This window comes from Archocentrus centrarchus, unplaced genomic scaffold (genome assembly GCF_007364275.1).
Source record: "Archocentrus centrarchus isolate MPI-CPG fArcCen1 unplaced genomic scaffold, fArcCen1 scaffold_30_ctg1, whole genome shotgun sequence".
NCBI classification, from domain to species: domain Eukaryota; kingdom Metazoa; phylum Chordata; class Actinopteri; order Cichliformes; family Cichlidae; genus Archocentrus; species Archocentrus centrarchus.
This window is the reverse complement of record NW_022060259.1, coordinates 3,616,721-3,688,809: the sequence shown is the minus strand read 5'-3', so window position 1 is coordinate 3,688,809 and position 72,089 is coordinate 3,616,721. Positions and strand designations below refer to the sequence as shown.

At 42.6% G+C, this 72,089-nt stretch overlaps 2 protein-coding genes and 1 pseudogene across 2 annotated transcripts; 2 read left to right on the top strand and 1 right to left on the bottom strand.

Moving 5' to 3' along the window:
• The first annotated feature begins 6,190 nt into the window (after positions 1–6,190).
• On the top strand, positions 6,191–7,802 carry LOC115776295 (uncharacterized; annotated as a pseudogene).
• A 21,443-nt stretch (positions 7,803–29,245) lies between these two features.
• On the bottom strand, positions 29,246–39,392 carry LOC115776294 (sterile alpha motif domain-containing protein 9-like). Its single transcript, XM_030723911.1, has 4 exons — positions 39,274–39,392; positions 39,009–39,149; positions 35,301–35,360; positions 29,246–35,174 (listed from the first exon to the last, which is right to left on the bottom strand). Exons 2-4 carry the CDS (start codon positions 39,143–39,145, stop codon positions 30,431–30,433), a joined length of 4,941 nt encoding a protein of 1,646 aa, XP_030579771.1. The 5' UTR covers positions 39,146–39,149; positions 39,274–39,392; the 3' UTR covers positions 29,246–30,430.
• Positions 39,393–64,154: 24,762 nt separating this feature from the next.
• Positions 64,155–66,681, top strand: LOC115776293 (septin-1-like). Its single transcript, XM_030723909.1, has 2 exons — positions 64,155–64,222; positions 65,703–66,681. The coding sequence occupies exons 1-2, from the start codon at positions 64,155–64,157 to the stop codon at positions 66,679–66,681; spliced, it is 1,047 nt and encodes a 348-aa protein (XP_030579769.1).
• Positions 66,682–72,089: the final 5,408 nt, after the last annotated feature.

Below are 72,089 nucleotides of genomic sequence, written 5' to 3'. Positions count from 1 at the left end.
ATGAACTTGTTCAATTCAAATCATTCATTCCAAAAGAACAAAGATGCCCAAATACAATGCTAAAGACCGTGGTAAATTTGGATTTGCAGTCCACTTTTCCAAGTCTTTACATCGCACTTCGACTGTTCTTGACTCTGCCAATTACGAACTGTGAAGGGGAACGGTCATTCTCCAGAATGGCTCGAATAAAAAATGAGCTCAGGATGAAAATGACCCAAAATCGTCTGAACTCCCTCTCACTTCTTGCAGTTGAATCACAGTTTGTGCAACAGCTGAACTTTGATGAGTTGGTAGATGATTTTGCACGAAGGAAGAGCAGAAAGAGACTTTTGTAGGGGAGTGTGTGTCGGGGGGGGGGGGGGTTGGGTTGGTATGGGCTCGGAGCGGGGGGGGGGGGCCTTGCAATCGCCTTGCCCCGGGGCCCAGACCCACCTTAATCCGGGCCTGAATATCACACTTTGTTTTTACGGGAACACCCTGTAAACACTTCAGAAACTATTTCCCGCAGACGCACCTTCTTCATCAGACATGAGCTCACACACAATGCCTACATTGTCCAGCTTGTTTCATATAAACAGTCCCAAATGCTCATGTATTAAAAAATGAGTCATTAATTTACACTTTTCTCAGTATAAAAGAACGAGGCAAGACTGAACCAAAGAAAACCCAAAATGCAAATATATTTAAAATCTGCATTGATAACTTGGTAATTGATAAATATCTTCCCAATATTAGGATAATATTTACATTCTGAAAAACATCAGCAGTAAGCAGAGATTTAAAGTGAACATCTGACATATTTCTGAGACATTATCTCTTTTCATTGTGTAATTTCTAAAAAAGGTCACAACATGTTTCAACACATGAATATGTGTAATTCATGTCAGTGTTTATTATTGGTTTCATTACTGCAGAAACTGTAGATAAAGCAGTTTGTTGTTGGAGCTTCACAGCATATATTCATGAACTGAAGATAAGAAAATTACAAAAGGAAAACAGTAATTCTGTGAAATCATGTGAGTACAGAGGGGCGGTCCCTTCTTCTGCTGGTATATAAAGTGAACATGGACTTAAACTCTGCTCTTTCTACCTGCTCAAATATCACAGAGCTGAAGCCAAAGACACAGGTGAGATCAAGGATGAGATGTTTCTTTTTTCAACTCTGTAAATTCACAAATGATCTGAGTAATTAACTCTACTCAAAACCATATCTATTACATAATTAACTTTAATTTAGGAAGTGAAGAGTGTTGCACAGTTCTTTTGAATGCCTTGAAACCCACAGAAACTTCAGAGACTTACTTTAAATGACAAGAATGGGGCTCCTGACAGGAGTTCGGTGAACACAAAGTACTGAAAGAACTACAGAGCCTGTTTTAGTCTTCTTTTATTTGTCTTTTCTTTTCTTTTGTTTTTCTTTCAAAAAGTTTGAAATTCTTAATTCAGTTTTTGCTTTATTTAATCCAGACACTAGTACCTGTGTGGACACCTCTGTACTATTCATCACCATGGCAACAAAGTGAGTAAAATTAACCATTAAAACTAAAAGAAATCTAAATGCTATAAACTTTTTAAATATGTTGTGTTACAATAAAGTCTCTGAGGCTTAAAAAAGGCAACTAGACTGAAGACGTTTCACCTCTCATCCAAAAGGCTTCTTCAGTTCTCAAACCAAAAGGTGGCGAGACCCAGGAATTTAAACGCCTGGGTTTAAATACTAATTCAGGTCAATTTTATTTATATAGCACCAAATCACAACAGTCACCTCAAGGTGCTTTGTATTGTGGGTAAAGACCCTACAATAATCCAGAGAAAACCCAACAGTCAAACGACCCCTATGAGCAGCACTTGGTGACAGAGGGAAGGAAAAACTCCCTTTAACAGGAAGAAACCTCCATCAGAACCAGGCTCAGGGAGGGGGGGTCATCTGCTGAGGGGGGGAGACAGAGATTAATAATAAGTAATGATTAAATGCAGAGTGGAGTATAAAAAAAGTAAATAAGGTGAATGTAAAGAAACAGTGCATCATGGGAACCCCCACCCCCACCCCCCCAGCAGCCTAGGCCTATAGCAGTATAAATAAGGGAGGGTTCAGGGTCACCTGATCCAGCCCTAACTATAAGCTTGATCATAAAGGAAAGTTTTAAGCCTAATCTTAAAAATAGAGAGGGTGTCTGTCTCCTGAATCCAAGCTGGGAGCTGGTTCCACAGAAGAGGGGCCTGAAAGCTGAAGGCTCTGCCTCCCATTCTACTCTTAAGTATCCGAGGAACCACAAGTCTTACACAAGCAACAAAGGCAACGTCCTCTATCCAGCTGCTATTAGTAATTGCTGTTAAAACGTGTACTTAACAGTTTGACGTTTTTCTACAGGAAGACTAACATCGAATCCAAATATCAGGACATTATCTCCAAAGTTGTGATCCGTTCAGGATCTCCTGCCGTCTACCAGCTGAGAACCAAGAAAGAGAAGTTTAGAAATTTGTCAGGAATGATTGTTGGTGAAAAAAATGTGAACAAGATAAATAAAACCATCTTACTTGTGGGTGAAACAGGAGCAGGAAAATCTACTCTGATCAACACTCTAGTCAACTACTGCATGGGTGTGAAATATGAGGATGAAGTCTGGTTTCAGATCGTCGAGGAGAACAAAATTCCAACATCAGATGTGATCGTTTACGAGATCGTTGATTTTAAAGAGAAGACTCTGCCCTACTCTCTGACCATCATCGATACTCCTGGATATGGAAATATCACAGGGACTGAAAAAGATGACATCATAAATCAAAGATTATTGGACTTGTTTCGATCGGAGGATGGAGTTGATGAAGTTCATGCAGTGGGTCTGGTGATCAAAGTGACCGATAATCAACTGAATGGCCGACCGATGCTCATGTTTGATTCACTCATGTCTTTGTTTGGAAACAACATGGAGAAAAATATCATAGCTCTCATCACACACTCAGATGGAAGAACAGCAAAAAATGCACTAAAAGCTCTTGAAGCTTCAAAAATTAAATGTGCCAAAAATGAGAAGAATCAGCCTGTTCATTTTGTATTTAATAACCAACAGAGCATAGAGAGAACAGAGGAAAATGAGCTCCATCTGGAGTTTGCGTGGAAAGTAACAGAGAAAGGAATTCGCCAGTTCACAGCCTTTCTAGAAATAAACTGAACCTCAAAAGCTGGAGACAACGTTGGAAGTTCTGAATGAGGGCATCAGACTGACAGCCTGCATCCAAAACCTGCAAGACAGAATCAACTTTATTGAAGTAAAACAGAGAGAAATCCCACAAATTCAAGAAACTCTGAAGAAAAATGAAGAGCCAAAGATGAATGAAGACTTCATTCCACTTGTTGCTGAAGTCTGCAAACATAAAGAGCCTATCAGAGGTGGGATGTGTGGGCTGGAAGCAGCTGTCTGCTGTACAGTATGTGAGGAGAACTGTCACTATCCTGGATGCACACTGGGCTGGAAACCTGAACATTGTGAGGTCATGAAAGATGGCCACTGCACTGTTTGCACCAGGAAGTGTCCTGCATCAGACCATGTAAGAGAAAACTGGAGGTATGTGACCAGGTTAAGGAAAGCTGAGAATAGGAAAAGGTTTGAAATCAATGAAACTGAATCTAAGTTGACCTTTTTGGAAAACCGTGAACAGGAAATAAACAAACTGACCGAAGAAAAGTCACAGCTACTGGATGAAACATACCAACATGTTGTCAGAGTCAATCAAATGTCCCTATGTGTTAATTCAGTAAACACTTCTGTGCACTTGGACTTCCTGATTAAGAAGATAGAAGAGAAAGGAGACACAGAGAAAGTACAGAAACTGGAGGAGATTGAAAGTCAAGTTGAAGAAGAAACCAGAGCAGCTCTGCAACAGAGGTATGTTAAACAGCTGTGCAAATGATCTAGTTACAGAATCATACAAACTAGTGCACTGTCTGCTATAACAAGCATGTTACTATCATTGAAGGTGGTCAAAATGTCACAATTTGTTGAGGTCTATGCACTATGATACCTGAGCTTGTGACTCCCCCCCTTGAAAATGAGTTGTCAAATCTCAAGAGGTTCCTGTCCTGATGGGGGACTGAAGGGTGTGATCCAACTATGGCAGGATTACACTCCTCAGCCTCCCCAGGAAGGAAGGTTGATTCTAGGCTGCTGGAAAGGAGAGTTTGTCTGATAGTCAAACCTCAGATTCAAGAGGAGCAAAGTGGTTTAGGTCCTGGTTGTGTTGGGTTGTAATTTTCGGGGTCCCTGAGTTTCGTTCTGGCCAAAATGGAGTTGATTCAATCCTATATGAAACTCAGTTGAAACTGAAGTTTCCTACAAATCACTGGGAAGAGTAGGATCCAATACAGGCCCAACCCCTGGGCTGAGGACCAGTACTGGTCTGTTAATCATCTGGTACAAGGCCACACTGAAAGAATAAATAAGTTACATTATCTCCATTTTATCCCTTTATTTCCATTTTTGTCCCACTGTTGATGCATGTCAAGATGCTTGTCTCAGTCACGTGATATCCATCCATCCATCCATTCTCTTCCGCTTATCCGGGGCCGGGTCGCGGGGGCAGGAGCCTAAGCAGAGAAGCCCAGGCTTCCCTCTCCAAAGCCACCTCCTCCAGCTCATCCGGAGGGACCCCAAGGCGTTCCCAGGCCAGCCGAGAGATATAATCTCTCCAGCATGTCCTGGGTCTACCACGGGGCCTCCTCCCGGTGGGACATTCCCGGAACACCTCACCCAAGACGCTGCCAGGAGGCATCCTAATCAGATGCCCGAGCCACCTCAACTGGCTCCTTTCGATGTAGAGGAGCAGCGGCTCTACTCTGAGCCCCTCCGGGATGGCCGCACTCCTCACCTTATCTCTAAGGGAGAGGCCAGCCACCCTTCGAAGGAAACTCATTTCTGCCACTTGTATTCAAGATCTTATTCTTTCTGTCACTACCCAAAGCTCGTGACCATAGGTGAGGGTAGGAACGTAGATCGACCGGTAAATCGAGAGCTTCGCTTTTACACTAAGCTCCCTCTTCACCACGACAGACCGGTGCAGCGTCCGCATCACTGCAGAAGCAGCCCCGATCCGCCTGTTGATCTCCCGCTCCCTTCTCCCGTCACTTGTGAACAAGACCCCGAGATACTTGAACTCCTCCACTTGGGGCAAGAACTCATTCCTGAGCCGGAGAGGGCACTCCACCCTTTTCTGGCTGAGGAACATGGCCTCAGACTTAGAGGTGCTGATTCTCATACCAGCTGCTTCACACTCGGCTGCAAACCATTCCACTGCGAGCTGGAGGCCACCCCCTGATGAAGACAACAGGACCACATCATCTGCAAAAAGCAGAGATGAGACTCTGAGGCCACCGAGGAAGAAGCCTTCCGCCACCTGGCTACGCCTAACAATTATGAACAGAATCGGTGACAAAGGGCAGCCCTGATAGAGTCCAACACCCACAGGAAACATATCTGACTTATTACCGGCTATACGGACCAAGCTCTCACCGCGGTTGTACAAAGACTGAATGGCCAGACACCCCATACTCCCGCAGGATCTCCCACAGGACACCCCGAGGGACACGGTCAAATGCCTTCTCCAAGTCCAAAAAGCACATATAGACTGGTTGGGCAAACTCCCACGCACACTCTAATATCCTTGAGAGGATAAAGAGCTGGTCCAGCGTTCCGCGACCAGGACGAAAACCGCATTGTTCCTCCTGGATCCGAGGTTTGACTAACGGACGAACCCTCCTTTCCAGCACCCTGGCATAGACCTTACCGGGGAGGCTGTGGAGTGTGATCCCCCAAAAGTTGGAGCACACCCTCCGGTCTCTTAAAGATGGGGGCCACCACCACGGTCTGCCAATCCAATGGCACTGCCCCAGATCTCCACGCGATGTTGCAGAGGCGTGTCAACCAAGACGGCCCTACAACATCCAGCGCCTTCAGGAACTTGTGTTTTTTTCATCTCTGTGTTAATAACACAGTGAATACAAGGAAGATGCATAATTGCAGTGTTATATTTTCTAAAAGGAAAAACACAACACAATGAATGCTAAAAGAAAAGATTTGGCTTTGACTTCTTGGGGAGAACTATTGGCTATAAAAATAATTTAATTTGATGTCAAGATTGAGCAGAAATGGATTACTTAAGTATTATATCATGTGAAAATAATAAAGAAACAATTATGTATGTTCCCTGCAGAATAAATCTCATCTCATCACTATATGAGGATATCTCATCAGGCAGTTTTCTCATCTCTTCAGGACCTCCTGCTGTCTACCAGCTGCGACCTAAAGAAGAGAAGTTTGAAACGCTGACAAGAATCACTGTTGGTGAAAAAGACATTAATAAAATGAATAAAACCATCTTACTTGTGGGTGAAACAGGAGGGGGGAAATCTACTCTGATCAACACTCTGGTCAACTACACCATGGGAGTGAAGTGGGAGGATCAAGTCTGGTTTCAGATGGTAGAGGAGGAGGAGGGGATAAATCAGACAGAAAGTCAGACCTCAGATGTGATCGTTTACGAGATCTTCGGTTTTGAAGGTAAAACTCTGCCCTACTCTCTGACCATCATCGATACTCCTGGATATGGAGACACCAGAGGGATTGAACAAGATGACATCATCAGTGAAAGATTGCTAGTCTTGTTTCGATCAGATGATGGAGTTCATGAACTTAATTCAGTGGGTCTGGTGATGAGGGCCACAGATAATCGACTGAGTGACCGACAGAAGTACATCTTCAGTTCAATGATTTCTCTGTTTGGAAAAAACTTGGAGAAAAACATCGTAGCTCTCATGACGCACTCAGATGGAATGCCACCGGAAAATGCTCTCAAAGCTCTTGAAGCTGCAAAATTAAATGTGCCAGAAATGAGAAGAATGAGCCTGTTTACTTCCTGATTGATAACCAAGAGAGAAAAGAAGAATATGAGGACTCTTTAAAAAAATCATGGGACTTAACGGAGCGCCAGATGCATTATTTTGTAAGCTTTCTAGGAAGATGTGGACCTCAAAGACTGACGAAAACAAAAAAAGGTGTTGAAGAAACGCGTCAAACTGAAAGCCAGCATCCAAAATCTGCAAGAGAAAATCAAAGTGACTGAACTGAAACAGAGAGAAATCAGACAAATTCAAGTAGCTCTGAAGACTCATGAAGAGATTGTGAAGAAGAATTAAAAAGTTCATTGTAGAAGTTGATGAGGTCTACAAGGAAAAAGAAAATATTAAAGGTGGGATGTGGGTTTTGTTTTATGAAGGAGCTCTGTGCTGTACAGTCTGTGAGGAGAACTGTCACTATCCTGGATGCACAACAGCCTGGTATCCTGGACACTGTGAGGTCATGAAAGATGGACGCTGCACTGTTTGTACCAGGAAGTGTCCTGCATCAAAACATGTGAAATACAAGTGGAGATATGTGACAAAGACAAGAAGAGTTACAAAGACGATGGAAGAAATGAAGGCAAAATATGAGAGAAATAAAGATGAAGGTCAAAACAAATCAAGCCTTTTGGAAAATCTTGAAAAGGAAATGATGAAACTGACAGCAGAGAGATCAAAATATCTGGATGAGTCCTACCAACATGTTGTCAGTCTGAACGAGCTTGCCCTAAAAATTGAGTCAGTTTCCACTGTTGTCCACTTGGACTTCCTGATTGAGAAGATGAAGGAGGAAGGAGACACAGAGAAGGTCCAGAAACTGGAGGAGATGAGAAGCAGAGTGGATGAAGGAACCAGAGCAGCTGTGGAGTACATACAGAATAAACTAACAACATCTGGAACGAGAAGTTAAAGATGTGACGAGATAGAAAATATCATTCTTATCAGTAGTACTTTGAAACTCTAAACATTAAAAAGTTATGTTGTCATAATTTGATTGTGACATTCTTTTAATGTCATTACAAAAATATGGTGTTGGAGGAATTTTCTAAATCTGGAAGTGCTTAAGTATTTCAGGTTTTTGTGTGTCATATAATCAATGTACAGCTGGTAAACGGTGTGATGCATTAATGTAGGGGCTGGGACCAGCCAGGTCATGTTTGTAGATAAGAAAAACCTGAGATCTGTGCTTTTAAACGCAGTGAGGGCGCCCCCTGCTGGTTAATGATCAGTACAGCAGTCTGTGAGAGCAGCCCCTCCCTCCCTGATGTCTCAAACTTAACCCACAGTGTCTCTGTGTTCTCCACAGATACATGTGTTTCTGTCTCGCTGTTCTAATGTGGTTCTAATGTTGTCAGTATGAGCTTTATTCTGCTGCTCCTCTCATGGTGACTCAGTGTCAGTAAAGTGGTTGTGGGACAGGAACATGTCACTGACTGATCCAGGAACAGTCCAACATGTTGTTGTCTTTCTAATCAGTGAGTACAGAGGATGTTAGAGACACTGAACTCAGACACAGGGCAGAAAGACTCAATCCAACTTTGACTCTTCAGTGTTTGTGAAGAGTCCGGTCCTGAAATCTGATCTTCTTGGATCTGATCGATACCTTGGATTCTTCATGTGTGTTCATGCTCTGAATGACTCTGAAATATTCCTGATGACTCAGGCCGAGTGGAAACATTTGGATCCTTTGATGTTGGACTTGATTTTTTCAGATTCTCTAGATTCTGTTCTTCCACATGAAATCATCTCCTGCTGGATGCACTTTTCTGTCAGTCCTCAATCAAATCTCTGCTTCATTCAGTCAGTTTGCTCAGAGTGTCTTCACTGGATCATCAGCTGCTTCTTTCTGCTCAGCTTTCTCCAACAAACGTCTGTTTCTCTTTGTTCCTCAAACACTTTCAGTTTATTGTGAGCAGCAGCTCTCACACACACTCAGCAAACACACACAAAGCTCCATCAGAGCTGAGATTTCATCCAGAGATCAGGAAGGAGGAGCTCAGCACTGACCACTAGAGGGAGCTGTGCTCCATGACTGAGGAGATGCTGCTGAGTTCCCCTTTGACAAGTTTCTCGGATTGTTAGTGATTCTCTGATTTGGGGTCATTTTTCTCATAGGTTTGATTTTAAGAACTGATGCTGTAAAATTGGGTTGTTCCTAATATTCTGACATTTCAAGGTGGTAACTGTGAAAAAAATTAGTCACATTTTCCACGAGTTCATCATTTTATCTGAAAGAGGGCTGATTAAACTATTCAAAGATATTCTGGTCCAGCTCAGGGTGTTATGTCCATTCTCCTCTCGCTCACAGCAGAGGTGGATGCCTTTTCTTTCTCTCCCAATCCATTCCTTATCTGCCCTGCTTTGCTGTGCTTTAAGAGCCTCTCTCTACACATCGTCCGTACTGGAAATTAAAAATTATGGATTTGGTCAGCTGGTCTCTCAATGCTTTTGATAAGATTTTCTCCACGAAGAGACAGAGGGAAGGAGAACCCTCCTGTCCCGCCAGGACATCTCCGGCTGGCTACATCATGGATTCCTGGGGTGACTGGAAGATGATGTGCTTGACGGCCCTGTCCGTCGAGGACGTAGAGAACATAGTGCTCTGTTGGGGTGATATGGTACTATGAGGTCTTTGAGATAAGATGGGGCCTGATTATTCAAGACCTTGTATGTGAGGAGAAGGATTTTAAATTCTATTCTAGATTTAACAGGGAGCCAATGAAGAGAAGCCAGTATGGGAGAAATCTGCTCTCTTTCTAGTCCCTGTCAGTACCTGGATAACAGGATCTCTTCTGATTGGCCTTGGGGGATACCTGTTTTATCGTGAAATTCGGAAAATCTGGGCAGTTGTTTGTGGCTTAGGTAAACTGCCTGCTCAGTATAAAGGGTTGTGCAGAGCAGTACACACACAGACTCAGTACCTGGTAGAGCTGAACTGCAAGGTGGACTTGAGGCTTGAGGCTTGCAGGCCAGTTTCGGCCGTGTTCTAAGGGGAATGGATTAAATCTTGGTAAAGTGTATGTTTGTCTTGACAAGGGAAGGAGCCATGAGAATTCGGATGATTGGAGACGCCATTGAGAGTCCTAAGAGGCACTGTAATGCTGTCAGAAATTAATCAGTGACAGCCTGTACTAAACAACTTGTATTATCTGTAATTTGGCTTCCTGCCTGGATGTGGTTCAGGTGGTATCTCATCTTCAGGATGTTGTGTAAACAGATGCTCTATCACAACATGCCATCTTTGTGACCTGTGTGAACTGGTATCCTTGTGACCAAGGCTGACTAATCCACCTTATCATGAATATTATCATGAACTGCTAGCTGAGGGGGGAGCTAGCTTGCCTTCATAGTACCCTGGACTCACTCGCCTCTGGTGGCACATCCCCTACCTTCCCCACCTAGTGCTCCCATGCAGTTTATGTGCACACTATGCTATGCAGGGTTTTTTGAACCTCATGTATTGCCCTAGTACGGGGCAAAGTATGAGATGTTTTTTTTTTTTTCTCCTCACTTACCCGTTGTATTCACTATGTTTCCATCTTCTTTTTAAAACGGCGGCGCCTTTGATGGCTGCAAGGCCGCAGACACTTATCTCAACTGTTTGTTTGATTTGTTTGTCTTTTTCTTGGAGGGGTGTTCTGGAACATAATCTCATTGTATGTCTGACTTATGATGACAATAAATTCTTCTGATGCTGTAACAGTTTGATCCAAATTCTACACATGCGACTCAGGCCAAATGTCCCTGCTGGTATCAGACAGGGATGGAACAGTCAAGACAGACGCTTTGACACTGTGTTGGGCTTCCAAAGTGTACAGTGTATCACAAAAGTGAGTACACCCCTCACATGTCTGCGAATATTTAAGTATATCTTTTCATGGGACAACACTGACAAAATAACACTTTGACACAAAGTAGTCTGTGTGCAGCTTATATAACAGCCTTCACGTAGAGCAACAATCCGTCTTTTAAGATCCTCACAGAGTTCTTTGCCATGTAGGAACTTTCAGTGACCAGTATGAGAGAGTGTGAGAGCTGTACTACAAAACTGAACACACCTGCTCCCTATGCACACCTGAGACCTAGTAACACTAACGAGTCACATGACATTTTGTAGGGGAAATGACAAGCAGTGCTCAATTTGGACATTTACGGGTGTAGTCTCTTAGGGGTGTACTCACTTTTGTTGCCGCTGGTTTAGACATTAATGGCTGTATATTGAGTTATTTTGAGGGAAGAATAAATTTACACTGTTATATAAGCTGCACACAGACTACTTTTTATTGTGTCAAAGTGTCATTTTGTCAGTGTTGTCCCATGAAAAGATATACTTAAATATCTGCAGAAATGTGAGGGGTGTACTCACTTTTGTGATACACGGTAGATGTTTCGAAATATTGCTCTAACTCATGGTTCAAATCACCTACATCACGTGACCGTGGCAAAGTGAGGCCTTGGTCCCTCACCATAGCTCCTATAGGTGGCTGTCATGAAATGTCTGTGCGGCAGGCAGGAAGAGGACCCCAGGGCAGGATACGCAAAACAGAGGTAAAATATAAACTCAGCTTTATTTACCAGATGCAGAACAGAAGGCAGGGCTGAACAGAACCAGCTCAGGTTCACAACAAAATTACTTGACTTATATTCCAGATATAAGGCACACACAGCAGGAGAACAATGACGATGAGGACATGACAACAGGAACAGAAAAACACAGGACTTAAATACACAAGAGGATAATGAGGGCAGTAGAAACAACTGGGATTACAGGGGAACAAAGACATAGATTTGACACAGAACACAAGGAACTAGAAATAACAAACTGAGGACCAATACAAAAGAGAACAAAAAACACTGGGCCACCGGTCCAGGGCCATGACAGTGGCTTACCTGCTGACACTCCCAAAAAGCATAATAGTCAACACAAACAAGTCAAGTTTTTTCTAAAGCACATTTAAAAACAACAGCAGTTGACCAAACTGCTTTACATTTAAAATAAATAAAATACCATAAAACATAAGATAAGATGACAGTTAAGACAGAACTCAAGACTCAATCTGATTTAAAAGCCAAAGAATAAAAATGGGTTTTAAAAGTGTCAGCTGTTGGAGACGTCCTGATATGAAGGGGCAATTTGTTCCAGAGTTTCGGAGCAACAGCTGCAAAGGCCCGATTACCTCTCTGTTTTAATCTTGACCTTGGGACAGTTAGGAGCATTTGCTCAGCAGACCTGACCTAGTGGAAGTATGCAGGATTATAAGACCGGAGAGGTAAGAAGGCGCTAACCCATGCCATGCCTTAAAAACTAGTGGTGTGAGATACTGCAAGATTCGTTATGGATCCAATACCAAGTAAATACAGGGCCAGTATCACCAATACTGATACTGATAATGATACTTTTTAATAATTATGAAGAATTTTCATGAAGTTTAAGTGTTTCGTGATTTTTTTTTCCTTTGCACTCTTAATTAGTTAAAACCCAGGATAGAATTGGGCCGAGTTTATAGGTAAATAGAAAATACTTTATCAAAATAAAAGTTTTTTTCTGAAACATTAGAAGAGTAACAAAACAATTTTCCCCACAATTGTGATGTCTGGATTTTTTTCTTAAATGAAGTGTACAAAATGATCACCCAAGAACAAATGAAAACCTTTTTTTTTTTTCAGGTAGAGTCAGTGGCGCAAAAAGGGGGTATGCACTATATGCAATGCATAGGGGCGCCGCACAAGAGGGGGGGCGCCAAAACGATGTGGGAAAATATTTCTCTAGTTGCATTTTCTGTATTTAACAGCTGTGCATATGACATGATCAATAACAGAGGCGCTGCGCTGATTAGGCGCCCCTGCGCTCCTTCACCTCCCCTCCTCCTGTCCCATTTAAAGACAGTCGGTAAATTATGTCGGAGCCGTTACTGAGACAGTGCGCTCAGACCAAAGCAGCAGGGCTTACTCCTGTAACCACCTTAAAACTTTTATTGGGAAACAGCTGGAGGTCCTTCTTCAACCACCTCATCAGCAACATGAAGAACAGAGAACTTTGTAGCTGCTCCATCCACCGCTGTTTGTTTCACACAGAGCAGGGCTGTCAGTCACAGGACGGGCCAAAATTGAAGACACATTCTGAGTCGCGGGCGGAACAGGATTAAAAATAATTATTTAAATCAGTAAAATAAATTTGAATGGCCAGAATACAGCAGCTTTTTTCCTCAACACATTAAATAAAATATAAAATTATATTATTCTTCAAAAATCACATGAATATATTTCAAACTGATGAAAAGTTGCAAATTTTTCAGGTAAAAACTGTAATGTGAATTTCTGCGCTTCACAGTCGGAAAAACGCTGCATAAACTGCGCAGTGTGTCCAGTTTATCAGCAAATAGCGCAGCTGCAAACACAGCGGCGGAGACAAGTTATCACGCGGTCCAGTCCCCAAAGCTGCAGGGACGCATTATGATGCTTCGTGAGAAAGGTCGACTCTCACAGCCACCTTTCATCCCGGAGCCCTGCTGAGGCTTTTCCTGCACTTTCTATGAACTGACAGTATGTGTCCGCATACACCTCAGAAAGTATATAGCTGCACCCCTGGGTAGAGTGTTCAGAAAATATAATACAAAATGTAATAAAAATATCCCTTCATTCACTAATTTTCTGGATGTTTTCTTAAATAAACAAGCTGCACAAAATTATCACTCCACAACATTATAAAACATTTATGATTCCGGCCCTGGCCCTTACTTCTGGACCGCGATTTGATGTAAAAAATCAAGACAATTTGGCCTTTTAAACTGACATTTTGATAACGTCTCTTATTTGGAGGGGAAAGTGAAATGTCAAAAAAGTAACTTAAAGGGCCAAATTGTCTTATATTTTTTACATAAAATTGTGAGCCAGAAGCAGGGGCAGGGCCGGAAGTAACCCCTGGGCTGGGAGTTTGATACTGCTGACAAAATCCTTTTTTTCCCTAAGTAAAATATGTTACGTGTCACCTGACAGTATAATGTCAAAACACTGCGGGGAGGGGAGGAGCAAAGTGTGCCTGCCAGGGGCGGAGCTTCTGGAGGGGCTGGGAGGGCAGCACGCCCCGGCCCGGGGCTAGCGGGGGCCCAGATGGGAGAGAGGAGAGAAGACTAAGATTTCAGGTAGCCAGGCCTCTGTCACGTCCGAGGCGAGGTGGAGAAGGAGGGCCCTGTCTTGATTATATCGCAATATGCATGGCTCAATGTGCACAGTATCCAACCCACTATAAATCACCCATCATTCATGTTTTACACGGGGGTTTTAAAGGCTGCCACAGTCAGGACTGAGTCATGGTTGCTCAAAACTTTACAAGACCGACTGACTTTAGTGATGTAGTAGGTGTAAAATATTGAATAAGATGTTGTACTGCATGACTGGCTTTATTTTCACTCTAAAGGCCATTTCACACCGGATGCGTTGCGTAAAAACGACATGAAATTCTGAATCTTTCGGATGTGAACTTGTTGTGTAACCTATATACACACCGGACGCACTGCGTTTTTGCGAATAAATCAGAGCGCTGCATTTAGCAACATGTGAGTTCATAGCTCAAAACGCGCACTGATGTACTGAATATACAGTGATGTGGGAACAGTAAACTCAGACTATTTTACCTCAGACACACAGCTACACGCTGTTCTGAGTCAGTTGGCTCTCTGAAATTATTCTCTGCCTCCTCACATGTGATCCCAACTCTGTCAACAACAACTGCCCACTGATGATATGAAATGTGCGCGAAACCATCCGTGATGCAGCTTCAACTCCTGGATCAAACCATGAAACTCTCCCTGCTGCCGCTTTCTAATGTGTTGGATGAACCCAGAATCTCTTTTTCTTCCTTCTCTTGTTTAGGAAAAATCACAACCTCATTACATCATCGTTTGATGTCGGCTTCCTTTCTTTCACAGTGCGTTTTATGAGGGCGATTTAGTCACAAAAACGCAGCACGTCCGGTGTGTATGTTATATGTTAGTTTAGAGAGAATGTCTGCTTCTTCTAAAAACCAATTGGAGGAATTTGACTCTCTTTGGTTCCCACTGATCAGCTCCATTACTTAGTGGGGGTGGTTGGCTGTGGGCTCTGCTCCTGATTTGCTTTGTAGGCGGTCGGGGGAGGACACCGGGGGCCTGTGTAGCTGGTAGCCTCCTGAGACTGGAGTCCTGAGGCGACCTTCTGGTGATGTCTGTGTACCTGTCCTGGTTGATGGTGGTGGGGGCTTGGATGGTGCTGCCTTACGGTCCTGGGGTGTGGGCCGGGGTGCTTGGGGGGGGTGGGTGCCGGCCTTCGGTCGGTTGGCTGGTCTTCCCTGTGTGGCTCGGGGTCTGGGGCGCGGGCCCTGGGGCCGCGCCACCTCCCGGTTGGGTCCCCCCTGGCGCTGGGGGGGTCTCTGCTGTCCCGGGCGCACCTCCGGGTGGGGTGGGTTGACCTGGCCTGCGTCGGGGTGTCCGGTCTGCGCTTTTGGGGCCCTGGGGTGCCTGCATTGCGGGGGGGTGGGGTGGGAGGTGGGGGCTGCGGTGGGGTGGTTGGAGAGGGACAGGGCACAGTATTTCCAACTCAGGCCAGTATGTCCTGTCGTTCGTTTGTGTCTATTGTCGAATGAATGGGCGTCTAGTGTGAGCGGCCCGCCCTCTGCGATGGGTGCGATGGCGCCAGTCTCAGGTGCTGCAGGACTCCGGGATGCTGTCGCCACGGCCCCGGGCACACCTCCCCCTGCCCTGTGCTGGGGTGTGGGAGGCCGGGGTGCCTAATGAGCCAGTGGACAGCTGGCTCTCTTCCTCCAGGTTGCCTTTTGGCTTCCTGGTCATATGCCCCCCCCCCCCCCCCCCCCCCCCCCCCACCACACACACACAGAATACACATCACTCACAAATGTAGGGTGGAGAGGCCATGTGCAGAGCCGCACGGCCACCTGCCTCTCCTTTTTAATTGCACTATAGTCATTATAATTCACAGCACATACACACATACAACTTAATACACACAGGACCTTTGGGGCAGGCATGTTACCCAGAGATTGATGAGATGGGGCCGCTAAGGTGGCCCCACTCGGATCCTCGTCACTGTCTGTCCCCAAATTTTATTTGCACTTTAGACATGGAGGGTTCTGGGGGGGCAGTGTGGGCAAGCACTGACAACCAGCAGTTGGTGCTTGTGGCACAACTGTCCCCTCAATTTTAACTGCACCCTATACACCACATTCATTCACAAACATAAAGACATACACTTACAAGTTGGGAAGGAGGAGGGGTGGATGGGTCATCTCGCATGGGTCGGGTGGTTCCTTGGGGACCGGGCTGGCGGCGTCTTGGGGTCGCTGTTGGCCCTGGGATGGTTTCCACTCGCCCCATCTTCAGAGGGTGGGTAGCTATGGATGAATGTGTGTCTTCGTGTATTTGTCAGTCTTCGTGAGTATGGGTGAATGAGTGAATGTGTTGATACGGTGTATATATGTATGTGGGTCAGTGTGTATGTGCATGTATGTGTATTTGTACATAAATGTGTACATGGGTGTGCTTGCGGGTGTGCGTGTGTTTGTATGTATGGCTGGACCTGGGTCTGGGCCTGTACCTTGCCTCCTGGCCGCTCCCTGCTGGTTGCTTCCTCCCTTCCTGCCCCCCTGGGGTGTGGCTACCTCGGGGTTCCTGGGTGGGACCGGATATTGTGGCGTGGGAGTTGACCTGCTCCCCTGGGGGTTGCAGCGCGGGGCTGCGGTGGCTTCTCCGGCGTGGGGGGTGGGGGTGGGGTGGGGGGCTCTGTGGGGGGTCGGGCGGTCCTTGGGTGCCGGGGGTTCCGGAGCCCTGCCTCCGGCCTGTGTGGGGGGCTGGCCGCTGGGGGGGGGGGGGGGGGGGGGGGGCTTCTCATCGCCTCGGGTTCTCTGGGGCCCGTGCTCCTCGGCTGGGAAGGGGGTTCTGTCTGGGCCCTCTCTCTCCCATCTGCTGGGGTGGGTGTGCGGTTCTCTTTGGAATGAGTGGCCTCTGGTCTTCGTAGGTCTCGATGGGCTGCTGGTGGCCTGGGCTTCCTGGGGCTTTCTTTGCCCACCTCTAGCTTCTGATGGGCGGAGCTGTTGCGTTCTCCCCTCATTAGTAAATACATTTCATGACACAAACACGTAATAACACAAAATGGTTGGTTTGTGTAACCATGCTTCTTTTATTTTGTTTTTCCCACACAGTTTATAATTGCAAATATTGACAATATCTTATGTTTTATAAGTGATGAACTATTTGGCTTAGCTACTTGCACTCTTTCCTGTTTCTTTGTTCTATTTTCTCCCTATTTTTCTCTCTCTCTTTTTTTTCTTTCTTTTTTCTACTTCTTCTTTCCCTTTCTCTTTTTTTTTTACTTTCTCTTTTCTTTTTTCTAAGCCTGTCAGCTCCAACACAATTAGTCAAATAACATGTTAAAAATAATTCAAATAAAAAAAAAAAAGGGTGACACAATAACCAGAGGAGCCTATAGAAAACCTATAGAGCTCGTCTTGAAATAGCAAATATGTTTGGCACAACAATACATTCAGATCACAGTTCTGTTTGCAAGATCTGCCAAACATGACAGGCTTAAAGAAAAAAAAAAAAATTGCATTTAATGTGTCCCAGAGTGCCGTTTCCTTCCACTAATGGGTTTGCAGAAATCACGTAAAAAGCATACACAACAAAAACATAATCCAGATGTTTTATCGATCAGCTGCTAAAAGCATTTCCTACATTTGAACATCAGCCACCTGTAGGTTTTTCTTGAAGGCCTTTCACAGCTCCACTGGTGCTGAAAACTAATGTTTGATTATGGCTTTCTGAATACAAATAGGGCTTTAGCTATTGATTATTTCTGTAATTGAGTATTTTGTCAATTATTCCATCAATTAATCAAGTAATAGGATAAGAAATAATTTTTTTGTATTAACAATTTATGTGCATATTTTAACTTCCGTACTGCAGATGTTTCTTTGTGTGAAACAGGGTGGATGGAGCACAGAGTGATCGCTAGTGCTAATGGCAGCCCCTGCTAGCAAACTGGTTATAGCGATCATTTCTGGTGGCTACAGCTGAAGTAAAGAAAGAATGCTCGGTATGCTGACATTCTCTGCATATCGAGCACAACTCGAGCAGTGGGGATGTGGAAAACTTGTCAGCCACTCATGTTAAAGTGTAGTTTTTTCCAAATAAAGTGCGCGCATGACCGTAGTGAGATCACACATGCACATTGTGAAGGAACTGCCCGTGCTCTTTAGTAGATAGCTAATTGAGCTGTGTGAAGCTGACACCCCACCCACATGAAAAATTCCAGGAAATAGAGTGAGCGGTTAGTGCTCCGTTTGTGCTGGTTTTTGCCGTTAAATTTTTCTTTTGTGCTGCTTTGGTTTCTGAGATATTCTGAGAAGCTGTGGCCAGTTAAGAGGTGAATTGGTGCAGAATAAAAATATTAAAACCCTCCTTACATATGTGTTTTATTTATTACAGAATTATATCATTGAAACAAGAGGAGTGTGCACACTTAAGGACTATCTGGTAAGTATTTTGGACTCTACTTTGCACAGAATTACTCTCAACTACACAGAACTACTCTGCATCTGACCTTTGATTTGATCCATTTACTGTTCACTGAAGCCTCATCAGAAATGGTCTCAGTGGAAGCATGGCTGTCAAGAAGCCATTCTTAAGGAAGGAAAACAGGGAGGAAAGACTGAGGTTTAGGAAATTACTCAAGAACTGGACTGAAAATCAGTGGCAACAGGTCTGATGGAGTGATGAATCCAAATGTGAAGTTTTTGGCTCAGATCTTCATCATTATGGAGGAGGTCAGGAGAGAGGTACACAGTGAGCGCCTACAGCTATCTTCACCATCTGGAAAAAGTCTGACTGGCAGCAGCTTCATTTTTCAGCAATGATCCCAAACACACTGCCAGAGCAGGAAAAACACACAATGGAGCTGAGTCATGGATTGGCCTCCACAGAGCCAGAGCAGTGTGGGGCAGAACAGAACCAAAGGCAAAAACATCCAAAGAAGAACTTTGAATGTCCTTCAAAGAAGCCTGAAGAACTGTTCCTGAAGACCACTTAAAGAAATTAAAAGAAAGCTGCCTCAGAGTTCAGGCTGTGTGGAGGTGGTCTCCTCATCGCCGCCGCCGCCGCTGGGAGCGTGGTCGGCCTCCTGTGTCGTCTCCTTGTCGCCGCCACTGGAGCTGCGGTCAGCTACTGGTTTGGACTCTGCCTTTTGGCCCCTGAACTGCTGGCCTAGTTTTTCCCCTGCCATTTGTTATTTTTTTTTGTGATCTGTCTTAGCTCCGGACCTGTTCTCCGTTTTGGCCCTTGATTTGACCATTGGAGCTTTCCGGCCTTGTGCCGTAGCCTTTTGGTTTTTGTCCTGTGTTTTGGTTTTTGTTGGCCCTTGCCTTTGGCCCGTCCCCGTGTTCTGTTTTGTTTATTGGACTGTTTTTGGCCTGCATCCTTGTTTTTTGTTTCTCCCCTGTGTTTTTTTTTTTTGTTCCTGGGCCTTTTTTCCTGTTTGCTCCCTTCCTGCCTGGTTTTGTTTTGGCTTTGGTCCCTCCGTCCTGTTCCCCCCGCCTCCCTCCCTGGTTTGGTTTTCTTCTCTGTTTTGGGCCATCGGGAGCTGGCCTTTGAGGGGGGGGTACTGTCATGACCTGGGCCGCTGGCCCAGTGTTTTATGTTTTCTTGGTATTGTTTCTGTATTCTCAGATTATGTTTTGTTATCTTTTGTATTTGCCCTCAGTTATTTCTAGTTCCTTGTGTCTCCCAGTATTCTGTGTCAGGTTTGCTTCCGTGTTTCCTCGTCTTACTTCCTGTTTTATTTTGATAGTTGTCCGGCCCCTGTCTGTTGTGTTCAGTTTTGCTTCCCCCTGGTCTCGTCTTGGTTATCAGCGTCACCTGTGTTCCCACCTGTTTCTTCGTTCCCTCATTAATCCTTCTGTGTATTTAAGTCCCGTGTTTTCGCTGTCTATTGTCGCGTCGTCGTCGTCTGCTCCCCGGCTGTGTACATCCCGTGTTCTTCCTGGTTTTCTGTTCATGCCTGTTAATGTTTCAGTTTTGTTGTGGCTTTACCCTGCACTATGCCTAATAAAGACCGTTTACCTTTACCTTGTCTGCCTTGGGGTCCCCTTCCTGCCTGCTACACAGCTGATCCCTGACAAAAATTATGTCAGACTCATTTTCAAACAGAGAACTGCTTATGGCTGGGCCTTGAATCTTTATTATGCCTCCCTAGAACACTAAACTCTCTTCCCTTTATCAATAATCTAGATCAAATACAGTGGGTACAGAAAGTATTCAGACCCTTTAAATTTGTCACTCTTTGTTTCATTGCAGCCATTTGCTAAAATCAAAAAAATTCATTTTATTTCTCATTAATGTACACTCAGCACTCCATCTTGACAGAAAAAAACAGAAATATAGAAATTTTTGCAAATTTATTAAAATAGAAAAACTGAAATATCACATGGTCTTAAGTATTCGGACCCTTTGCTGTGACACTCATATGTAACTCACATGCTGTCCATTTCTTCTGATCCTCCTTGAGATGGTTCTACTCCTTCACTGGAGTCCAGCTGTGTTTAATTAAACTGATTGGACCTAATTAGGAAAGGCACACACCTGTCTATATAAGACCTCACAACTCACAGTGCATGTCAGAGCAAATGAGAATCATGAGGTTGAAGGAACTGCCCAAGGAGCTCAGAGACAGAATTGTGGCAAGGCACAGATCTGGCCAAGGTTACAAAAGAATTTCTGCAGCAGTCAAGGTTCCTCAGAGCACAGTGGCCTCCATAATCCTTAAATGGAAGAAGTTTGGGATGACCAGAACTCTTCCTAGACCTGGCCGTCCAGCCAAACTGAGCAATCGTGGGAGAAGAGCCTTGGTGAGTGTTATGGCAGCAGATCCAGTATCTGTGTCATTCCTTCTGCCTCTTGGAAAAGTAAAGGACGCGTGCAACCGTGAATTTAACCGAAAAATCTTTATCAAGAAAAAAGGCAAATACAAAAGGGTTTGATCCAATATCACTTGTTACAATTTCCTTTTCTTTCTTTCAACAAACCACAGCATACACGGTCAAAAACTGTGTTGCTCCGTGCTTATGCAATCCTTCTATCATCTCTGTGTTTCTCTAGCGTAACATGCTGCTCTACCGGAAGTAAGCCTTTTCAAAATATAAAACCGAATTTCACAATAAAGCTAACCTAACCTGATATTAACTTTACTTACTGAAAGTAACGAAAATTAAAGACAAAAAACATTGGACAAAATATATAATCTAAATGTTCCTTACTTTTGGCTCTAACATTCCGGCCCCTGGCTTCCTCCGGCATGGCTGATTTGTTCAATCGCCCTCCTACCTTGATGATTCCATCTTGCAAAAAAGGATCTAATCTGCAAAGTGGATTGGATCTTTTTAATTGGGAATCTTTCCCTTGGAGTGAAGCCAGCTCCTCTGGATACATCACTCCTTGACTGTGGCGTAGTAACACAACTTCTGCATCTTCCAAATCCTGCACAGACAAAGGTTTCCCCTTTACTGACTCTCTCAGCCTCCTCATTTCTTCTTGCACTTTCAGGCTCTGTTTTAATGGTCCTGTCTCTGTCAGTGTAACAACCTTCTCACATTCCTTTCTCCTCTCCACAAGGTAGTGAAGCAGGTCTTTCATACGTAGCATCCATGCCACAGCCTTCTTCAATCTATGCCAGTCAGAATAGTATTCCACCAGCTTTCTCATGGGTGTAACTTCAGTCAGGTTCATGAGCCTGACTATAGCTATTTTTCTGATCTCACTATCCCCCTCCATGATGCTTGGTATGTCAGGTCTTTTGGGCCACTCAGACTCCTCTTCACAAAGGAACTGTGGACCACAAATCCAGTTGCGGTTCTGGATGAGAGTTGTGAATGTTGTGCCACGTGAAGCTATATCTGCTGGATTAAGCAAACTGTTCACGTATCTCCACTGAGATGGTGAAGTAGCTTCCCTGATGAATGCAACCCGGTTGGCCACAAAGGTCTTGAATCGGGAGGTGTCATTGTCTATGTACCTAAGTACAGTCAGGCTGTCTGTCCAAAAAACAGACTGTCCAAGGGGGGTCTCCAACTCCCGTTTTAACAGTCTATCCACCTTCACTGCTATGACTGCAGCAGTCAGCTCCATCCTGGGAACTGTTATTTTCTTCAGAGGGGCAACTCTGGATTTAGCCATGAGCAATGCTCAGCTCCTCCGTCCATCTTCATTGTTCAGCAAAATGTATGAAGCGGTGCCATAGCCAACATCACTTGCATCCAAGAAATGATGTATCTCCGCTTTGGCTGTGGGACAAAAATCCTCCGGTTTGATACATCTCTTTATTTGGAAGCGGGGCAGTTCTTGAAGTTCTGAAACCCACTGCATCCATCTTTGCAAATCCCTTTCTTCAACATCCTCATCCCAGCTCAATCTTCTTTGACACAACTCTCTCAAAATTAGCTTGGCTGGAAGAATACATGGTGCAACCAAGTCCAGAGGATCGTAGATGGAGTTAACAACTGAGAGTATTCCTCTCCTTGTGGCAGGTTTTCTTGGCACATTCACTTCAAACTGGAAAGTATCAGACTCTGTGCACCAGTGTACTCCTAGCGCTCTTTCCATAGGCAGAGTGTCTTTGTTCAAGTCTAAGTCCTTTGTCTCTGCAGCTCTTTCATTCTCAGGAATACATGATAGGACTTTTCTGCTGTTACTGACCCATTTTGTCAGGTTGAATCCACCTTGCCAGCACAAGGCCTTCAGAGTCTGAGAAAGTGCTATGGCCTGCTCCTCTGACGCCACAGACGTCAAACAGTCATCCATGTAAAACTTTCTCATGATCGTTTTCGCTGCTTCAGCTGTTGTCTCATCCACTTTATCCTCCGCTGTCTTTCTCAAGGCCAAACAAGCACAGCTTGGAGATGAAGTGGCTCCAAAAATGTGTACAGTCATTCTGTACTCCTCCAGTTGTCCATTTAAGTCTCCATCTGGCCACCATAGAAAACGCAGGAAATCAGAATCTCTTGAGGGTACCCTGACCTGGTAAAACATTGCCTCTATATCGGCCATCAATGCAACCTTCTCTTCTCTAAACCTTGTCAACACTCCAATCAAGGTATTTGTGAGGTCTGGGCCCTGGAGTAACTGGTTGTTCAGTGAAACTCCCTGATATGTTGCAGCACAATCAAAAACAACTCGAATTTTCTTCTTTTTTGGATGATACACCCCGTGATGTGGGATGTACCACATTTCTCCTTCGCTGCACTGAGCGTCCGCAGGCACCTTTTCAGCATAACCCCTTGCTATGATGTCGTGCATGAAAGACTTGTAGTCCGCATGAAACTCAGGATTCTTCATGAGCTTCTTCTTGAGATTGAGGGCTCTCTGCTCTGCTAGACTGCGATTATTGGGCATCTTTAGATTCTTGCTCTTAAATGGGAGACCTATACAGTAATGTCCATCAATAACCCGACAAGACTGTTCCACCTCTTTCATGAACTGCAGATCGTCTTGTGACATCTCTGACTTGTCTTCACAGCTACGCTCCGTAAAGTCAGAATTATATTGCTGTGTCAGCAATTCCTCAATACTTGCCACTGATATCCTATTGGCTGTCAGACTCAGTAACTCTTTCACACTGTGCTGCATGCCATCTTCCCCCTTTACAGGACCATTGACAATCCATCCAATTGCTGTTTTTACTGCGTATGGACCATCTCCTTGACTGTTGATGACTTTCCATGGTTCTATCACCTTGTGAGCATTAGCACCGATCAACAGGCCAATCTCTGCATTGATACTTGGAATGTACACCTCGTCCAGATACGTCCACCTCTGAAGGTCTGCCTGATCAGGAATATTCTCCCTTCTTACAGGAATTTCAGGCTGTGTGAACACTGAAGGTAAGCCAATGTATCTTTCCTCCTCAAAGCCACTGACTTCCAGGTCTGACAAGATGTGACTATGGACAAGCTTCTCCTGTCCCATAGTACGGAGTAATATCTCCGTCCTTCTGCCTCTTAAGTTCTGTGTTCTCATGACCTTCTCGGTGCAAAAGGTTGCCGAACTGCCAGGGTCAATGAAGGCGTATGTCTCCATAATCTGCGTACCTTTCTTGGACTTGATCTTTACAGGAACAATGGCCAATACTCCCTCTTTACTTCCGGCCCCAGTGAACCCACATGTCTCCTGTCCTACAGCACCAGTGGTCTGAGTTTCAGATGTTTTCCCTTGGTCATCTTTGGGTGATGCCTTTTCATCCCTTTGCACATGTAGGATGCTTGGATGTTTTCTTGAGCACAGCTGACATGTCAGTCTTCTTGAGCAGTCTTTACTCAAATGACCTTGAACAAGGCATCCAAAACACAAACCTTTGGATTTCAAATATTCAATCTTATCCTTGTGTGCTTGCTTCTGGAACCTTTCACAGTTGTCAAAAGTGTGATTCTTGTCACAGTACAGACAGTTATTCTGTGACACCTTGCCATTGTCACTCTTGGTGCTTTGGTTTGACTGCAAAGATCTCTGTTTGCCTGTGTCAACACTTGTAGCAAAACTGTTGCTTCTTGTGGTGACTTCCCTTGACTTCCTTACAAAACTGCACTTTTCTCTTTGTCTCATAGATGGACTGACTTCCTGGACGTCACCAAACAAAGGATCTAAGATGATCTTTGCTTGTCTTTCAATGTAATCTACCAAGTCTGCAAACCTTGCTCTTCTTCCTTTGCTCTCTTGCATTTCAAAAGCCACACTACGCCATCTCTCCCTCATCTTATACGGCAACTTGGACAGAATGGCTCTCATATTCATTGGATTATCCATGTCCTCCATATAGTCAACGTCTTGCATCATGTTTCTGCAGCCAATCAGGAAAAGAGCATAAGCGTTTAAGCCTTTAACATCCTCTGTCTTTATCTGTGGCCATTTTAAAGCCTTTTCAATGTAAGCCATGGCTATTTTCAAATTATCGCCATATTGCTTATGAAGCAGTTGCCTGGCTTCCCTGTAACCTTTCTCTGCAGGCATGTGTTCGCAGCTTCTCACCAGATCTTGTGGCTCTCCGCGCGTGTACTGCTCCAGAAAAAAGAGTTTGTCTTTCTCATTTTGTGTCTTACTGTCAATAGCATTGTCAAAGGCTCTGAGAAAAGATCGATATGTGAGGGGATCACCTGAGAACACAGGAATGTCTCTCTTGGGCAGCAGAGACAGGCTTTGCTGCTTAACCAACATTTCAGTGATCAGGTTTTGCTGATGCATCACTTCGAAAATCCTGTCACCTGTTGATGCGGGCCCCTGAGGAATTGCAGGTGATGCTCCATCTTCATGATCCTGGTGACACGAATATGCATGAGGTGAACGCTTTACGTTACTGGCAGACACGTCAGGAATCTGAGGATCTTCCTTCTTTTCATCAGCAGTCACTGGATTGTAGACTGTATGTACAGGTTGGGCTCCTGTGACACTTGACAAGGTTTCAGCATCACAGGGTGTATTTGCGGTCGCCAGCCTGGGTTTCACATGTTCATTGATTGTATCACGGCAATTTCCATAGCTCTGAAACACCTTGAGTTTGGCTGTAGAGGCTGCTACTGCAGCTTCTATCTCTAGCTCCTCCAACTCAGCTCTTAATTTCGCTTCCTGGAGCTGTATCGCTTTCTTCTTTTTCAGCGATTCTGCTTGTGCCAGAAGAGCTGCTATTTTTGCCTCCTCTTTCATGCGTGCCACTGAACTAGTGCTTGACACAACTGAAGAACTCCCAGTGCTGTAACCAGACTTGGTCTTATTTCTTTGGCGACCAAGACCGGCTACCACAGAAACACTGTCATGAGGAGTAACCTCATCTTCATTCTGGCCACTTCTTTTATGTTCTTGAATCCACCTTTTAGTCCCAAGCAAAAATTGTTCAATCACCGCTACCTTTGGCTCATACCAGTTACACTGATCTGCATTAGCTTCATCTTCTGGTAACATCTGCAGTACATCGCTATTTAGCAGTATGAACTCCTCGTGCAGCTTACAAAAACTTTGCAGTGTTTCTGATTCCAATTTATCAACATGCTCATCATTATTTTTCATGCTGTCTATTTCCTTCATCTTAGCTGTAATCTGCGCCATTTTCGCTCTTCTTTGGCCGATAAGCCTGTGCAGTTTCTCTTCAAGTGCCTTTTGTGTGTACTTTGGCTCCCTCTTGTGGTCACCCACCTGTGGTGCGTCTGCTGCTGCATCAGGCAATCGCTCATCTTCCATGCTTAAGCTTAACAATGCCCCACAATTATTCCAAACAAACTTTCCAAAATCCACACAAAGCTTCCGTGCTCCATAAACTTGAAAAATTTTCTTCAGCAACTTTGCTTAATAGCTTCTGAACTTGTCAACCACTTTTATGCAATCTGAATGGAAGCTTCCTCCATTAGCGTAGCTAGCTTCGTGATAAAAATATTAGCAGGACAGCTACTTACAGCACGCTGACAGTCTTGAGAATGGCTCAGAACCTTTCCTCTTGTCCGTTTCCTTCTTTCAGCTGAATGTCCTTTCTTTCCGTTCGGAGAAGTTTTTGACTAATGTTATGGCAGCAGATCCAGTATCTGTGTCATTCCTTAAGCACTCTTGAAAAGTAAAGGACGCGTGCAACCGTGATTTTAACCGAAAAATCTTTATCAAGAAAAAAGGCAAATACAAAAGGGTTTGATCCAATATCACTTGTTACAATTTCCTTTTCTTTCTTTCAACAAACCACGGCATACACGGTCAAAAACTGTGTTGCTCCGTGCTTATGCAATCCTTCTATTGTCTCTGTGTTTCTCTAGCGTAACATGCTGCTCTACCGGAAGTAAGCCTTTTCAAAATAAAAAAACAAATTTCACAATAAAGCTAACCTAACCTGATATTAACTTTACTTACTGAAAGTAACCAAAATTAAAGACAAAAAACATTGGACAAAATATATAATCTAAATGTTCCTTACTTATGACTCTGACAGTGAGAGAGGTAAAGAATAACCCAAAAATCACTGTGGCTGAGCTCCAGAGATGCAGTAGGGAGATGGGAGAAAGTTCCACAAAGTCAACTATCACTGCAGCCCTCCACCAGTCGGGGCTTTATGGCAGAGCGGCCCGACGGAAACCTCTCCTCAGTGCAGACATATGAAAAAACACATGAAGGACTCCCAGACTATGAGAAATAAGATTCTCTGGTCTGATGAGATGAAGATTGAACTTTTTGGTGTTAATTCTAAGCGTTATGTATGGAGAAAACCAGGCACTGCTCATCACCTGCCCAATACTGCCCAAGCAGTGAAACATGGTGGTGGCAGCATCATGCTGTGGGGGTGTTTTTCAGCTGCAGGGACGGGACGACTGGTTGCAAATGAAGGAAAGATGAATGCAGCCAAAGAAAAGAGATATCCTGGAAGAAAACCTCTTCCAGAGTGCTCAGACACCTCAGACTGGGCCGAAGGTTCCCCTTCCAACAAGACAATGACCCTAAGCACACAGCTACAATAACAAAGGAGTGGCTTTACAATAACTCTGTGACCATTCTTGACTGGCCCAGCCAGAGCCCTGACCTAAACCCAACTGAGCATCTCTGGAGAGACCTGAAGATGGCTGTTCACCAGTGTTCACCATCCAACCTGACGGAACTGGAGAGGGTCTGCAAGGAAGAATGGCAGAGGATCCCCAAATCCAGGTGTGGAAAACCTGTTGCATCATTCCCAAGAAGACTCATGGCTGTATGAGCTCAAAAGGTGCTTCTACTCAATACTGAGCAAAGGGTCTGAATACTTATGACCCTGTGATATTTCAGTTTTTCTTTTTTAATAAATTTGCAAAAGATTTCTACATTTCTGTTTTTTTATGTCAAGATGGGGTGCTGAGTGAACATTAATGAGAAATAAAATGAACTTTTTGGATTTTAGCAAATGGCTGCAATGAAACAAAGAGTGAAAAATTTAAAAGGGTCTGAATACCCACTGTAGATTCTCTGAAGGACAACATGTTGCTAGCTTGGAAAGACGTAAATAAACATTTGAATATCCCTCCCCTCATCTCAATTCGATCCCCTCTGACCTTAAACCTGAACTAGTCCTCTTTCGGTCTGTTGGATTTCTCTGACCTATTGATTGCAAGTTTTATTAAATCATTTGATTAAATCAGGGACAATGGGAACATTCCTCAAAAAGATTTTTATACTTATCTTCAAATTCAACATTTTATTCAATCAGTGTTAAGGTCTAACATACTCCGTTTGGAACTGACAGATCTAGAAGACACCTTGGTTTCAACCAAATGTCCCAAAGGTTTACTTTGCAAATTCTATGCCTCTCTACTTTGTTCTGAAACATCAAGTTTTGACTCTGTTACGCGGTTATGGGAGCGTGATCTGGACATGAAATTCAGCCCCGAAGATTGGCAGAGGATTTGTAATGGGACTTTCCCCCAGTGCACATCTATTTCTTTACATGAACAAAATTTCAAACTCTTCTATAGATCTTACTATTCTCCTGTTTGTCTTCAGAGAATGTTTCCCAATCGTTCCAATCTTTGTTGTAAATGTTTGAAACACAGAGGTACCTTTTTTCATCTATTCTGGTCATGTGATCATATACATGCTTTTTGGAAAGATATTCATTCTGTGACTCAAGACATTTTGGGTACACGTTTTATATTGACTCCTTTGTTTTAACTTTTAAATGTTACCTCATTTGGATGTACACTCTAAATTTTTGTTCACAATTCTTCGATTTCTTGCGAAGAAGTGTATTCTGTTAAAAAGGAGTTCTCCACATGTCCCTACAGTAAATATGTGGATTGCTCAGATTTCTGCCATCCTTCCTTTGGAAAAGCTGACCTACGATCTCTACCACAAATCAGGCATATTTTTGAAACTCTGGGGACCACTTGAGTCTTTCTTACTTAACCCCTAAGATTGTTGACCTTCTTTCTTCTTTGCCTGCTTTGGACTTAAAATGGATGTGAGGCGATTCAGACTGGAGGAGGAAACTAAATGCACCTTTACTCTTATTCATGTGTATTTCTATTATTCTTATTTTATTTTTATTTTATATTCATTTACTTATTTATTTTTCTTCCTTTGTTGCTTTTGCTTGTTTTTTCTTCTTCCTTTTGTGTGTGTGAAGCAGCACTGGGTTTGTTAGGGCTGGTTTTCCACCCCCTGTTTTTGCTTTTGTTTTCTCTGTGTTTGTAAATGAATTAAAATCAATTAAAAAAAATCACATAAAAAAATTTAAAAAAAGACAACAGAAGGGAGAATGCTACAAAGAACAGAAGGAGGACACTGACAATAAATACACAAGAGGTAATTTATATAGCACCTCTCAAGACATAAATCACAAAGTGCTTCACAACAGCAAAACAAAGTACAATTGGAGTTAAAAAAAAAAATAAAAAAAAATCCCTAACCCTAATGAGGAAAGTGGAAACAGCTGGGGAGAGCAGGTGAGCAGAACACCCTGAGACAAGAGGAAGCAAAACTGAATACAAAGTTCACAATGCAAAGGAAAAACAGGAAGTTAATTAACAGACCTACACATGTGAACTTGACAATGACAAAACTGAGGAAACAAGATGGAAAAGGCAATCCAAATCCCACAAAGTGTGAGAACCTCCCAAACATCCTGAAACACAACAATCCAGGGTCAATGGCCCAGGCACGCTGACACACACAAGTTTTATCATGTGTACTTTAAATAATAAGTTTGACAGAATTTTGATATATTTACCTTGACATCATATTGTATGTGACAGATAAATGTATTGACATCCATGAATTAGACTTCTCTATGAGAATACATGTGCTTGAACTTTACATTAAACATCCAACAATTTGAAAATCTTTAACAATGAAGGTAAAACCAATATTTATCTTGTCTGAGTAGAAACATGACATGCAACCTTAAGTGATGAACTCAGTCTCATGTTTAGTAAATATTTATATAGATACTTGTCTCTGGTCCCTTCAGAGGTCACCACAGTGGAGGGTGCTAAGAGGCAGATGATCCTCTAAGGATCCTGCTCTGTCATACCAACTTTCTACATGTCCTCCTTCACTACTGCTGTAAATTTTCTCTATGGTCTTCCTCTTTTCCTTCCAAAGATTCTGATAATAAAATAAAAAAGAAACATTTTTCATCATAGCAGCCATCTAACACTTAAATATACCTTGTACAATCACCTTGAATACTACAAAACAATAGTGGGTAAACACTGACTAGAAATCAAGAGCCAGAAGAGGCCAGTTCTTCACAAACTTGGTCAAATGAAGATGCATGCACACAGGAAATTTTATGCAACCGCAGATACAAATAACAAGACATGATATACCTGATACCAGCTACATTACTTAATGCTCCTCCTTAGGTCTCTTAGCTGGTAATCAGCCCAGTACTGAGCAAAATATTAGTACATATACATTTTCCCTAAGAATGCACTATTGGGTTCCCATGTTTCCATTTCTGCTGCCAGACAGAGAAACCGTGTTCCAACAACACATTATGTTTTTATGTTCACTGGTTATTTACATACTTAACATTATAGGCCACAGGGCCTTCCATGGTAAATCCAAGGTAAAATGATACTTCCTCTTGGCTGTATCCACTTCGAATATCACCCAAATAAACTGGACGCACCAGCATTTTTAGATTGGCTCCATAGTTAACATAAATGTCACCATTTTCTGTTTTCCCTTTGATCCTTAATAACTCCCTCTGCACTTCTGGCTGGTTCCATGCTGCACCACTCTGCCAAAGTTGGTGCAGGTCTTGTCTTGAAACACAGGCTAGAATTTTATCAAGTTTCACTTTAGAAACTATTCGCTGCAGTCCACTGGATTTGCCAAGAAAGAAATGAGTTAGAGCACTTCTTGCTGGAAACATGTAAGAGAAGCGCCGATGAAATGATTTCTTGACTGATGTGACATATGTGCTGATATTTTGGTATGCTGCAAAGTTTTCAAGCTTTTTGTCTCTTGTAGGCCATAGGAGCAGCATGGAAAGGTAGTACAGCTCTGTTAGATTTGAATGAGTGCCCTCTTTTTGCAGTTCCTCATTCAGAAGTTCAACCAGCTCTTCATATTTTTTCAGTAACTTTGAAGATGGCTTGATGCTGTGCAAAACTATGTTTGCCAGGATGAAGTTGACTGTATGTGAAACAGAGAATGAATTTTCATAGATAAACTTCCATTTTTTGAGAATGTGCTCCATTTCTGTACCATGCTTGTCAGTCAAGCACTGCAAAAGTCCAGCAAATGTGTCTGCACGCTTTGTTTCCAGATAGTACTTTTGGTCCTGTAACTCCTGACTGAGACTCAGATTAGGATTTCTGACCTTTTCAGATGCTTTCTCCTCAGCTGAACTACTGAAGATTTCCATGTATTTTCTGAAGTAGTCAGATACTTTTCGTTTATTTCTTTCATCAGCTATTTCCCTTTCCTTTGACCTAGGTTTTAGGTATGTGAAATAAGTCTCAAAAAAACTGAAAATTTCTTTCAGCCTTGGCTTGAAGGAGATCAGAAACATCTTGTGTTTTGTCAGCACAGTCACAAATTCACTTGTGGCTGTGTTGCAGGGATCATATAAAGTTTTCACTTCAAGATGACCTCTGAGAAATTGTAGCATTTTATCTCTGTTATATCTGCCACTGACACCAGCAAGAGGGAGATCTTTAATGACGTCGAGAAGGATCATCATTACCTCTGTTTCTCCAACATAGCCTGATGTATTATAGGACTTCGGTCTCTTTCTGCTGCGTAGATCAAAAGGATCTACTTGCTCATCTGCCTTAGCTAGCTCCTGGGACTCCCGAAATGCATTTACAGCATTGTAACCTAATGTCAGGCATTCATCAAGTTCTTCAGGAATCAGAGGATCTTTAATTTTCTTTTTGAGGTGGCTCTTGTAAACTTGTCCAACTGTATCAGCAATGTAGGAATTTGAATTTTTGTTTTGTGCATTCAAAGCCCAATCTAGGGCTGATATAAAGTCTTTTTCTTTCAAGTAGAAGTGTCTTGCCAGTGCTTGTGGCAGTGTTGCACTTCTGTCAAACCTCACTATGGCTCTTTCTAAGACTTTTTTGGTTTTGTCAGGTCCTTCCTCAGCATATATTTCTTCAATCAAAGGAGAAAACAATGTGTCTTTGTCATCTCCTTGTTCTTTTCTGTGGCGTGTGATGAGCATGCTCTGAATGTTTTGGACCAGAAAATCCTTTCCCATGCATGACTTGTAAATTCTGTCACAGTGCAAGATGTTGATTGTTATCTCAGACAGTGATAACCATTTTTGGTTAAGAACTTTAATACTCTTAGTTGCAATCATTTGGTGCAAGAATCGCACTGCTTGATAGGTTCCATGTTCTTCAACAGTGAAAGTTATCAACAGTGTGGAATAGGGATTCATTTTATCTTGAAGAGTTTCTTGCTTCCACAGGGGATTCTTTATGCCTAATAATTCTTCACACAGGGACAGGGACACATAGGATCCATTGACATAGGCATTCAGCAATGCCAAGAAGGAAAACAACTGACCCTGTTGGGTAGTAGTGTCAAGATCTTTAACAGTGTTGCTCACCAGATCTGTGATGTAAGCCTCACTGAAATTATTTGTCATAATCATGAAGGCATAGAAAGTCTCTGGTTTCTCATGGTCAACCTTGAGCTGTTCAAGTTTTTTAGAAAACAAATGCTGCTCTTTAGGAGACAACTTGTTGGTGATGAAGACATTTTCAAAATGGCTGTTTCTGGACATCTCAACAGGAAACTGGGTTCTCTCACAGTTCAGTATAATTACCATGAGACTGTTATGTTGCTTTCTATTACTGGCAACACTCAGGATGCACTGTTTTAGGTCTTCTACATCCTCCCAGTTGTCCACCAAGAGAAGAACAGGCACATAACCTGGTTGCTCCTGTTTGCCATATGTGAGCAGATTCATGACTTGAGCTGCAATTTCCTTATTACTTTCCATGTTGTTTTTAACAACAGCGCATCTGAATTTTCTTCTTAAGTTCCAAAGGACATGCATTGCTAGAGTTGTTCCCCCACATCCTGGGTGATGGAATAGATTTATTACTACACATGGAACTGTGTAGCCTTGGACAGGAGTGATCCGGTCATATAGCTCATTGTATTTATCTCGTTTGATGAATGGTAGACTGCCAGTCTTCTCAGAAAGGTAAAAGTTCCACCATGTAACTTGTCCTCCTCTGTAAAAATCTTCCTCTGTTTTCTTCTTAAAGTCCTGAAAAGAATTCATTGTTTCAATTTCTGTGTTTTCACATTCATTTTCACTTAAGATGTTCAAAGCAGTGAAAAGCTCTTCATCTTTTCTTGACAGCTGGACAGAGCTTGAGCCTGTGGATGTCAAATATCTCTGAGAGGACTGTGTTTGAGGTTCTTTGAGTTTTTTGATGGTACTGGCTATTTCATTCAGACTTAGTTCATAAATGCATTTACTAGTGATGTCTTCCATACACCGACTCTCAATCAGTCTTTTCCAGTGATTGAATACAGAAGTGTCTTTGCATATGCACACCATATTGTCAGCTCCTTCTAGAGTGCGATAGATAGCACAGAATGTCTCCAGCATAGGGCTCGAGATATCAGTTACTGCAGAGTGAAGAATGAATACCACCAGGAGTCTGTCTTTGTAAAGCAAATCTGGGTTGCAGAGCACAGAAATCGTGGTGTTGATGTCACCAGAGCGTTTCTTAAGCCATTCACTGGGCATGAGAGGCTTGTCTGCCTCACTATCCTCATTCACCTTTCCATTGCAGAAAATCCAACTTGTTTGCTTAAACAAGTTCAGATGTGTAATGGTTGCAGTCAGACTGTCCTGAGTCGTGTACATGCGTGGGTAGTGTAGATTCGCTATGTGATTTCTTCTGTAAAAACTGCATGTTCCATTTATATCTGATTCTGGGTCAAACTCAAGAACAGCAAACAACTTCATCTCACTTAGAAAATCCAAATGTTCCAGTTGGTTTGAATGACATTTATCAGTAACCACGATGACTTGCAGGGAATTCTCAAATGAATCTCTCCCACGAGTTATCAACTGCTTTAGCCTTTCTCCCTGGTGGCCTTGTGGTTGGTGTTGCTCATCCTTTTCTTCTGCTGACTTGCGTGCTGATGCCCAGTGCTTGACTTTCTCAGTCAAGCTTTTAAGTTCCTCTTGAACCACACGGGGGTTTGTATCTGCTAAAATGTTGATTGACCTTGGGCCATTCCTGACAAAGAGGCATTCAGTTTTGCAGTGCTGATTTTTTTCTGTTGTGGCAATATTCAGTAGAGTATAAAAAAGATTTTGCTGAGTCTCTGTATATGTTGGAACTACATCAACCTCAATCACCCATTTGTCTGAAGTTGTTCCATCTTCATAGCAAACTTGTATAAAATTTGGAGGCCTTATACACATTTTTGCAGCATTTACATATTTTTCTTCAAAATATTCACTCACTAATGATTCAAAGACCTCATTATACTTACTGAAAGAGGTGATTGTGTGCCCAATTACTTGTCCTTGTTGGTTGCTCACTCCAAAATGAATAGTTCCATTGGTTCGTGAATTCATGCAGCTTGCAGCAAAGCTAAATACTTCCGTTGTGAATTCATATAAGATCTCTCTTTCACTGGCTTCATTTGCACTGTGCAGAAGCTGGTACTCGTGGATGGGGTCAAGGAGATTACTTGGACCAGCTGCAGGAGGAAGAATGTCATTTTCGGTGTAGAATATGGAGCAGTGTTTTTTGTCAAAGGGACGAATTTGACATATGGGCTTCCTTAGTTGTAGAGCTGTTTTGTTATCTGTAATTTCCATATTTGTATCAGCTGTTGTATCTTGATGTATTACTGATCTTATTGTGTTCCTTACGCTCTGCAAAATCTGCACTACAGAGCTTTCACTTTGAATTCCTGTATCTGATGACACTGTTTCAGTTTCCACAAATTCATTAGGGTTTCCTGATATATCTGTACTTTTCCATAGTTCAAACTCTCTCATTTCATCATGACTCTGTGGTGTTCTTGCAAATGTCTCTGAAGGCTTCCTTAATTTTTCTACCTGTCTTATGATTTGTATTGCTGGAGCAGGTGGAACACCTAGGTCTAACAAGTCTTTTTTTTCAAAGGAGGCTAAGCAAGCCCCAGAAAACTCTTTGTCATAGAGACTCTGTGCAATATACTCTGGTACTCTGAGCATAATTATCAGCCAGTCTTTCACATGTTCTTTAGTCCAGTCTTCAATCACTGGTGGAAGTCTGAGGTCAATCCGTCCCTGTGCATTAAATCAAAATAAGAGGAACATTAGTGTTAGATCAAATGAACACAACTTCCTTTACAAACAAACTAAAATAATTAAAAATATATTTTTTAAAAGTTTAAACATACTGTTTTTTTTCTGTAGCCCACTAACAGGAAATGTTGTTTCAGCTGAAATCATATTCCTTTGAAAAGAAAACATGAAAGGATTTATAAAAATTGTGCATTATTTTTATAAGACTTTTCATCCAACATAAATGAAAGTCATGTGTATAATGTCTAGAAAATGTAAACACACCTTCAAAATTACAACTATCACTACTTGGCAACTACAACAGAATTTAGTTTATCTATATTAACATACATGCTAGCAGGGATTTAAGTGGGCCAGTATGTTCCAGGAGGGAGCTTCTGGCACATTCAGTTAATGAGAACTTAAATTTGATAGGCAGGTTAGTGAATATTACTGTTGAATTAGTTAATTCAATGTGTGCTGCAGGCTGGTGTTGCTTCCAGTGACAGCATGGAGATGGTTGTTCAGAAAATAATGAAATCCCATGGCCCACTTGCACCTTCAACACATCTGTTTTCCTTATTCCTGTGATGCATTTATTGTGCAGATCTAAATAAAGTTCCAGTAGTGGTATTTCAACATCTAACTAACACTACAGAAGAAGTGTGAATATGAAAAGAGTAGATTTTTTTAAGTCTGGAAATGTCAAATGTAGTATCTTCAACAGCTCAACAAATATCAGCAAAAACACATACTGTGTGAAGTTTGTCACACAGTATGTATGTGAGGTAAAGGCACAGCTGCTGTGCTATAATCCTCAGAGCTGTAACGCATAGATGGAGAATGATGTAAGTTAGAGAGGTCAGGGCTACACAGCTGAGGAAGACGACAGATTATTTTTCATCCTAAGGACTATTTATCAAGTGAAATGTTACAAAACGGAAATTTAAATCTTACATGACGTGATGTTCTTATAAATTTACAGTTTAATTTAAACAAATATTGGATCTATATACGGTGCATGTGCTCTGTTTTTGTAAAACATTAAAGAAAAAAATCAATTCAGTTCAATTGTATTTATCTAGCACCAAATCAAGACAAGGTGCTTTATAGAGAGACACCAACAAGTTAGGTTCTCCCTTTACAGTAGTGTCAAACTCAGTATGTACTTACACGCTGAATTCTTTCTTTAAAATTATTATTATGAACTGACTCTGTAACTATGAGAAATCCTGTGGTATAGTCAAACCCATAGCCTCTACATCAAGCTCTACATAGCCTACACAAGGTATGCCTAGTCAATTTGCTGCAGTGATTTTCAACCACTCGAAAACAGAATGAAGCAAATGAATTGTCTATCTGATGTGAACTCCTCGGGCATTTTTGTAAATTTTTTCAACTTTTATTATTTTCATTTGGTGATCATTTTAGCTGTGTTGCAGCTAGTGGCATGATTTTTTTGCAGAAACTTGTGCTTTTCTTTGAATTTTTGAAATCTATCTTTTACTCTTACATGGCATTCATACTCTCATGGTGCATTTTGCATCCTCTGGACACCTTCCCCCATTTCCTGTCTCTCTCCACTGCTAACAAAAGCCGCTGTGGCCAAAAATAATAGCAGTTCATTTAAAAGCACGAGTAAAGCTCAGAATCCTTAAATTGTTTTTATTTCCAGGCATTGGGAACACTGCACATTATATTCTAAATCAAAACATGAAGAAAAATGTTTAATTTTTCCAATTACCTAACAGGAAATGAAGAAAAATGAATGTTGGCTGTTCAAAAAATAGCAGTGTCTGCATTTTTCTTTGTAAACTCAAATATTCACTTTATGAACTGAAAATCTTTAGGAATCATCATTCCTGTGAATCACTAAACTAATATTTAGTTGTATAACCACTGTTTCTGAGAACTGCTTCACATCTGTGTTGCATGGAGTCGACCAACTTCTGGCATTCCAGAACGATTCCTGGTATTCCAGCCCAGGATGATTTGACAACTTTCCACAGTTCCTCTGCATTTCTTGGTTTTGCATCCAAGATTTTTGATGTCACCCAACAAGTTTTCTATGGGATTAAGGTCCAGGGATCGGGCTGACCACTCCATAAATTTAATTTTGTTGGTCTGGAACGAAGATGCTGCTGCTTACTGGTGTGTTTGGGGTCGTTGTCTTGTTGAAACACCCATTTAAGGGCATTTCCTCTTCAGCTTAAGGCAACATGACCTCTTCAAGGATTGTGATATATGCAAACTGATCCATGATCTCTGGTATGCAATAAATAGGCCCGACACCATAGTAAGAGAAAGATTTGAATATCACGATGCTTGCACCACCAAGCTTCACTGTCTTCAGAGCATACTGTGGCTTGAATTCAGTGCTTGGGGGTCCTCTGACAAACTGTCTGGGGCCCTTTGACGCAAAAAGAACAATCTTTAATTCATCAGTCCACAAAATGTTTCAACAATTCTCTACACATCAGTCAATGTGTTCTTTGGCAAACTGTAACCTCTTCAGCACATGCCTTTTTTCCACAGTGGGACTTTATGGGGGCTTCTTGCCGGCAGATTAGTTTCACACAGGTGTCTTCTAAATGTCACAGTACTCACAGGTAACATCAGACTGTCTCTGATCACCCTGGAGCTGATCATTGGCTGAGTCTTTGCCATCCTGGCTATTCTTCCATATATTGGAATGGTAGTCTTCTGTTTTTGTCCATTTCTGTCTGGCTTTGCTTTCCATTTTAGAGCACTGGAGATCATTTTAGCCGAGCAGCCTGTCATTTTCTGCACTTCTTTATATGTTTTCTCCTCTCCAATCAACATTTTAAAGAACGCTTTTCTTTTGAACAGAACGGCCCATTTTTCTCAGGTTTTCAGTGAGAAATGCATGTAAAACATGTGTTGGCTTCATCCTTAAATAAGGGCCACCTGATTGACACCTGTTTTTTCACAGAATGAATGACCTCACTGATTGGACTCTATATTGCTATTATTTTGAACACGACCCTTTCAATTAATTATTCAATTACACAGACTCAGGAGTATGCATATCATGAATGTTGGCTCTGTTTGTCACGGTCCTGGGCTGGTGGCCCAGTGTTTATGTTTATGTATAGTTCTGTTTTATTATGGTGTCTGTCTCCCCATACTGCCGTGCTGTCCTTAGGTGTTTAGTCTGGGTGTCAAGTTACTTCCTGTTTTATTTTGGTAGGTTCTTGGTCTGTGTGCTTTGGGTTTAGTTTGTCTTGTACTCCCCTCCCAGCTATTTTCCATTCGTTCATTATCTTCTGTGTATTTAAGTCTTGTGTTTCCCATGCTGGTTGTCGTGTCATTGTTGCTGCTGCTGCTATTGATGGTTGTTGTCCGCTGTTCTGTGCCAAGTCTTGTTCATGTTTGAAGTCCGGTCTGTTTCGCGTCTCTCCCCCATCTGGTGTTTTTCCGGGGAGAGCTCATGGTTGTGACTTTGGCAGATATAATAAATAAACGTGTGTGAGAGTAAATACACCCGTCTTGGAGTCTGCATACTGGGGTCCTCCCTCCTACCTGCGCAGCGGCCAGCCATGACACTGTTGGCTTTCTATGACTCTACTACACCTACTGGTAACTTATTTGCCATGTAGTAATATGATTTCTACCAAAAAGATTGATTGATCTGGTTACTCATGTTAGACTGCTATTATTTTGAACACAACTGTACATATTATAAAACATATTATAAAACCTTTATAGCTGGTTGACTTTGCCTCCACAATGAAAAACAAAATTATGTCAGAGTTTACATTTGAGTTGATCTAATGGTGTTGAGATAAAACTAAAATACCTTTCTTCCTCACAGAAAAATGGAGGTTCTTCTATTGAGAAGTCACTTTTCATAGAACAGCATGAAGCGCTGGTGTGCTTTTTCTGCTCTGAGTCCATCTTTGCACCGTCATGAGGATTTGGGCTGGACTTGGACATTATCCTGCAGGACAGACATACATCTCTGTCAGTTATGATACTAATCACTCTATTGTGCTGTAGTCCTTTGTGAAGAAGAATCATGGCAGTTTTTTAGCTTTGTCCTGAGGACAAAATAGAGCCTCTACCTCTACTGTGTGGTGTGTCTGTACCCCCCCAATCCAAAAAACACCTGCTCACAAGCAGGAGCCAGCACCCACGCTGACCGGAAATGCAAGCTTTTCTCAGACATGTTAAACTTGAAGTAAGGAGCCTGTTTTAAAAAGAAGTAGAAAGTACAGATACTTGTGAAAAAATGTAGGGAGTAAAAGTAAAAAGTAGTCAGAAAAATAAATACTCAAGTAAAGTACAGATACCTGAAAAATCTACATAAAGGGCAGTAACAAAGTATTTGTACTTTTTTACTTCCCAACTCTGCCCCACACCATAATCCCTCCTCTACCAAACTTGGCACAGTGCAGTCAGATAAGTATGTTGAACTCACTTTGTAGTATAGGGCATCACATTTTCCTGATGTATTTATGGATTTTTGTTTCATCTAGGACAGTGGTTCTGACACTAAAAAGTTCTATTCCCCCTTCCTTTGGTTTAGCATACAGTCTCAGGGCTCTGGATTTGGGGTGAAACCCTCCATGCATGGTAAAGAGCTTTCTTGTCTTAATGTCAGTGGCTTCTATCTCCTCCTTTTGCCACAGGGTAAATACTATATTTGATGGTGACTTGTGGCTTGAAGTTGGCCTCTAGTGTTGTTCTCCAAATCCCCAATGAAGGTGCTATAGTTCTAGCCTGTTGTACTTCTTAAGCACCTCTTCAGCACACCTTTCTACAACTCTCATAGTTGGCTAACTTCCTACCATGTTGCCTCTAGTCTCAGTCTCTTTGGTAACATAAGAGGGGGTGTGCATGTCCAGGCCAATTCGATCCCCAAATTATTGTTCCAAACATGGTAGCCTTGCCACTGCATTATCTATTGAGAGCAAGCAAGCCTGGTAGTAGCAAAATAGGATGTTTTATATTGCAGTGGTTGGATGTTAAGAGGGAGACATGACAAAGGGAAAAAGGAAAAGGGGTAAGAAATTAAAAGTAAAACATAAAATGAAAAGTAATTAAGCTGCAGGTTACATGAATTAAAAAATAACATTACTTGTTACAATGAAAAAAACAACCTGAATACTGAGCAACTCATTACAAAGTAAGGCATTACACCAACACTGCGTATTACTCCACATTTGTTGACTGTAGTCATGCAGGAATGTGGTCTTACCAGAGGTGGTGAAAGGATCGTCCTAGTGACATTAGTAATTAAATTCTACATACAAATGTGGCTTGCCTTAGCTGGTCTTTCTGCATTCCAGACTGCACAACAGAAACGACACATTTTCCCTGCAGGCTACTTTACATTCAGCTCAGTGTTTGTTGGAGGTGATTAAAGTAGCAATTATAATATAGAGAAGAGTATCTTTATGTGCTGCTTAAGATAAATTGTTTAACTGTCATGAAATTTATTGGTACACATTAAAATTATTTGACATATAATAAGGATAAGCAAGAACGCATTTTAAACAACCTATGAAGACTTGTGTAGTCAATATTACCTTTACTAGTGGATGGATAAAGTTGTGAATGCTAGTTTCCTGCTGTGGTTGGAGGTTCCTTATTTTGATGTGATTGGGAGACAGTGTTAGAATAGATAAACATGTAACTGTTTTTCTATGTATCATAATGTGTTCATCATAAACATGCACATGACCATCAGATTGTAAGCACAAAACATACTCACACACACCCGGACCCTCCAGGTGAGGAAAGCAGGTAACGCCTGTTTCCTGACGTCACACACACATACACACACCCCCCACACACCCACGTGATGCTAAAATAAAACCGCCAGCAGAAAGAAGGAAGTCAGACTCTCTTTCAGAGAGTCTCTTGGTGAGTGTTAGCTGACTGAGACTCTCCCTGCAGGTAAAAAGACCAACTACGGATTTCTGTGTCTTTCTTTATTTAACGGTGGAAGCAGCAGCATGAAGAAAATCTAACGGTTTTCAACTTCATGGTCTGTGGAGTACACAGTGAAGGGCGGATTTGGGTTTAGGTCTCAATAAAGACACGTGGTCTGTACGAGACAAAGCAAAGGCTGATTGTACGTCGGGAACAATGGGTAAGTCCTCCTCGAAATGCGAGGCCGCCGTATTAGAGGGCGATGTAAAATTTATGGAATGGCATAAACAAGGGTCAACTCAATATATAAAGAAATGGAAGAAAAAATATGGGTTTAAGGGAAAGCTGGTAGTGACAGAATGTGAAAACTTAGTAACACAGCTGCAACAAAAAGCAGCATTTTGCAAAAAGGCGCAGTTGAAACTGCAGTGTGCAAAGTTGTAGCTGTTACAAGCTAAATGCCGACAGGAACAGCGGAACGCAAAAACCACAGCGTTACAACCACCCACACACGTGCATGCAGCTGTAATAAAGGCAGATGAGGAAAATCACATTGTATGTAGATCCCAGCAAAACTATGGGGGGCCTGACCCTGCGGCACCCGGAGCCGCGCCATGTTTAGAGGGGGGAGGAGCTAACGGGGCAAAACAACATGAGACCCAAGCAAGGGAAGGCTTAACAGCTGTTTCTCCCGCAGCTTTTTCTCCCATTGCGAGCCGCACCAGAAATGGAGAACTTAACACACTGGCGCACATAGATGTGCATGCCACACCTAAGCCAGCAGGTTATCCCGTTTTATCAGAGTACGGGCATGAAAGGGATTGTTTCAATTGTGGAGGGCCCCCACCTGCACTGGAACCAGTGGCACAAACCTTCCCCATGCTCCAAGTCACGAACCCAAACATAGGGACAGCAAGCGCCCCTCAACCTCCTACTATTTTGGTTTAGCGACCTTGGACTGAAACTGAAATGCAAGAGGCCATTAAAGGCTTAACCCCACACAAAATTGACATAGAACAATGGGCGACAGATGTAAGGGGATTACAAACCTCGTTTAACCTGAATGGAGATGAAATGTTCCGTGTGTTCCGCAACCATTTTAAACACGAGTGGGGAAGAGTAAGGACACCTTCACAGGAAGGATGGGGCGACAGGAATCTTGTCTCTCTCATTTGATAAATAAATTTCCATAACAATTTTGGTGATTGTTGGTAGGATCCAGTGAGTTCTTCCACAAAGAAGTGACGAGTCTCTGGCCCAGCTGAAGAAAAAAAAATGCTTCAGTCCTCCTGCATTTGCAAATTACGGAGGAACTCGAATTTTCACCCTTTGCTGGACAGCTGCCTGGATTCAAGGACCCTGCCTTAGAGGCACGGCCGTAACACATATCGAGTGAGAAAGATTCCAAATAATTTAAAATGGGAAAAAGTTTGATTTAAAAGCTAAATCAAAAATTGCATCTGTCACTGTCAGAGCCGAATAGACATAGGGAGTCTGCTTAAAAGGGTAACACCCATCAGCGAATGGGTGGCACGCAGACTGGGTCACGTGTAAAAGAGGTTAAAGATAAACTGTGTTGTTTAACCTAAGGTGATTAGGCCTCCTTGAACGTGTCCTTTTTTCTCTGTTTTTTTACCTGTGAGAGACGTCTCACTAGGAAAAAATGGAGATGGGAATGCAGGAGTAGAAAATTAATAGTTAAAGAACTCGGCGGAGAGCGAGATCTTAGCGGAGTTTTGAGCGGCAGAACAGCTGATGCCCTAATTAATGGAGTGGCGGTTTTGGGGCCACCTCCATTTGTTGTTACTTGTGATACCTCATCTCTCTATGCCCTTTTTGCAGGCAAATTTATAAGCGCTGAAAATCTCTGACCCAGATCTGGACTCCTGCCCTCCGATCACACATCATCCGCACCAGAATGATCGTCGGTGCATCGAGATGACAGATGTTACAACTGCAGCCTGACGGGTCATTGGTGAACTGAATGTCCACAACTGGTGAAGGGAACGTGGACTAACCAGACTGTGTCACACTGATCGGAGAGGAGGACTTCGGACAAGTCAGATGAGGGCAAGTTGCTTGATCAGCAGAGAAGGGAAGTGAGATAACACCCACACACACACACACACCACGCACTCATTACTGGCATCTAACACACACACACACACACACACAGCACTAGCACAAACACCTGAACTACAAACGAAGAAGCAAATGATGGCCTTTTTAGGCCTGTGTAATTATTGCGGAGCATGGATCCCTAATTATGCCCAACTGACGCAACCATTGCTCTCCCTAATATACGACAACCCCATGACAGATGTCATACAATGGACAACAGATGCTGGAGAAGCTTTCACAAGAGTAAAAGAAGCACTGGTAACAGACCTGGTGCTGCCTCTTCCAAATTACAAAAAAGATTTTGTCCAGACTGTAGATTGCAAGGATGGGTTTATGACCTCAGCTCTGTTACAGTTTTTTGGAGATAAATTGAGGCCAATCTCTTATTACTCCAAACGCCTAGATGCAGTCTCACGAGCATTACCACATTGCGTGCAAGCAGTATGTGCAGCAGCGCTCGCTATTGAGGCCTCCAGAGAACTGGTGCTTTTCCACTCACTTACACTTGAGGTGCTGCTCTTACAGAGTAAAATGACATTCTTATCTCTTGCCAGACACTGGAGCTGCATAGCGCTCCTGTTATCGCAACCACACATAACTATAGAGCGCTGCACCACTCTAAACCCAGCCCCTCTGCTACCAACGCCACATGAGGGTGACCCTCATGACTGCAAAGTACTGGCGGAACAAAACAGCAAGCCCAGATTAGACTTGCAAGATGAACCACTGGCGAAAGGCCACGTTGTGTTTGTGGACGGCTCAAGCGGGAAAAATGATAAAGCAAAACAGAAACGGGCTACGCTATAGTCACCAATACCACCATAATCAAAGCGGAAAACTGCTGAACTGTTTAAAAAAAACAAACCTATTAACGGCCATAAAACTACCATCAGCCCTGGCCATTTGTAAATGCGCGGCACACAAAACAGGCACAGACTTGATAGTATTGGGAAACAGCTATGCTGACAAAGCAGCAAAGCTGGCCGCAAGTGGTAAATATGGCACCTCAGCAATTACACGACAATTGTGGAACGCTTGTGACCCGAAGTGCTCCATGAGATGCAGCAGCAAGCAAAATTGAAGTGGAACAACTTCCTAGGTCACTATTCAAAACAGCAGCCATATTGATACATGCTTTAACACATGTATCAACAGGGGGGGATAGTGAGTAAGACCAATAAGTATTGCTTAGTCGTAAAACCTAGGGGCACAGCTAAAAAAAAATCACTGTTCTTATCATCCGCAAGAGTGCAGGACTCATTGAAAGAATGAATGGTACAGTAAAAAATAGACTAAGGAAATGTATGGCAGAAACGGGAAGGCCCTGGGTAGAATGCATAGATTTAGTAAAAACATACATGCATGTGACCCCCAACAACACAGGGATAACCCCCTATGAGGCATTGTTTGGCTGACCTTTTAGACTCCTGGTGTACACAGAAGAACAACAAGCAGAGGAAGAGACAGACTTGAGTGATCGGATGAGAAAGTTGTTCCAAAGCAAAAATGTTGTTGATCCAAATAACTGCCGGAAGGCTCTTCTGCTTCTCCACAGGAACATCCGGTAGCAGTGGGAGACTGGGTCCTGGTCAGAGTGATTAAGAAGAAGTGCTGGAACCAACCCCGGTGGGATGGACTGTACAAAGTACCACTGACCACACCAACTGCAGTCAAAATAGCAGAGAGATCCACGTGGATCCACCTCAGCCAGTGCAAAAGGATTGAGCCAATCAACGCTGAGTAGGGGGCGGAAGTCGGGGTACAAAGGGGGGGGTGAGCCCTAGGCCACCTTCGTCTCAAACCCGTGAAGAAAACAACTGAATCCCCCACTAAATAGGGATGGCTCATTCAAGTGCAATGACCACGTGGAACTGGATCTGCACCCTGGGCGCACTGATGACCATCGCGACTGCAACACAAGAGTTGAGCGCCTTGCGTGCAATGGTGATGCAGAATAGAGTGGTTTTGGACTTGCTGGCCGCCCCGCAAGGAGCCTGCAGCAGTTTCTATCAGTGTACCCTTGTGCAAGGTGGGCAGGAGGGTGAAACAGAAGACCAAATATGAAACCCCCATTGAAAATGGGAGACCAAGTGATGGGGGTGGATGTAACCTGGTTTTCAAACTAATGTTTAATTTTTGCAAATGTATGTAGGTGTTTCCCCATGTGAGACTGACTAGCAGTGGCTGCTGTGAGCGGCGGGCCGTTGAGGAATTTTCCTGTCTTGAAAGAATAGAGTGTGACTTTGGGTCAAAAGAAGGATAGACAGCCGCACGACAGGTTTTTCGCCTCAACCTCATTCATGGTAGTATGTGCTATGTTCATGATAAACAGGGAGGAAATGTTAGAATAGATAAACGTTTAACTGTTTTTCTATGTATCACAATGTGTTCATCATAAACATGCACATGACCATCAGATTGTAAGCACAAAACATACTCACACACACCCGGACCCTCCAGGTGAGGAAAGCAGGTAACGCCTGTTTCCTGACGTCACACACACATACACACACCCCCCACACACCCACGTGATGCTAAAATAAAAGCACCGGCAGGAAGAAGGAAGTCAGACTCTCTTTCAGAGTCACGTGAGTGTTAGCTGACTGAGACTCTCCCTGCAGGTAAAAAGACCAACTACGGGTTTCTGTGTCTTTCTTTATTTAACGGTGGTCCGAACCTAACAGACAGTTTGATACAGACACAGAGGCTAAACATGGTCAAAATCTAGGTGAATAATCCATGCAAGCATACTGCCACTGGGAAAAAAACAAAACAAAAAACTTGACATTTTTTTCTGTGGAAAAATGGTTATTTCTTACCTTGTTATCCCACACTGTCTTTAACTGTGCTTCCTAGATCAAGCAGAATTGGAAAATTATGTTTTCTACAATCCATTATGCTTTGTTGGAAAAAAAAGTGATTAAAAAAAATGTCTTACTAGACTGACAACACTGTCACACATTTACTCTAAAAACGATCTCTGATTGCTCAGCAATGCTTGTGTCTGTGTCAGTAGGAGTCTCAGGCTTAGTCACATGAAACAAAGGGTAAGAGACAAAGAGCTCTAGATGAATTCATTTGATGAAGGGAAAACATTCACCGTAAAATGTCGACTTGATTAAGGTTGACTTAGTATATTTTTTATTGTTTGCCTAACTTTAAAAAGACTTAACATTTTTTCGGTGGAAAAATGGTTATTTCTTACCTTGCTCAGAGTTGCGGCTGCAAGGTGGTTGGTGCCTGTCGTGGTGGTAATCCCCAAACCTGACCAGCTCTGTTATATGCTTTGTTCAAGCAATAAAGGCTGAAGCTTTAGTTTTATTCACCCCTCCCAAGTCCTGCATTTGGGGTCCTTTTCCTTGCCTACCACAGCAGAACATGACATGTTCCATTCTGACTTAATGTCCTCAGCTTCCCTCAAAATGCTGTCAAAGTTCTGCTGGAGGTGGTAGTTGAAGATCTCACAAACTGGGGCTTCGGCAGGTGTGTGGCAATCTTCTGGCATTCAGAACTTTATCCATCCACTTTAATCACCTCCAACAAACACTGAGCTGAATGTAAAATAGCCTGCAGGGAAAATGTGTCGCTTCTGTTGTGCAGTCTGGAATGCAGAAAGACCACCTAAGGCAAGCCACATTTGTATGTAGAATTTAATTACTAACGTCACAAGGAGGATCCTTTCACCACCTCTGGTAAGACCACATTCCTGCATGACTACAGTCAACAAATGTGGAGTAGTGAGCAGTGTTGGTGTAATGCCTTACTTTGTAATGAGTTGCTCAGTGTTCAGGTGTCGTGTCCTGGGTCCTTTATGACCCAGTGTTTTTGGTTATGCTTTGTTTTGTATTGTACTTTTCTGAGTTATGAATTAGGATTTTAGGTAATCATGGCTTTCTTTTTACTCATTTGTGTTTACTTTCTGTTTCCCTCATGTTTTTCCCATGGTCTGTGTTCAGGTGTTTGTGTGTTTGTGTTATCCCTCCGGTGTCACGTCTGTGTTATGTTTTGCTTTCCATGTCATTGTGCGTATGTATATTTTTTTCTCATGTTTAAGTCCCGTTTCATGTTTTGTTTTTAGTTTGACGCCCTGGTGTTTCCCTGTGTTTTGTATTTGGGTTTCTGTTTTGGTCATGTTTAGGTTCTGTGTGTGTGCCAGTTCCCTCTGTGTGTCAAGTCTGCGTATACTAGGTTTGGTTATTTCCTGTTTTTATTTTGACGGTCTCTTGTCCTGTGTGCTTGTGTTTAGTTTTGCTTCCCCTCGTCTCATCAGTGTATTATGTTCACCTGTGATCCCATCAGCTGCCCATTCCCGCATTATCCCTCTGTGTATATATTGCCTATGTTCTTGTTAGTTCTGTCAGGTTGTCGTCGATGCTTATGCGCGTGTTCTCTGTGTCAAGTCTAGTGAAGTTATGTCACATTTTGTTTTGAGTTAGAGTTTGTGCTGCTGGCTCCCGTCCAGTCAGGTCCTTGTTTCCTTCATTTAATAAAAGTTTAGTTCCAAGCCAAGTTTCTGCCTTTGGTATCCTGCTCTGAGGTCCTCATCCTGCCTGCCACACAGGGGTACATGGCATCAAGTTATTTTTTCATTGTAAACAGTAATGTCATTTTTTAAATTCATGTAACCTGCAGTTTAGTTACTTTTCATTTTGTTTTACTGTTAAATTCTTATCACTTTTCCTTTTTCCCTTTGTCATGTCTCCCTCTTAACATCCAACCACTGCAATATAAAGCATCTGATTTTGCTGATTCTATTTTGCTTGTGTTACACCCTGAGAAGGGGAAAGGAAATCAATAAATACACTCGAACGCAATGCTTCTCCTTCAGCAGCTTCATTGAGAATGAATATAATTATTTTGAAGTATACACACAGATACAAAACATCAATATGGAACACTATAACAAAAGTACACATCAGTCAGTTCTAGGACAATATCACAAAATGATCTCCCTTCATCTGTCTTCACAGGTAAATAATGATTTCAACCAAGGTACAGTATAATTTCCCCGTCCTCCCTTGCAGGTAAACCCAAATATGACATAAATGCCCAAGCAAATTATTAAACACAAATTTAAATCATCAAACTCCAAAGTATTGAAAATAACATTTATATACACACATCAACAGACATTTTTCCTTATTCCTATTCTCTCTACAATAGTTGTTCAGTACAAACAGAACTAACACGCACATGCATCGCCATCACCGTATGCACACATTCTGGCGGCGCAGTGCACTATGCTAGCGGCAGCGTAGAGCACTTAGCTCAGCTAGCTAGCCAACAGTATGCTACAAGAAATGCAAAAGAAATAACACTTCAAAACGTCTTGAACAGGTAGTGAGTCAGTCTACAGAGAGTCAAACAAAACTCGGCACATATCTCCACAGCTTAGGAGCACAAACACTCATCACATACCTGAGAAGGGGAAAGGAAATCAATAAATACACTCGAACGCGATGCTTCTCCTTCAGCAGCTTCATTGAGAATGAAGCACCGCGGCCGGAGTGCCCCCCTCCTGCAGTGCAAGGTATGACTAAAGGATCACATATCCCACACACTAACAAAAAGGCTCAACAAGTAGATCACCGATGGAAGAATGATAGGTTATATTCTTAACAATTCCCATGGAGATATTTACCTCAATTATGAACTTTGATTAATAATCAATAGAATAATAAAATCAACCTATCACACTTGCTCTCAGTAGATATTGCAGTGGCAAGACTACCATCTTTGGAACAATAGTTTGGGGATTGAATTGTCCAGGACATGCACCCCCCCCCCCCCCCCCCCCCCCCCTTATGTTACCAAAGGGAGACTAGAGGCAGCATGGTAGGAAGTTAGCCGACTATGAGAGTTGCAGCAAGGTGAGCTGAAGAGGTGCTTAAGAAGTACAACTGTGTGTGAAGAAAGTATCCCTCACACCATTACGCATTAAGCTTATACAATAACCAAAATGATTGACTACATGGGGTTACTGCATGTAATATCATAAATGTCAATGCTAAATAGACTGAGTATATTCTGCCTTATTAAACACACTACCATGTGATGGCAAGAACTCCCCAAGTAAGATAACAACTGTTACACACTATTAAAGTGTGAAAATAAAGAGAAAAAAAAATAAAAACAACTGAACAGGAAGAAGGGAAGAAAAAGAAGTGTTTTGCTTTAAGTAGATTTAACATTGCATGTCATGGATATTATTAATCTTGTGTCTTATGCTATAAGCAGTAATGACAAAATCAGAATGGAGGATAAGTTCTGACAGTCCCATTCAGCCTCCACCAGCCAAGAAGCTGCCGAGCCTGGCCTCATACTGGAGAAAATCCTGCTGAGATCCGTGACCAGCGAAGTCTCACCCCCTGTCGTGAAACGGCCGAGGGAGAGGGGAGACTCAGCAGGGCAGGTGTCCAGTCTGGACCTGGATCTTCCTAGAGCCTCTGGAAGCACAGAAGGAGTTATCTCGACAAGAACACGCTGTGGGCCGAGGACGCCGTCATTTGACATGACATGATGACATCACGCGGCTCCTGGGAGCTGCTTTCCCAGCCAGTGGGAGTTCTGAAGACAACAGATAGCCAGTGCCTCCTAACATTCGTGGCTCTGGGGGCACACTGAGAATAATGCTGGAAGCGTGGAGGGATCTGAGAGATCCTCCAGTTCAGGAGTGCTTCATGCAACCTGGTCTGTGAAACGAGTCAGCTAAAGGATAAAGCAGCGGAGCTCGACAGTAACACACACTTTTTAAAAACACACAAAGATGCACTGGTTTGTCCAATAACACATCTGATAAATTTATCCATCAGATGCATTAGCTTGGTTTCAATCTTATTTATCCAACAGGAGACAGTCTGTGTCTGTCAGGGGCACAATGTTGTCATACCTTGACTGTCCAGCAGGGGTTCCCCAGGGCTCTATTTTGGGACCAGTTCTGTTTTCTTTGTATATAAATGATTTGCCAAATGTGTGTCAAAGTGTCCACTTCCAAATGTACGCTGATGATGCTGTTATTTTTACACCTGCCAAAAGTCCACAGGAAGCATCTTCAATCCTCACATTAGCCTTGGAGAATATACAACACTGGCTCCTTCAGTCCTCCTTACTGCTGAATAAGAAAAAAACAGTTACAATGATGTTTACAAAAAAACCTATAAAACTGGAGCGGTCTAGTGTGTTCCTGGGGGGCGAAGAGCTTGATCTTGTGCAGGATTTCAGGTACCTTGGGGTCACACTGGATCCCACACTGTCTTTTAAAAAACATATAAAACTTACAGCAAGCATAATTAAATTTAATTTAAATAACTTCAAACAAATTAGACCATCAATGACAATTATTTCAGCTAAGGTTTTTCTACATTCAATGATATTATCACATATAGATTATTGCATTACATCTTGGTCACTCACTGGAGATACGTTCTTAAAACCAATAGAAATATTATTTAAAAAGGCTATAAAAATCCTTGATCAAAAGCCCTTATCATATCATCAGTGTAATATTTTGGAAAAATACAATATGCTCAATTTTGAAAATTTTATTAAATTTAAAAATAGCTGCTTGATCTATAAAGTTCTTCATGGACTAGCTCCAGTTCCACTTTCAACATACTGAGGGAATTAATTATTGCAGATTTAAGGAATGTAAGGCTTATTGGGGAGCACACTGTGTTTATCTTAAGAAGTTGGAGAGGTGCAGCAAGGAGTAGAGTAGAGGAGGAGTAGAGTGGGGGTCGCATAACTGAGCGAGCAGAGCTGGCCTGAGAGGTAAACATATATCCTTATATGGGTTTTATGGCCCCGAACCATAAAGAACGGGGGCGCGCACAGACAGTCAGATTGCAGGGCGCTTAGGGGAGACAACAGCATGAATGCGTTAAGGGAGAATTAATCTGCAATCTCCAAGCATGCTTGTGTTAAAATCTGCATTATTTTTGACCTTATGTAATATGTGTGGTGATTAATAAATTGTTAAAAATGAAACTGAAAGTCCGATCTCTACTCTTTCATTACGAACCCGGGAGGGGGAAAGACGGTGTAAGATTAATTCCCCAACAAATTGGGGGCTCGTCCGGGATGAAAGAGGGAGATATGACAGAATTGGATAGGTCTGTTTGACTCGGACGAACCGGGAAAATAACTGATCTGACCCCGCGCGCGAAATATGAAAAGGTAAGGCAGAAACCTGTTTTACCGAATGTCTGCTGATTGAGTATTGTAAAAAAGTGATCAGATTACGTTTAACTCCCGTGTTTCTAAATTTAAAAAGGACATTAATAATGCAGAATCCCGAGAAATATTGGGTTATTTAACGAATGGTTTTAGTATAGGAAAAAGTGAAATAAGGATTAGAAATAGTTTTGCCTAGCAAGTGGTCGAGGCCAGCCGCGATTAGACGTAATCGCGGTCCACGCGGTTGGACCGGTGGGAGACCAGGTGACATACCTGAAGAGGATTGAGGCTCTCTCGAATAAAAATTTCCAACTATAAGGGTGAAAGTCCCAGAAAAATTATTAAGATTCATTCTTAGTATATCAAAATGACTGAGCGTTTCAGAATGATGATTAAGAAAAATTTCTAAATATAAGGGTGAAAGTCCCAGAAAAATTATTAAGATTCATTCTTAGTATATCAAAATGACTGAGCATTTTAGAGTGATGATTAATAAAAATTTCTAAATATAAGGGTGAAAGTCCCAGAAAAAGTATTAAGATTCATTCTTAGTATATCAAAATGACTGAGCGTTTCAGAATGATGATTAAGAAAAATTTCTAAATATAAGGGTGAAAGTCCTAGAAAAATTATTAAGATTCATTCTTAGTATATCAAAATGACTGAGCGTTTCGGAATGATGATTAAGAAAAATTTCTAAATATAAGGGTGAAAGGCCCAGAAAAATTATTAAGATTCATTCTTAGTAGATCAAAATGACTGAGCGTTTTAGAGTGATGATTAATAAAAATTTCTAAATATAAGGGTTAGAGGCCCGGAAAAATTATTCACAATTATTCTCAGTATATCAAAATGACTGCGCGTTTCGGAATGATTGTTAATAAAAATTTCTAAACATATTAAAAATAAGGGTGGAAGGCCCGAGGTTTAATTGATAAAAGGACCTCAAGCATCATAAAAAAAAAGGGTGGAAGGCCCGAGGTTTAATTGATAAAAGGACCTCAAGCATCATAAAAAGTAAACCATTCGAGGGAAAATTGTTTGTTATAACATGTATTGGGAAGAGTGAATGCGCGCGATCGGGTATGAATGCTGGTGCACGAGCATGGAAACAACAGCAAGATCGCAGCGAAAGGGCGATCTTGGCCTGTTGAAAGACGTCTCGGGAGCCAGATGCGTTAAAAAAGAAAAAAGAAAAAAGGAGAAAACGTAGGAGAAGACGTCGAGAGTAAAATTTTTAATCGTGCAAAGAACAAAGGTGAACTAGAGGACTTGGGCGCGGTCAGCCGCTCAAAACAGGAAGTGAACTCTTCAACAGACAAAGCAAACTGATTCTCAGAGGCGGAAGTCTCTGAGGGTGGGTGCTGAAGGAGGAGTCACAAAGGGGACTCACACACACACACACACACACACACACACACACACTCATCCACAGACATATCCAGCACCGCTGGATGAGGACTCAGAGAAGCAGAGGAATATAAAATAAGCAGTAAAATAAAATAAAGTAAAAATAAAAATAGATAAATAAAATAAAATAGAATAAAATAAAATAAACAATATATAAAATAAACAAATAAATAAAATAATAAATAAAACTTACATTAGAGTAACTGAAATAAATTAAGGACAGAGAAGGAAAGTAGGATAACATGGAGAAAGAGTGGAAAACGGTCAATGAGCAAATTGAGGAATTGGCAACGGTGGTGAAAAACAGAAAGAGACCATAAGGGACAAAAAGAGGGTTGAAAAACGAGTGAGGGAACAGGTAGGTATACCCCTCAAAAACAGAAGGCGTCAGTGGTAGTGAGAGGCGCCCCATTGAAGGAGGTGATAAGTGACGAGCTGAACCGTCGCTGTGAGAGAGTAAAAGCAACATGTAGCCCAGAAGAGAAAGAGGGGCTCACGTTCTGGAAAAAAAGGACACGGAGGAAAACATATGAGGATGCTATGGAAAGTTGGAGAAAACTTTATGACATTTACACCTTTTGTATGTGCCTCGACCACCGAATGAAGAGAGAAACTGGAAAGAAAGATTCAAAAGAGATGGGGAATGGAACTCCAGAACCATCGGCACCACCAGTAGAGGATTTTGACAGCTCTCCTAAGGAAAAGGAGGAGAGAGATGGCAACTCAGGTATGTATCCCGTAATTAACATAACAGGAGGACAGATGGAACTCCATGGCATAGATCACCCACCACCTTATCAGGCATCGAAAAAACCGCGACTGGAACGAAAATGGACAGGAAAGGGGGGAGTCCAAGGTGAAAAGGAGATGGAAGATGACCAGTTCCTGTTTGGAGGAGCCCACTTAACAGAGGGAGAGTCTCCGATGGAGCGGAGACGGAGAAAGAAAGGTAAGAAAAAGGAAACAGAGAAACTAAAGGACCCAGAGAGGGAAAGGAGTAAAAAGCAAATCAACCGTCCAGTGGGACCTGAAGTAAAACGTTGCCCACACAAATGCCATTATTAGCTAGAATAAAAGGAGGTCCCCTGCAGCATAAATCCTTTCGTTTAGGTGACATTCAAACATTGGCAGATCAGCTACCTCCCCCACCTGAAGGAGGAGCTAAATTTTTACATCCGCTAGATCCCCTTACACCAGGCTACGTAGTCGCAGTGGGTGATTTCAGGGCTGTGGCAGCACAAGGGATGTCGAGAAGGGACCTTAAAGAGGTCCAAGAATTGGCCCAAATGGAGACTGACCCAGATGATACTCCCCTGCATCACAGAGGAGTTGTCTTGGGTGCACCTATGAGGGAAGTTTTCCCTAGCAATGTAGCTCTAGCCATTCCTAAACTCATGTGGGACTCATCTGAGGCCCCTAGAGTTTATCTGGATAAGGTTAAAGACACCTAGCTCCAAGAGACAGGTGTTCATCCTTATAAAGAAGGAGCGAACAAAGAGTGGTTCAGGAAGGCGGTACTGGAGGGAATGCCAGGGGAAATTAAGACACTGATGCAAAATAATCCTGATATACCAGGGTGTGAAGACACCAAATGGGAAAGACATTTAGTACATTACATGCAGCGACACAAAGACACAAAAGATGAAGAATCCAGTAAGGTGAAGGATTTACAGGCCCAGCTGTTGAAACTCCAACTCGGCAAAGCAAGACAAAAAGTGACTGAGTTAAAGAAAAACAGTAAAACAGATCACAAGAACAAATGGTGGTTCGCATGGCGAACCCAGAGGAACCTAAGTGGCCAGATTTGGGTCCGGATTCGGATCCTGCAGGTCATCAGTTACCATTCCCACAGAGGAACCCACAGCGTGGGTGGGGGGGTTCCGAGGGGGAGACTTTTGAGACCGTTTGGCGGACCAGGGGGACCACCTCGTACATTAGCCTGTTTTCTGTGTGGTCAGATGGATCACTGGGCCAAGAGCTGCCCTAGGAACAGACAAGGACCAGCAAGCCGTGGGAGAGCGTGTGGAAACCCTTCCCCAAACACATGGGCACCACCACAATGCCCAGGAGGGTGGACAGCGCCTAATACACAGGCCGCACCCGATCATCAGTTTGCACCAGGAGTGCAGTACCAGGCTTCAGGGGGCCAGTACCCCCTGTGGGAGGACACCTGGGGTTTGGATCCAGGACAGTATTGACACACCCCACAGGGAGGCCACGGAGAAGAGGGAACGGCATAACCACTTCTCCCAGTGATGGTGGCAGACAAGATGATGCCATTTTTGGTTGACACAGGAGCAACCCATTCCACAATAAGACAATTATATGGACTGACAATTACCATACCTGATGGGCAAATAAGGATGTGTGATTATCAGCTCTCCAGCTGGAAACACCAACTATTGATGCAACCCCTGGCCACACAGATACACACTGAAACCAGAAATGCCAACACAGACAGGCATATTGACTCTGTTTTGTAGGTGGGAACCTTGGATCGCTGGATTGGGACCATATGTCTCTCCGCCTGACCCTCCCCATGTCACGTTGTTTTATGACAGAGATGACACAGATTGGTATAAAGATGCTTTTGCCGAGCTGGAGGGTCAACAATGAGAGGTAGCAGTTTCTGATTTTTATGTGGCTCCGGAGGGAGTCGCAGCGGCGGTTATTCTCACCTCTGATCAGCAAAATTGGTATATGATGGCGGAGACATCTGTTCCACATGTCTCGCTAGCATTACATGCAAGGCACGCGGCCAAAGAATTAGGGCCCATGATGAAACGCGCAGGGGGCCTGACAGATTGGGTCCCGACACAGATTCCCGGACTCATGTACTCTCCAAGTACTAAAATGTATCAAATTTACGCACGGGCAAACAATCAGGCTAATTTGGAACACGTCACGCTCGACCGCGAACATGGCCGAGAACACTCCGATCACGAGCAGGCAGAAGTCATAATTGCCCAGCGACCTCGTACTCTGTGGTCAATCGGACCAGCGGATGCGGGACATTGTCAGTGGTTACCTCATATTACATTCCAAGTTCAAAAGGTCCATCCCATTTGGATTCCCCAGGACCCTCACAAACCTGTGGCTGAAGCTGGTATCACGGATACCATTCACATGGACTCTTGAAGATGGGAGTCTTTGAAGTTTCATAGTTCAAATGGAACACCCCAATTCTCCCTGTGGAGAAGGCGGGGACCGGTAAGTACTGAATGGCTTATGATTTGCGGGCCAGAAATAAAATTGTGTTAACTCCCACCCTAACGGTGCTAAATCTCTACACCGCTCTTTCATTGCTTCTTCCTATACAAAAATGGCTTTCTTGCATAGACCTGGCAAATGCATTCTTCTGCCTTCCTCTGGCAGAGAGTTGTAGAGACATGTTCTCCTTTACTTTCCAGGGGTGACAACTCCGGTACATATGGTTCCCGCAGGGATTTATTTTGTCACCAGGACTCTACAATCAGACCTTAAAAGAAGCCTTATCGGGCTGCAAATTTCCACCTGACTGTACACTGATTCAGTACGTGGATGACATTCTTATAGCAGCCACAACAGCGGCAGATGGCCTCCAGACCAGCTCTGGCGGTTACATGCCCGCAGCTTTAAGGCTAGTAAAGACAAACTACAGATAGCCCGTCCCACTGTCAAATTTTTGGGGCACTTCATTAACAGACAGGGAGCCGGCATGTCTCCAAATCACAGGCAGACCATTTTGCAACATCCAAAACCCGCCACAGTGAAACAAATGTTACCATTTTTGGGTCTTGCATCGTTCAGCAGAAGCTATGCACCAGATTTTGTGAACCTGACCAATCACCTCAGAGAAATGGTGAGAGGAAAGGGCATGAGAAATCTCACAACCCCACTACAGTGGACAGTCCCAGCAGAAGAGGCATGCACAAAACTGAAACAATCTTTAGTGGGAGCAGCGGATCTGACTCACCCAGATTACGCGCTTCCCTTTTTCTTGGATGTTTCTGTACAGGACAACGTGGTCAACGGTGTCCTGTATCAGAAACAAAGGGGGAGAAGGTGTATTCTAATGTATCTAAGCGTGATGCTGGACCCATTAGAAAGAAGGCACCCGGTGTGCACACAACACGCAGCAGGAATAGCAAAACTCATTCAAAAAAACAGCACACATAGTGATGGGACACCAGTTGGTGGTCCTAACAACACACAGCGTAGTAGCATGTGTGAACTCACAGATTTTCACACTGGCTCCGCTGAGACAAGGGAGATTGAGTAAGATCTTGGAGACCCCGAACCTGGTGTTTACACACCAAGGGATCAATGTGGCTGACCAGATCTCAGGTGGGGAACCACATGATTGCCAAGAGAAGGTCTTGGAAGACCTAAAAATCAGACCAGACTTAGTCAGCGAACCGATAGAGGGCGCTGAAAATTGGTACACAGGTGGATGTTGCTATAAAGACAAACAAGGAGACCTCCAAGCAGGGTATGCAGTAGTTAGGGAGACAGAGGCAGGTTACCAGGTCGTGAGAGCAGAGAAGTTAACAGAAAGACCATCAGCTCAGAGGGCAGAGCTTCTTGCAATGATCACAGCACTGCAACATGCAAAGGACAGAGAAGTGAACATCTACACTGACTCAGCCTATGTGGCAGGAGCCGTGCATGTGGAACTCAAACAATGGGAAAGAGCAGGATATCGAACAGCAAATATGACCCCTGTAAACATGCAGAAGAAATGGTGATCTTGGCTCATGTCATTCAGGGACCAACCAGAGTGGCAGTCATAAAATGTAAAGGACATGACAGAGAAGGGAGCAGGGTGGCAAAAGGAAACGAGGAGGCTGATCAGCGAGCCAAAGAAGCAGCAGGATACACCCCTAGACATCAGATGATGCTGAGCCACCCACAGGTAAGTGATTTACTCCCAAGGGTTGACATGGTTATGATCAAAGATTGTCAAAAGAGAGCATCACTTCAGGAGAAGACTGTTTGGAAACAACGAGGAGGCATCAAAACTGACGGTGTGTGGAGAGGACCAGATGGTCGACCTATTCTTCCCCCAGAATTAACATTAGGTTTAATAGGCCGGGACATGTGGGAGTACAACAAATTATGAGAAATTTGAGCCACTGGTGTCACCCCTACCTGGCTGACATGGTAAAGAGATGGGTAAGAGGTTGTGAAATTTGTGGTAAATACAACCCAAAGCCAACGGTGAAACCTCACATGGGAGCGTTTCCATTGCAGGTAAGACCCGGGGAAGAGATTGTGATTGATTATACTGATATGATTGACAGAGTTCGAGGGTATCGCTACCTCCTGGTGATGGTCGAATCGATTACAGGATGGCCCGAAGCGTACCCCACAAAAATGAAGACAGTAAAACAGTGATCAAATGTCTGATAAATCATTATATACCACAACATGGGTTTCTGAGAAGGGTGAGATCTGACAACAAAGGCATTTTAAAAACAGAGACCTACAGGCAGTGGAAGCGGCCTTAGGTTTAAAACACAAATTTGGTATGGTGTATCATCCAGAATGTCGGGGTAAAGGTGAGCGCATGAACTGGAATCTAAAAATCAAATTGGCTAAAATCTGTGCACAGACCAAAATTTATTGGGTTACAGCCCTCCCAGTGGCATTGTTGCAGGTAAGGAGCTCACTAAATAAAGTAACAGGGTGTACACCATTTGAACTATTGACAGGTAGACAGTTCCCAGGGCCCACAGCAGCTATCCCTGGGGAAGAGCAACATATAACCAATTTTCAGTATAAATCATATTTTGATGGACTCAAAGCTTTGTTGTCAGTTTTTGTCTCACAGGTGCACGATGGAGTGACGGGAGGCCAAAAGGGGGACCCACACACAGCAGGGTGGGTCCTTCTGAAGGTCATTAAGAGGAGATGGTCAGAGCCCAGGTGGACAGGACCCCACCAGGTGGTCGAGAGAACGTCGCATGCGTGCGCCTATAAGGGAAAGGAGACACCTGGTACCACTGGAGCCAGTGGGCTCCAGCAGAAAAACCAGAAAAAAGGTTCAGTAAATTCAGAGCGCAGTGAAAGGGTCATCTGCTGGCGACCCCAACAAGGCTCTTTCAATCACGGGGCAGAATAATCCCCAGGGAGAGCCTCTGGCTGAGGTAGTCCACCCTTAGTCAGCAACGTGATCTCCTCCGACAGGAGGGATCTGAAGACAGAAGATAGAAGATCAACGTAAAGATAATTGCAAATAATACCAGAATAACAGACAATTTCACCACACATAACTCATTATCTTTGGCAAAAGGTGTGATAACTGGAAATTGATGACTATGCTTGGGGCACTTAGCATAGGAATTGTTTGACTTTTGCAGGATTTTGGTCACTTGTGGATGCTGTTGGGTGCCCTGCATCCAGTTCCTCTGTATTCCGTGTATTACCAGAACTATTAAAGGAGGGGTAAGGGTCCACCACAGGCATATCAGATGCCGTTGTTGAGAGTGGATTCAGAGGACTGGAGTGGGAGCTCCCAGAAGCAACTACAACTGATTGTGAGCTCTAGAAGAGCTCAAAAGCGGGAATTGAGGGAATTAATTATTGCAGATTTAAGGAATGTAAGGCTTATTGGGGAGCACACTGTGTTTATCTTAAGAAGTTGGAGAGGTGCAGCAAGGAGTAGAGTAGAGGAGGAGTAGAGCGGGGGTCGCATAACTGAGCGAGCAGAGCTGGCCTGAGAGGTAAACATATATCCTTATATGGGTTTTATGGCCCCGAACCATAAAGAACGGGGGCGCGCACAGACAGTCAGATTGCAGGGCGCTTAGGGGAGACAACAGCATGAATGCGGTAAGGGAGAATTAATCTGCAATCTCCAAGCATGCTTGTGTTAAAATCTGCATTATTTTTGACCTTATGTAATATGTGTGGTGATTAATAAATTGTTAAAAATGAAACTGAAAGTCCGATCTCTACTCTTTCATTACGAACCCGGGAGGGGAAAAGACGGTGTAAGATTAATTCCCCAACAATACATTAAATCAAGAACTGACCGAGGTTTTGGCACCAGAGCCTCTTCCAGAGGAGACCTTGAGATCCCCCGTAGAAAAACAACCTTTGGACAAACGGTTCTGTCAGTCAGAGGGGGTCATTTCTGGAATACTGTACCGACTAACATCAGAGAATGCTCCACTTACAGTACTTTTAAAAAGCACCTTAAGCAGTTCATTAAAAGTTCCCAGACATGTTCGCACTTTCACTAATTTCTTTTTTTTTTTTTTTTCTCCTTTTTTCTTTTTCCATTTGTATATTGTTTTAATGTTTGTCAATGTGCTGTCTTTTACTACTATTGTATATTCATGACGTTTTCTGTTGTTTGTCCTTCTGCCTAGGGACTACAGATGCAAATTAGCAAATATGCTATAATCTGGCTCATTTACAATCTGTACTAAGTATTGATTGTTTTATTAATGTGCATTGTCCAAATAAATAAAAAATTAAATTAAATTAAACACTGCTTCTGTCACCTGTAAGTTGGTTACGACCATGATCGCCAATGGAGAGAAAGCCAGTGAGATTCGGAAGCTCACTGCTAAGAACTGAAAGCTCAAGATCATCAATGGTTTGCCTAGAGCAGCGAAGGGGGGACAGGTGGAATGGAGGAAGTGGTCCCCACAGAAGCCTGATGAAGATGCCGCAACATCATGAGGACTGAATGATTGTCTAAAAGATGCTGACACTGTTATGAAATTTGTCTTACACTGAATATACATCAGTTAATGCTGCAGGTGTATTATGCCTTTTCTGTATATCATGTACTATATGTTTTAGTGCCTATAGGTTTGGGAGATTCTGACCCATGTGGTGTGCTCTGCATGTGAGGATGCATTGTTTGGTAAGATTAGTTTGTTTAATGCTGAAGGTGATTTCTACCGTAGGGGAAAAATTTATTCCCGCATCCTGGGCTGGTGTGTGCACCATATGAGTGAGAAAATTTTATGTGAAACTTATATGATTAGGTCGTCTTTGAAGCTTGCTGAGAATTATATTAAAAAACCAGCTCACACAGTAGATTTAAATATTCACCTTGTTTAGTAACATGTACTCTTTTGTTTTATATTACTTATTGGTTGTGTATTGATACCAATGGGTATCAAGGGGGGAATATTGGATATTTTATCACTCTGATATTGGTATTTTACTGTCATTATTCTATATCATTTATTAGTACCTATATTAATCACACACACTGGATTAATGGTCCATTCATCCATCCATCCATCCATCCATCCATCCATCCATCCATTCTCTTCCGCTTATCCGGGGCCGGGTCGCGGGGTCAGGAGCCTAAGCAGAGAAGCCCAGGACTCCCTCTCCCCAGCCACCTCCTCCAGCTCATCCGGAGGGACCCACTTGTATTTGCGATCTTATTCTTTCAGTCACTACCCAAAGCTCGTGACCATAGGTGAGGGCAGGAACATAGATCGACCAGTAAATCGAGAGCTTCGATCTTACGCTAAGCTCCCTCTCCACCACGACAGACCGGTGCAGCGTCCGCATCACTGCAGAAGCAGCCCCGATCCGCCTGTCGATCTCCCGTTCCCTTCTCCCATCACTCGTGAACAAGATCCTGAGATACTTCAACTCCTCCACCTGGGGCAAGAACTCGTTCCTGAGCCTGAGAGGGCACTCCACCTTTTTCCGGCTGAGGACCATGACCTCAGACTTAGAGGTGCTGATTCTCATGCCGGCCGCTTCACACTCGGCTGCGAACTGTTCCACTGCGAGCTGGAGGCCCCCCCCTGATGAAGCCAGCAGTACCGCATCATCTGCAAAGAGCAGAGATGAGACTCTGAGGCCACCAAGGAAGAAGCCTTCCTACACCTGGCTACGCCTACAAATTCTGTCCATAAAAATTATGAACAGAATCGGTGACAATTACAGGGTACATCCCTGTAAATTAAGTGTAGTTATGAAATAAGGGCGGGCCATAAAAGAAAGTTTTACCAATAGCTCAATTATTATCATTTAGGAGAGAGGGGGCAGTTTTTAAAAATTGATATAACATAGCAGTGGATTGGGTAATATGATTGTATTATGATTTACCAACACACTAATAAATGCTGATCAGCATTGTCATTCATTTACTAGCTCTTCTTGACACTGTCTAAAAAAGCCTGTTGTTTGGATGAAAGTTTGTTTCACACTCTGTCATAGGTGTGTGAGGTAAACAGTAAAAACTCCATGCTGGGGGCAAACTACACACACACACACACACAGAGAGAGAGAGAGAGAGACCCAGTCAAAGTCCAGACCTAAACCCAATCCAGAATTTGTGGCAAGATCTGAAAACTGCTGTTCACAAACGCTCTCCATCTAATCTGACTGAGCTTGAGCTGTTTTGCAAAGAAGAATGGGCAAAAATTTCAGTCACTAGATGTTCAAAGCTGGGGAGACATACCCTAAAAGACCTGCAGCTGTAACTGCAGCAAAAGGTGGTTCCACAAAGTATTGACTCGGGGGGGGGGGGGGGGGGGGGGGGGGGGGGGGGGTCTCAATACTTTTGCACACCGCACTGTTCAGTTTTTTATTTGTAAAAAATGTTTTGAATCATGTATAATTTTCTTTCCACTTCACAATTGTAACCACTTTGTGTTGGTCTTTCACATTAAATTCCAGTGAAATATATTGATGTTTGTGGTTGTAATGTGACAAAATATGGAAAAGTTCAAGGGGTATGAATACTTTTGCAAGCCACTGTATGCTTGGATCTATTTCTGCTGTCATGAGGCAGATGTTTTTGCATAATTATTTTTCACAGCTAGAATGACATCTAGAAGGCCTGGGTTTGATTCCACCTTGACCCAGGCCGCTCTCTGTGTGGAGTTTGCATGTTCTCTCCATGTCTGCGTGGGTTTCCTCCCACAGTCTTAAGACATGCTGGGGTTCTGGGGTTAGGTTAATTTGTCACTCTAAATTGCCCATAGGTGTGAATGTGAGTATAGATGTTGTCTGTCTCTCTGTGTTAGCCCTGTGACAGGCTGGCGACCTGTACAGGTGTACCGTGACTCTCGTCCTATGATAGCTGGGTTAGGCTCCAGCCTCCCCGTGACCCTGAACAGGATAAGCAAAAGAGAATGAATGGATAGATGTTTTATAATATTAGCCATCACATTTACTGTGTTTTCAGCACAAACTGAAGCGTCAATCTAAAAACAACACTTAAACACTCTAAACATAAAAATCATCTTATTTAAAATACAGAGTGCTAAATCACTAATATTGGGACTATATAAAATAAATCATGTTGGTGGGGTGGGGAAATGTCTCATAGAGGTATCACGTGTTGGCTACTGTGACGGGAATGGCCCATGCCTTTTTTCACACATTGGCTCATGTGCCGACTCACATGATCAAGAATGGGTTATGGACCCTTAGGACCACCTTCAAATGGGACAGCCACCATCTTCACAAACCTAAAGATGTCCAGTTGCCTTTATTTTTTTTTTTTCAAAAAGCTCTCAAAACGAGCGTGACTGGTGGTTTCTTCACTTTCTCTGTGTTGTGTTGATTAATAAAAGACCGGGCCACCAGTGTCTTTTGGAGGGATTCTCTTTATTCGCTGAAAGGACAAAGGCATTTTTGTCTGTTACAGTTTGTTACTGAGTAGTTATTTAACTTACACTCACCAATTCCACAAGATTTTTTTTTTTTTTTGGGGGGGGGAGGTAAACATAGCGGTACAGAAATCAATAGCAAAAAAAGGTTCCACACACCAACTGGAGATGCCCAAACCCGTAAGGTAAAACTAAATGAACCAATACATTTTATGGAAGCCACAGTAACAGGACCCAGGCAGGAAGGTTCAACTGCTGCTGCAGCAGTGTTTTATCCCAACATCTCAGTCACATTCCAGTCAGATGGAGGAGCACTGCTCACACTACAGGCAGGCAAGGGCACAAGTGCACCATCACCATCCAAAACTCTACTCAGGGGCAAAGAAGTCGACCTGGAGCAGCAGATTGTGGTAAACTACACATTCATAACCATCCTGATCCTTAATATGATAGATGTACAAAGCAGATTTCTAGCCCACTAAAGTGTAGATAATCAGCTCCCACTTGTCAGGAAGCTTCCATTTTCCCCTGGAGGCTTTGTTCATCAGCAGCACCCATGTGTTGTATTGGTCACACTGATGTTTTTGCTCTGCTGCGGCATTCTTTTGAGCCAGAGTAATCACACAGTGCAGGTCTGCACTGTGTGATTATATCATAGTTGCACGCAGTCTCATCGTGGAGTAGATTCTTGAACATTAGGTCAACTGGCAGTCTAGGAACCTTTCCAAACATGAAATAGAAAGGTGGACTCATGAATACTACAGTTATGGATAAAAGTGATAATGTGGATCATCGGCGGCCATTTCTGTTTGGAGCAAGGGGGTAGCGACCTCAACATGTTGCCTAGGCTGTAACCTTTCTGTACTGCCATTCCCCATGGGATGGTATGATGAGGTATGTGACTTGTCAACCCCCAATAACTTCAAGAGCTAGGCAATAACCTAACTTTCAAAGGTCAGCATAATGACTTTGAATCAACTGTTTGTTGTGATTTGATGCTATAAAAATAAAACTGAATTGAACTGAATACCAGAAAAAGAGCTGAAAAGCCAGAAAGAGTGTATAGGGCTGACATTGTGACATTGTGACATTGTGTGGTCATAAACACCAGATAATGCATCAGCGTTCAGAGATCTAGACACAACAAACTGAAACCTCTTGCTTTGGTCAAAGGATCCTTTGTGAGCCAAACCCACTCATAAGTGTCAGCCTATCCCACTGCTTCAGGATTCTCAGGGTCGGCTGACTCTCATTGCAGTGTTCTGGAGGGCTTGCACTTTCTCTTGATATAATGAGCAACTCTTGAGATTACTGTATCCTTCTGCTGGGTTGACTTAAGGCCAGTGAGTGACACAGAAGGCCGTATGTCCTGACCAGCAGGATCCAATGAGGTGAGATTATCAGCAAGGGAGGCTGCCTGTTGACTTGTAGCAGAATTCTAGCACTCGATCAAGGAGAAAAGAGAGGAGTTGCCATCATCATGAGCCTGCTTCAGCAGCTCAGAGTCACACAACAGCTGCTCCCCCAGAGGCTTCACAAAGGTGACCCTACGGAGAGCATTAGCTACCACATTTAAATAGCTGGGAATATGTTTGATCTCAGAGCAATAAGGGGCCAGTTTGGAAACCAAATTTTGCTCACAAGCATCCAGTTTTGGCTTTGTCAGGAGCCCACAAGCTCCCAGTACTTCACATCAGACCTCATCCTTTGTATTATGGATCTGATGACATGATCAATGATCAGCTTATCTCTCTGCCCTGGAGTGTTGGGACAATGAAATTGGAGCCATAAATCCCAATGTCACGATAATAGATACATCCAGGTTTTATTGTCAGGCTACCACAGCCAACAAGCACCATCTTTTCAGGCACAGGTTGAGGATCAAGGAGAACATGGGCAGTTCTAAGCTTGGATTCCCCCTCTTCACTGATTATTTGTTTCCTGTATAAAGCATCCCTTTAAGAGCACACTGACCACTGACTATCACTGGAGCATAAAACAAGTCACTTGCATTTAATTTCGTCATTGAGGGTGTCACCACCACTGCCCATGTTACCCCCTCCCATCACACGGACAGATTAGTTTAAATCAGCATTGAAGGGAGGAAGGGTAGGTTTGGCACTACAATGAACAAATAAATTTTGTGGAATTCTACATAAATAACCATGAAAATAACAGATGCACATAATGTAATTGCAAACACTATTAACAAAGAATTGGTTGGTCCATTTATTGTCTCTACAAACTTACACAGACAATAAATTAATGTAAAATGAGTGCAAGATAAGAATCTGCACGTGTGTTGAAAAATATAAACTTTTTAATTACAGGAATTCTGAATCATCCAGATACGAGGACATCATCTCCAACAGTGTTCAGATCTCTTCAAGACCTCCTGCTGTCTACCAGCTGAGAACAAAGAAACAGAAGTTTGGAACTCTGACCGGAATGACTGTTGGTGAGAAAAATGTGAACAAGATCAATAAAACCATCTTACTTGTGGGTGAAACAGGAACAGGAAGATCTACTCTGATCAATGCTCTGCTCAACTACAGCATGGGAGTGAAGTTTGAGGATGAAGTCTGGTTTCAGATCGTAGAGGAGGAGAAGAAGAGTCAGACAGAAAGTCAGACCTCAGATGTGATCGTGTACGAGATCTTTGGTTATGAAGGTGAAACTCTGCCCTGCTCTCTGACCATCATCGATACTCCTGGATATGGAGACACCAGAGGGATCTTGTGTGATGACAGCATTAATCACAAATTATTGGAGTTGTTTCAATCAGAAATTGAAAGTCATGAGATTCATGCGGTGGGTCTGGTGATGAAGGCGACAGATAATCGACTGAGTGACCAACCAATGTCCAGCTTTAATTCAGTGATGTCTCTGTTTGGAAAAGACCTGGAGAAAAATATTGTAGCTCTCATCACACACTCAAATGGCAGAAGACCAAAAAATGCTCTTGAAGCTCTTAAAGCTGCAAAAGTGAAATGTGCCAAAAATGACAAGAATGAGCCCGTTTACTTCCTGTTTGATAACTGCCAGCATGAAGACCGAACAGAGGAAGAAAAATTCTTGAAAGATGCTGATGAGATTTCAGAGAGAGGAATGAGAGAGTTCACAGCATTTCTGGGGAAAACTGCACCTCAGAAACTGGAACAAACTGTGGAAGTTATGAATGAACGAATCAAACTGACAGACTGCATCCAAAACATACAAGACAAACTAAAACTGACTGAACTGAAACAGACAGAAATCAAACATATTCAAGAAGCTCTGAAGAAACATGAAGAGATGAAGAACAAATGAGGAGTTCACTGTAGAAGTTAATGAGGTCTACAAAGAAAAAAAACCCACTGATGGTGGGAGGTGGACGTTGTTTTTTTATCAAGCAGCTGTCTGCTGTACAGTCTGTGAGGAGAACTGTCACTATCCACGCAGAAAGGCCTGGAAACCTGAACAGTGTGTGGTCATGAATGGAGGACGCTGTACTATTTGTACTGGGAAGTGTCCTGCATCAGCTCATGTGAGAGAAAAGTGGAGATATGTGACCAAGACAAAGAAAGCGAAAGAAACTATGGAAGAAATGAAACTGAAGTATGAGAAGAACAAAACAGAAAGTGAGGAAAAGTTGAGCCTTTTGGAAAATCTGAAAACAGAAATGAAACAGCTGACAGCAGAGAAGAAACAGTTCCTGGATGAGACCTACCAACATGTTGTCAGACTGGAGCAGATCGCCCTGAAAGCTGATTCAGTGTCCACTTATGTCCACTTGGACTTCCTGATGAAGATGAAGGAGGAAGGAGACACAGAGAAGGTCCAGAAACTGAAGGAGATGAGAAGCAGAGTGGATAAAAGAACCAGAGCAGCTCTGCATTACAAACAACAGCTGTGAAAACAGGAAGGGGGGACTTCAGGCTGTATAAATACCAGAGTTTTAGAAAAAAATTATAATTCTATGAAGTAATATCAATGTATCTTGAAAACAGGAATGTGGCAGAGGAAGAATTCTGGGAATAATTAAACAAGATGGGACCACAAAGTAAACAAAACACAAGGCAGAAAAGACCAAGACTAACAAAGTAAAACAGGAAACAACTGAATACTAAGACAGATGCAGACATGACACAACACTGGGAATGAAACTGAATACAAAAATACACAAGGCAAGGAACTTAGACACAGAGGGACAGGACTCTGACACTGGAACACAAAGACATGTCGAAGACAATGCAGGGAACAGGGATTCAGTATAAATAACTTCAACTAATTACAGGACCTAAAGGAACAAAACACAAAATGCAGGGCAAACGGCCCAGGACCATGACAGTTATACTTGTTATTTTGAGAAAAAAAACATCCAAAAACAAAAACTTCTCCAAGTCTTCTAAAACTTAACACAAACTGAATATTATAGTATAAATGAGCAATACTTTCAGATTCAGTTTTACACAGTGCATTTATCATCAGCATCTGAGAATCTAGAATTATATATATATATATATATATATATGTTGGATAAAATTGTACCATTTTAATATGTAGTGCTCTAACTTTGTTAGATAATAAACATTTAAAGGAAACAAGCCATGCTGTATGCCTATTTATGTCTTTAATTTGAGATTTTCAATAAGCCTTTCCACATGGTGTTAACTTTTTTTGTTATAAAAGCAGATCCTATCATGCTTATTGGTACATTTATAGCTTAATATTTATTTACATTTCTGTAAAGTGAACACTGAGAGTTTAAAGTCTCATGCTGTTTAGTGTAGCCTTTCATTAATTCCATTAAACCAGCAGGAATAGAGTTGACTACAGATCTATACTCCTTCGGACTGACAGGAGAATAATTTAAATCCTTTGTATTGGACGAGTGCATTGTTGTTTTTGGCAACCATTTTTGTTTTAATCTTAGTCTTTTGGACAAAAATGCTTCTTAGTTTTAGTCAGTTTTAGTCACCTTTAGTGGAAAAAAGAAGAAAGTATTAGCCTTTACAAATTACTTTGAATGATTATTGGTAACAGTGGAATTAATTACTCCAAAAATGCAGTAAACAAAAAAAATTCTCACTTTGGCAATTGGGGCTTTATTTCTCAGAATTTGCTAAAGTGCAATGAATATACATATGCTCAAAATATTAGCAATGGATGAGGAACACGTGCGTAACTTGACCTTGTCTGCAGGGCAATTAAGTTGAATGCTATATATAAAAACAGACACCACACAACACCGGGCTAGTGCACAATATCAGGGTCATGAGCCTTCAGGTGCCGCTTAAGATTTGTGGTGTTTTTTTCCACCAAGTTTTAATCCACAGTTACCATCATCTCCCTGGAGAATGCATTCAGTTTTCCTTTCAAATGTGTTCTATTGAAAATAAGTCATGGCAATGTCCAGCATCCGCCATGATCCATCAGTGATTAAAGCACGTGTCAGACTCGTGGAGGGTTTTTGTCTGGAGTTGCAAAATCAGCAATAAAGTCTCTAAAGTTTTCATCTGTCTGCCGATTACTGCACTTGGACCCAAACTATGCCTGCCACACCACCTGCTAGCAATGTCAAAATAAGGTTTTTTTGAACCATTGTGTCAAAAACTGGTTCACTGCTCTATGTTTCGTTTAGTGCTCTTGGGTGACATCTGCTGGCAACAGTGGTTGTTACACAGCCAAATGAAGCCCAGCAAATGTGATGGCCCTTTCATGTGTATAACACTTACATATGTTGTGACAATTCCTGAAGTGACCTGACAGTCCAACTGCGTTTTATGTATTTGTTTTTTTTATGCCACATTAAAACTTATGAGTAATTCCATCTATGAAATAATTAAAAAAATTGACATGGGTTTGGTTTGCCATTGATTCTACATTTTATACTGGAGAGGGAAGATGTTCAATAATAATGCAATAAGGTAAGTAAGTAAGGGTTTTTTTTTCCTCTTTATTTGGTGTACTGGATATTTTCTTTGCTATTGTGCTTGCTGTACAGGAAACGTGTACTTATGTAACTTAGGTGTTCATATTCAGGAATAATAATTTTTTCACAGTAGATAGGCTTAAACATTTTCTCTTTTTAGAGACATCCTGGTGATACCAATTTGGGTGGCACTGGGATGTTAGCAAGAGAGAAAGAAAGGCACCTCTTGGGGGGGGCAATATGAGTATTATATTTGAATAAACCCTAAATAGGTATGTTAAAATCATCGTGTATTATTATTTATTGGGCAATTTATGTGATTGAAATATCAAAAATTATCTTTCTCCATGCTCTTCCTATCTGCACAGGTTTCCAACTGGAAATAATTTTTTTTCAACACACCTACACTGAAATTGTTTAACTTTTTTCAGTGGCACCAAATCAAAAAGTTGCCCACAAAAGTAAAGCTTCCTTGGTGGCTTCATTATTGAAAGTCCACAATTCACACAAAGGACAGCTGTTAGTGACACACAGTACGTTTGGTAAGAGACATGAAGCAGCATTTCAATCACCTTAAATACTTAGCATTGCGTCAAAGTTTCAAAGCTCTGCCTGTGAAATCAAACCAGTCAGCCAATTCAGTCTGAATGAAGCAACCAAGTGGTTCAAACATTATCAGTGACGTCAACTGAAACAAGCTCCGGCCTGCTGCTTCACAATAAGTAACCCATCGAGTTAGAAGTGTGTTTCAAAGCCTCGGTGTCAGAGGTAGCACCACTACTGCCCACCATGATAACAACAGTGCACTCAGATCATAATTCTGATTGCAAAAGCTTTCGGACAGGACAGGTTGTTTATGAGAAAAAAGCCAGAATAACTCTAAGCAAGGATAAGAAAGTGTTCAGCTGAACAGTAATCTTCCTGGAAGACACACCCTGTGTTCTATGGAGTCTGATCACATGACTTCACAGCAACAAGGTGTGTCTCACACAGTGCAGTCATTCAGGTAGGAGGACATTTTTCTCAGTCTTTCAGCTGAAGTGTCGCAGTTGAATTACTGTGATGGATTCCATCTGAATATTGACCCTGTGACAGAACTGAGCGCTAATCTGTGAGTTTCTGCAGCAACAACAGAGTTCAAGAACAATTCTTCAGCTACAGGTTAGTAAAGGTCACGAAAGGTCACTAAACCTGTCAGATTCCTCACCTTAAAACAGACTGTGGACTGATTTTTTTTCACTAATGAATATGTGAAAGGCATCAGCAGAGCCTTTTGCATATTCAGTTTCCAGGAGACTTTATAGAAATGGGATCATTCATACAACAAACAATACATTACTGGAGACGTCGTCATAAGATTTCTGGATTACTGCAAGCTCTGTCTCAACAAGCTGCTTCATTCATCGACCTGTGTGACAACAGAGAACAAAGGATGAGAGCGATCGTGGCCGAGCTTCAGGAGATCTCTGCTCATGTTAAACGGAGTCAAGAGGAATCAATGATACTCATCGGTCTCGGAATCTTAATTGCTGCAGCTGGACTTAAATTTTCTGTATCTGATATTGGTTTAATTCCAGGTTTGAGCACAGCTGTAGGTGCAATATTAAGTCTAATTGGAATTATTGCTTGTGGCGCTTTCTTTATAAAACAAAGTATAATAGAAATGAAAAATGCCCCCAAAATGAACAGATTAATGGAAGAGTTCAGAACGATCATCACACCTCTGAGTAACAGTCTGGAGAGTGTAAAGAGTGTGTGTGGAAATCTTCGTGTAGTTTCAGTCGGACCTGAGGCCTTAAAGTTCATCAGACTGGAAATGAAAATACTGGAGCTGTTCTCCATCATTGCAGCGCTCAGAACATCCACACCTGTACCCTGTAACACAGAAATACCTGAGCAGTATCAGAAGGCTGCTGAGGAGTTTGTAAAGATGAAATCAGACCTCATAATATTTAGCACTCAGGAGGGTGCAGAAAACTGACTGTGAGTAGATAAGAAGAATAAGGGCCACGTTTTTCCTGGCTCAGGACAGGTCTGTGTCAGGTGGACACATCAGTAAACATGATGAATCCATATAGAGTTGAAACAATGTGAGATCCAGAAATGTATCAATTTTTGTGATAATCTATTTAATAACAGGGCAAATTGGTATCGTAGAAAAGTATAAGCTCTGAATGTATGTGAGTGTGTGTGTGTGTGTGTGTGTGTGTGTGTGTGTGTGTGTGGGGGGGGGGGGGTTAGTTAATAAAAACTCTGTTTTTATTAACTAAAAATAACTTTGCTACAGTATGTGACCCTTAAATTTTATGTATTGATGGAATATAGCAACACCACATTGTTAAATAGAGAATTTCATTATTTCTGCATTACTGGATAAAATGCTGCAAGTTAAAAGTATGAATGTGCCCAAGTTAAACATGTATAATTTAATTGTATATCAGCCTTCAATGATAGAGGATGGCTTCCTGACAGCCACATCAGAAATGTTTTAATGAAGTATTGTTAATATTAAATTTTAAGTACTAATAATTTCACATTTACCTAAAAATATTTATATAAAATTTAATTTATATAGCGCCAAATCACAACAAACAGTTGCCTCAAGGCGCTTTGTATTGTGGGTAAAGACCCTACAATAATACAGAGAAAACCCAACAGTCAAAACGACCCCCTATGAGCAGCACTTGGTGACAGTGGGAAGGAAAAACTCCCTTTTAACAGGAAGAAACCTCCATCAGAACCAGGCTCAGGGAGGGGGGGTCATCTGCCGCAACCGGTTGGGCTGAGGGGAGAGAAAGACATG

Bases quoted from the DNA above. Each gene is read 5' to 3' on its own strand.
- LOC115776294 (XM_030723911.1), bottom strand. From the start codon at position 39,145: ATGTCCAAGTCCAGCCCAAATCCTCATGACGGTGCAAAGATGGACTCA. The intron at 35,361-39,008 runs GTATTTTAGTTT...TTCTTTTCAAAG, and splicing joins TTTTTCTGTGAGGAAGAAAG to GAATATGATTTCAGCTGAAA. The intron at 35,175-35,300 runs GTTTAAACTTTT...GATTGACCTCAG, and splicing joins CTACAGAAAAAAAACAGTAT to ACTTCCACCAGTGATTGAAG.
- LOC115776293 (XM_030723909.1), top strand. From the start codon at position 64,155: ATGTGGATCATCGGCGGCCATTTCTGTTTGGAGCAAGGGGGTAGCGAC. The intron at 64,223-65,702 runs GTAACCTTTCTG...TTTTAATTACAG, and splicing joins CTCAACATGTTGCCTAGGCT to GAATTCTGAATCATCCAGAT.